General features: G+C 34.3%; 2 protein-coding genes and 2 long non-coding RNA genes across 5 annotated transcripts in view; all 4 read right to left on the bottom strand.

Moving 5' to 3' along the window:
* Positions 1–7,497, bottom strand: part of LOC127721510 (uncharacterized) — an 8,738-nt gene extending 1,241 nt beyond the window's left edge. Inside the window, exons 1-6 of the long non-coding RNA XR_007991271.1 lie at positions 7,397–7,497; positions 6,627–6,774; positions 5,097–5,190; positions 4,659–4,778; positions 1,636–1,728; positions 279–366 (exon numbers count right to left, since the gene is read on the bottom strand). This is a non-coding gene — a long non-coding RNA (uncharacterized LOC127721510). The remainder of the gene's footprint in view (positions 1–278; positions 367–1,635; positions 1,729–4,658; positions 4,779–5,096; positions 5,191–6,626; positions 6,775–7,396) is intronic.
* Positions 7,498–13,146: 5,649 nt separating this feature from the next.
* On the bottom strand, positions 13,147–27,682 carry LOC127721495 (mucin-22-like). Of its 2 annotated transcripts, none has more exons than XM_052228255.1 (7): positions 27,618–27,682; positions 22,477–22,559; positions 19,854–19,962; positions 17,659–17,804; positions 15,354–15,456; positions 14,477–14,616; positions 13,147–13,658 (listed from the first exon to the last, which is right to left on the bottom strand). In XM_052228255.1, exons 2-7 carry the CDS (start codon positions 22,553–22,555, stop codon positions 13,177–13,179), a joined length of 1,059 nt encoding a protein of 352 aa, XP_052084215.1. In that variant the 5' UTR covers positions 22,556–22,559; positions 27,618–27,682; the 3' UTR covers positions 13,147–13,176. The 2 variants fall into 2 exon arrangements, with proteins under 2 accessions (XP_052084215.1, XP_052084217.1); XM_052228257.1 differs by lacking the exon at positions 27,618–27,682 and adding an exon at positions 24,079–24,166.
* A 4,800-nt stretch (positions 27,683–32,482) lies between these two features.
* Positions 32,483–34,306, bottom strand: LOC127721513 (uncharacterized). Its single transcript, XR_007991275.1, has 2 exons — positions 34,143–34,306; positions 32,483–32,970 (listed from the first exon to the last, which is right to left on the bottom strand). It is a non-coding gene; the product is annotated as an uncharacterized LOC127721513 (long non-coding RNA).
* Positions 34,307–35,501: 1,195 nt separating this feature from the next.
* Positions 35,502–46,566, bottom strand: LOC127721503 (uncharacterized). Its single transcript, XM_052228268.1, has 6 exons — positions 46,382–46,566; positions 45,344–45,446; positions 44,207–44,352; positions 40,710–40,812; positions 39,520–39,659; positions 35,502–35,631 (listed from the first exon to the last, which is right to left on the bottom strand). The coding sequence occupies exons 1-6, from the start codon at positions 46,428–46,430 to the stop codon at positions 35,519–35,521; spliced, it is 654 nt and encodes a 217-aa protein (XP_052084228.1). The 5' UTR covers positions 46,431–46,566; the 3' UTR covers positions 35,502–35,518.
* Between the last annotated feature and the right edge of the window lie 25,523 nt (positions 46,567–72,089).

Raw genomic sequence — 72,089 nt, 5'->3', positions numbered from 1 at the left:
AAGTGTTTGAAAACAAAGAAGTTCCCCCTTCAATACACCTATGATGTTCAGTACAGTGCACTTTTATTCATATCGAAAATTCATTATATCCATTTAAAAATTATATGCATGAAAACATTTTTATTTACAATTATTTCTTTATATTTGTGTATAGATGTATATAAATATAAAATATAAAATTAAAATATTTATTTCTAAACATTTTTACTCGTCATATATATATATATAACGTCATTTTAAACTTTCTTGTGCATGTATAAGAGATTTATCATAGTTACCTTCACAAAACTTCATCATCTTCCTCCCCGTAGTTATCGGTCTGTTTAGTTTTTGGGCCGAGTAATCTCCTTAGAAGTCGTCCGACACCTGAATAAAATATATAATCGCATAAAGGATTTGTTTAAAAGAAATCTACGTTTTATCATCATGTTTCAAGCCCTTGTTGATAAATATTCCGTATCAACTTCACAAATGATACATGATGGTCTTGAAGTATAGATTCTAGGTACTGTCTTTGTTTTGTCATCTTAATTACGTGTTATAGTGTTCTTTTATTTGTCTTTGTAAATTATTAACCTTAATGGTTTAGTCTATTTTTGGTAATATCCCGACCTTTTGGCGTGGAACGGTACTTATGCATCCCGCCATTATGTTGTGGTCATTTTTTGTATTCTTGTCTTTCATTTTTGCTTATGTGCTTTGTCTATTTGCCATTTTTTTCTTTGTTGACATATTTGTTTGTTTGTATAGTGTTGAGATTATAACACACTGTTGATGTTCACACATTGTTGTCAATATAATGGAATTTTATGCGACGGTCATACAAGTGAGAGGTTTAGCTAGCTATAAAACCATGTTTAATCTACCATTTTCTACACAAGGAAATGCTTGTACCAAGTCAGGAATATGAGTTGTTTTCCATTAGATTGAAGTGTTTGAGCTTTTGATTTTGCCATTTGATGAGGAACTTTCCGATTTGAATTTTTCTTGGAGTTTGGTATTTGTTATTTTACTTTTTAAAAAGGAATAAATACATGCGACAACTGGTAACCCTACCAGATGCACATGCGTAAAGTAAATGGTTCTCAGGAACATTAGGATTTAAAACTAGAGGCTGTATTGATCATCTTGCTATTTTGCATATGTGACAACAGATACAATGGAACAAGAATACGAGGGTCTGAATGGGGAAGGGGGGGGGGGGTCCTTCATTTCTATATTCTTTAATTTTTTATGCCATTTTTCTCTATTCTTTATACTTTGTCCATTACTCTTTATTCTTTTATATTATAGCACCCCATTATTCTATACTTTATTTTATTGGTCCATTTCTCCATTCTTTATATTCTATTTGTTTCCCATTATTCTTTATTCTGTAAACCCCATCCACACCCTCATATGTGTAGAATAGGAAATTGTTTGGGCAAAACTTGTCATTCTGAACCTTTTTTTCTTGACAAATTTTTTTTTTCAATTAAAAACAAGAGTAGCGAACATCTTATTACGTACAATGTATTTCAACTACGATCCAACGAAGTGGAGGAAGACTACTTGGGTTGATCTCAGGTGCTCCGGAAAGGTAAGCAGATCTTTCTACGTGAGTGGCACCCGACACATTAAGTTAACACTACTTACCTTGTTGACAAGAACACCTATAGCATCCATTGTAGTTTGTGTTGTATCCATAGCGACAGAATAGCTCACAGTCGACAGGCTCTCTATAACAGACTGAAAAAATAAAATTTGAATATAAATCTTCATGTATTTTTGCTAGCTAGTGTGATTGACAAAGTTATTTCTGCAGTGGCTGTAAATACCAAACTCTTGTCTCTTGGCTGAAATATATTCCTGCATTCCGCAATTTCTGCTTTGAATGGTGCTGGAATAAATGCTATAAAAGTTGATCAAAGGGAAAAAGACCAAGCCTACATGTTAATTTGGAGCTTTTTTTAACCAATCCATACAACTCCCAGAAGGCATGCCATCGCCGATATTTCTATATTCCATTCAAATCTAGAAGTAAGAGTTGTAGAATAGATTTTAAATAAGGGTCCGACATCGATGGCCCGAGCTTCTTCGTACACCATCATATATATTTCCGCTAACATTGCCAGATCCAGAGGCCATTCGAACTGCTTTTTCTTGAAAGAACGGCCAAGCACTGTACCAAACAGTAACAATGAAGTACTAAATGCATAAAACAATATAACGACAACTAATATGAAAAAGAAACTAAAGTTAGTGTCTTAATATGCAATAAAAATTACTTCACTTTTAAACAGTCGAGATTTTGCAAATTTTATAGATTAGATGATGATACAATACATGTATTTGTTACAATTTTTATTATAGTGCTCAAAAGGTTTTTGGGACCATAAATAGTGTTTACATTATTGTGCTATTTACAATTTTTCATGAATATGATAAAATAAATAAATGCAACTATTCCGATTTTTTTTTATTTATTGTCTCTCAGTGATACAAGAGGAAACAAATATAATTTAACAGTACAAGAATATATTTTTTTTTGATAATTTACACCATTTTAATCTGTTAGTACACTAAAGTTGCACATGAATTGAAAACTAAACGGATATTTCATTTAAATTTACATGAAGTTAATAAGCTTCATGTTTTTACAACCTAATCCGCCTTAATCCCATGTTGGACAAGCATTCCTCCTATTCCTACATGGATTTCTTACATTTTACATACTGAATTATCAAATGTAGGAATAGCAGGAATAAACCCGCATGAATTAGGCGTGTTCAGTTATCAAAAGGAAAAGAATGTCAACATTGAAAGAGAAGCAAGGGTAAACCATTTGATGGATTGGTTCGATCCACAAAAACTTATTCTTATACAGGTAAAAACGATGATTAACATATTTTAACCTATAATATGAAATCAAACAGACCTTGAAAAATTCCTAGAAAAATCCAATTGCACGAATTCGCCATCTATAATTTATATCTTTACATATGGTTATATCATCGGCAGTCTTCGGAGGTCACCCCAATGGTTAATTAGATGGCGTCTAGACTAAAATGCACACGAAATGCTGATTCATATTATCGAGCCCATGCATTGTAAATTGTTTATTTTCGACTTCTCATAATTTAGATGTACGTTTTAGTATGTTATAAATCAAATATGAGAATTTGAGTCAAATCGGTAAACATGAATTTGACAGCTAATGCCCCTTTAATGATTTGTAGTATCATAGGTGCGGATTCTAAATAAATTTACATGAGCAGTATTTCTTCATGTCATGCTCTATGCTCTTTAACGTGGGTAGGATTTATTTTTGTCGATACTTTACACCGTCCGAGTTTTACATCGAGCCTAAGCGAGGTGTAAAATATGGTCAAATATAATAAATAATTCCTTCACGTCATGCTCTATGCTCATTTAACACGGGTAGGAATTATGTTTGTCGATACTTTACACCGTCCGAGTTTTACATCGAGCGTTAGCAAGGTGTAAAATATGGTCAAATATAATGCCTACCCATATGCATAGAGCACGACATGAAGGAATTGTTTCGATTCTAATAGATCGAAGCGTACGAAAATACCTTAGAAATGTTTGCTGTTCCCGGTTTCCTCCCTATGAATCATTTACATTACATTTTCATATGTAATAAGTTTAAATACTAATAACAGGGTAAATATATGATGTTTTAATAATTATATATCATACAACTTTATGTAAGCAGCTAATATATATAAACTTTATAATAAAAAAAAAAATGAAAATGACGAGAATGCAAGGCCAAAAAAAAATATATGTCCGTTTACGGTTACCCGACCTACCCTAATTTTGAGCGCCGACCCCAACTCATTTTATTTCCGTCGTAAAGTGAAAAATAAACTGAACTCGTGTCAAAAGCGAAGTTAGTGTTGCAAATGATATAAATCAATTGCCTGATACATCCCAATGTTCACAATCGTGAATATGACAGCTGTTTTAAGGAAATTCGCAACTCGTGTGATGAAATAAACACTTTGCCGCCATTTTTTTCCAAGGGAAGTAATCCAATCATCAAAAATACGGGTAAACTCGGCCCATGATCAACTCGGACTACGACAAGTCGAAACGGCATGACTCAAAATCATGTCACAAAAAATAAAATGAAAAAATAAAATAAAATGAAAATACCGACCTACCTACCCTATTTTTTTAAAAGTATGCAACCTTAAACAGACATATATTTTTTTTGGCCTAAACATCAAGTTTTTTCGCATGTGTCGGATATTTTGTCCTAATTCGAACACGGCTTTGTTTACAAAGCGAAATAAGGACGTCATATTTGCTTGAAAGTTGAAATTGAAAAAAAAAAATAATGTCAGGGATAATACTTATAAAAAGTCAATGTTTATTTACTTGAAGATGCAAGTAACATTTACTTGTATAAATAAACTTTTTTTTTCATTTGAAGGTTTGAATAATTTAATTCACGTCCAAATCATTGGGAAACTGGTTTCAATCTACGTCCCGATGATTTGGAATCTGGTTTTAGTCCACGCCCCGATCATTAGGAAACTGGTTTTAGTTCTAATCCACGCCCCCGATCATGGACAATTTGTGTTCCCACCTCAAGATCAATGATAAAATAATTGAAATATATTGATTAGGTAAAAATGTAAAATACTTACGACATATATCCCCACATTTTTTACTCGAACAACAGTACTGGTCTTCAGAACACCCATTTTCACATCTATTTACATGTGCACAGTCCAGATAGGATTCTGGGATTCCACAGGCAGAAAGATCTATAAAGTTAATATATACCGAGTCAAAAAATTTCAGCAACAAATATTTCCATTTTATATTTATAACATATCTTAAGTGTTTCAAAAGCACTTGTTTTATTTGGTGTTCCTATATAATATTTTAAAAACTTCGGCGACCTTGCTACTAAAGGTTGTAAACAAAAACCGCTACTTAACAAGATACGGTTAATAGGGGAAACAATGGTACTACTAGGTTTACCATTTACACACTTGCTCTTCGGCAAAAAATCTTAAAACTGGAAACAACTTCCGATCGGCGTTTTGAAAATGAACTATTTATATTATGAAGTCCCTCACCTCGTTCCTGTAAAACTAAGTCATAAAATCGTTTTAGAAAACGTCCGTCATCTTCTTTGTCATCAGCAGTCGGACTTATTTCTCTACCATAAACCTTCAAATAAAATTTAAAAAAATATCATAAACAGCGATTCACATATGTCGTGATAGTTCCAATCTCATTGAAATACAGATCCCGTGTCCAAGCTTTGCTTACAAGGATCTGACACCACTCCAATTTACTTTTTGTTCTGGCAATCATTACATCAGCCAATGAAATTTCAGCTTTCTAATTTTTGAAGGAATTGTATCAATCCGACAAAACCAGAGAATGCCAAATGGTCTTTAAAACAGAAGGTAGAATGGGGCGTTTTCATATTTTGTAAGCTAAGCTTGGACACACAAGATCTGTATTTTATTAAGTTTGTGGCAGTCCGGGCTATCGAAAAAAAAATCCACACGATTACCAAAATGTGTAATGTTCCCATCACATATCAGGAGTATATAATTCGTCGTGTCCGGAATCTAAAGGATTGTGGGCAATTTCATTGATCGTACCCTAAAATGAAAATTACGTCACGTCATTGGTTGAATTCTAATCCTTAAGGACGCTTTAAGCCAACCACAACGTTTCGGTGTACCCATATGAAAATATTACCCAGAATTCATTAGATTTTGAAACGGCGATTTCAATGGTCGTCGGTCATTAATTTTCTTTAAAGTCTGCCGTCAAGTTTTTTGTTTGAATTGATTTGCGTTGTATCGTGTCGGGGTATTCTATTATTAAAGATTACTAGATCATATGGATGTTGCTTATTGGTAAAGGTCACGCACTGACCTATAGTCGACGTCATTTCGTCTCGGGTGGGTAGTTCTCGTTGACTTTCAACTTATTTTTTACACATGTTTCCTAGAATGTTTTTCTTTCAAAGTAAGCATTTTCGTAAAAAAGAAGTAATAAGATTAAAAAAAATAGATGAATAGATAACAAATGGGGAACTTGGATGCTCTGTAGAGGTGATGAGTTCCACGAGTTCTTCATACTGTAATCATAATTTTTTGGGTCTTATTTTTATCCATCCTGTATTTTTTTGGGGTCTTTCCCTGTAGCATTAGTTTATTACGGTAAATTATGCAAACCCCGTCCAGACCCTCGTACAGTAACAGTTTTGTATGAAATCTTACTATTTCAGAATTTCCTCACTTTTCGAGTTATTTACAAACTCCCCACTTCTACACAACGTGCGTCGGTTAACGATTTTACATAAAGAAGCGTTCAATTCTTAAAGATAAATAAAAGTATCATTTTAAAATATTTAGAAATGAGGGCCTAGGTGGGGTATAAAGAATAGAGAATGCCCAAGGGGTGGGGGTGCAGAATATATACAAGGGCGAATAAAGAATATAGACAAACTAGGCAAACAAATAAAGAATAGAGAATAAAAGGGTGTTAAAATATAACAAATTAAGGAATAAAGCAATGAAGAAATCCAATCTAGACGGTCTCTCATAAACATCAACCAGCTGGTACATATTAGAATACTTATTTACCTGCGCAACTAAATAAAATACTGGAAGTATTAATGCAAGTCGAAGCATGATTATTCTCTGGTCAATACGTAATGTCCGAAAGTTTCAAAGCTGCTGTTCACACTGGACTGTCTATTCCGATAGATAAACCAGGGCGCTGTGACGAATCCTGTTTAAAATATAAATATCACAAGCTGATAATATGAGTTATATAGAGAACACCACAATCTGCAGATCTTGTGTAGTGTCTGCAGTTTCCACAAAATCCCCATTTTCCATTAAATGCAACAAAATGTAATATTTACAATTGATGTGATGATTCCTCGTGGTACATGAAAAATGTGGCAGGTCTACTCGACTCTTCTTCTTAGGCACCGACCATTAATTTTTTTAGGGGAAGGCAAGGGTTTTCTCGGGAAACCGTTTCTTTTTTCAAAGGCACTTAAACTATTTAAAAAAACTTAGAATAACAATTTATTAGAAAAAAAACCAAAGCCCCCCTTCCCCCTCACAATTTTGTCAAATACGGCCCTGTTTAAATTACAACACCGACTACGTAACCAACTTTAATATCGCTATCAAATATCAAAATATACCCTATCTCAATTCTGAACATTCATATAAACTTAGTAGCAAACAATGTAAACAATTAGTCCATCTTTGCAACAGAGCCGTATTTAGAATTAAAAATCTTCGAATCCAAAATGGAAAACATAGACCAAATATTAAGTAAAGAAAAGTAAAATCAAACATATAAAATAATTTAAAAAATGAGTTTAAGTACAACTTACCAATTCGAATGCTTTCCAAAGTCTTATGAAATATTGGTCAGACGACGTTTAAATACCAAAGTCTGGACATCGATTTAATAGCACGAGAAAAACGATCCCCGCGAAAACTCATAGCCGAAACATGAGGGTCTGGATGTGGTTTACAGAATTGAAAATAATTGGCAAATACAACAAAAAAATGGTAAACAAGATTAAGAATACAGAAAAATAAGCAAACAAACAAACAAACAAACATAAAACAAGCAAATATACGTGGTGCTAGAATAGAGAATAATAAGTGAACATGATAATGAATAGAGAAAAATTACCTAAAAATTAAAGTGTACAGAAATGAAGCCCTTCCTGCCATACCCTCAAACATGATTACTTAACACAGAAAAGGGATTTTCCCTATAGACTTTATAATATATTTTAAAGTTTACTCATGATTAAAATTGTTCCCTTGTCCGTAGTAAAATTTGACCCGATACAAAATAATAAAAGTCATCGATCATTAATGATTAGTGGCGGGGAACATTTTAAATTTTTTTTAATTTATTATATGATACAAAATTATGGCGAAAAAAAAAATGAATTTCTTTCAGAAGGAAAGTGAAAAAAAAAACAAAAAAAAAACTGTTAATTTCCGTTGACAATAAGAAGAAACAAAATACGAAATTGAGTTTGACAAAAAATCCAGTTGGTTCCTTGAATAAAATTGTAAAAAATGTTGATAGTCGTAAAAAAGTTGAATGGTCCGAGAAAAAACTAAGACGAATGAGCAGTGCCTCTTAGTACATGGTTAAATCTCAATACTCAACGAAGTCTAAAAAATTGTATTTCCAGAAATAACCTAAGACGAGTAATCAGTGGTTTTGAGTGACATGCATCGGTAAATCTGAATACTTAACAAAGTCTAAAAAATTGTATGTCCCAAGAAATAACCTAAGACGAATGAGCAGTGTCTCGTAGTGACATCGGTAAATCAGAACACTCAACAAAGTCTAAACATTGTTTGTCCCGAGAATTAACCTAAGACGAATAGTCGGTGCCTCTTAGTGACATGCATTGGTAAATCTCAATACTTGACAAAGTCTAAAAAATTGTATGTCCCGAAAAATAACCCATTGTTTGAAGGCCGTACTGTGACCTATAGTTGTTAACTTCTATATCATTTGGTCTCTGGTGGAGAGTTGTCTATCTGGCAATTATACCACATCTTATTCTTATAAAACGAATGGTTAGTGCTTCTAAATGATCTAAAAGACAACACAGCTTATCAAATTCATTTTTAAATTGTATAAGGGAGCTACAATTTGATTTTAATGAAAAATCAGGATAAACTAATAAAAAAAGGCAGGACCGAATAGAGTGAAAAATAAAAAGGCAGGACAGAGATTACAACTAAAAAAATGCAGGAAAACATTTTTCATCCTAGCCCCCCCCCCCCCCCCCCCCCCCAAAAGTCAAATGGTAGCTCCCTGACGAAGACTGATATTATACAAATAATAGACAATGTTTTGCTTTATTTGAAATTGTACAAATAAAGTCTCCTGTTATCGGTGACATCCCGTTAGTTCGAAAACCATTATTTCGAAATCCCATCATCTTACTGACCATTACTCCGACAGCCCATTATTCCGACAGCTCAATATTCCGACAATGCATCTGTCATAAGTGTATGAGTATTTTTTCTCCAAAAGACCAAATCCGTTCTCGATAATTTTTGTGTTTGTCCGTTTAGATTCCGATAATTCTTCTCGTGCGAGTATCGTTGTCTCGGTGCCTAGGAGTCGATATCCATGCTTATTGTAGCTGCTGAGTACTTATCCTCGTTTTCCCTTTTCGTTTTACGGGTCTCGGTTTTCATTTGTTTTTTAGATTTCGGCGTTTGTCATTCTGTGCTGTTCTAGTCTCCAGTTTAGTTTTTGTCTTTTGATTGATCTTATTTTTACTAAAACTTCGGTATTCCCGACTATTAACTTTTATAGTTTAAGGGAGCTACCATTTGATTTTTAGGGGAGGGGGGGGCTAGGATGAAAAATTTTGTCCTGCATTTTTTTTAGTTGTAATCTCTGTCCTGCCTATTTATTTTTCACTCTATTCTGTCCTGCCTTTTTTTTATTAGTTTATCCGGACTTTTTTTACATAAATTGTCATCCTGCCTTTTTTTTTGCCAAGTTGCTCATCCTGCCTTTTGTTTTACTCAAAACTCCTGTCCTGCCTTTTTTTCTTCAAATTTTATCCTAGCCCCACCTCCCCCCCCCCATAACAATCAAATAGTAGCTCCTTAACAATGATCGTGGCGCAAGCTTCACAACGTCCACACAATCACGCGTATTTATGAAACATCCTAGCATGTAAGAGGTATAAATGCGCAGGCACAGATCCCTGGGGGAGGGGGGACTCAATATTTTGTTTTCGTATCTAAATATTTATTTCATTTTGGTTGTGTCGAATCGGTGAACATGAATTTGACAGCTAATGCCCTTTAATCTTTAACACTTGCATGGATGCTTTAAATGAGAAAGCACTTACTTGTAAGTTTGAAGATAGATAGATATAAAAGTAGGTAACGTGAAAACATCTTTGGAAACGTTGTCAGTAATTCAAAAGGAGCTGGTTCAGTGGCGGGAAAAACAATTCGGGCATTTATACCCCCTTTTCCTCGAATACTGGATCAATTCCCTGCAATTTGATGATCAAAAGTTGCAAACAAATGTTACCAAAACAATATTTTCCTTCGACAAATGTATACCCCTGACAGCAATTGTCAACTTGTTTAGTTGAGAACTTTACGCCCGAGGTACAAAATGTATAGCATGTATTTTAAAACATTTTACACCTCAAAGTTCATTTGATGATATAGGACCAATGACACTTCCTATTCTTATCTCATTTTAATGACAATGTTTATATTGTAAATACAAATAATAAAATGATGTTCACACATTTATGAATAGAACAATTAACTTATTTTTCTAAATTCCATTTTTAAGGAGTAAAATCATGAAAAAACGTTGATGAGGTCACGATCACATGACAAAATAATGTCTATGAGCTGATAGACAAAAAACTTTTAGCCAGTCAGAAGACGTGTTACATCCAAAATTAAATTACATATAAAAGGTAATGATATTTAAGCCGTGAATTTATTATAAGATAGCGGGAAAAGTTAACCTATTTCATTTTTATAGTGTAAGACAACACATTTATTTATTTTTGTGCAGTAATAGTTCGACTTAAATGACGAGGAGAATACGTCAACTAGACAGCAACCTAACAACTCAAAACAAGAGTGCAAACGCTGAAATGTCTTGCATGCCTAATTGATTTTTATTATACTTAATGCAAATTTCTTATATCAAACCATTCATTTCATTGGACACTCGGTAATTGTTAATTTTCACTAACCTTTCATAAGCCCCGCCACCCATAGCAACATGTGATAATATTAGCAACGGGTGCTAATGCCTAAAATTAACACCCGCTGAGCCCGAAGTTTGCCAATCCGGAACAATTAACAACCATGCACTCCGGCCGAGGTTTACCGATTCTTATTTCTACATCATTTCCGTCGTTTTGTTGTTGTTTATATTAGTAAAGCATCTTAATTTACACTTTGTCTTTTTACAATTATCCTTCTAATAACATAGTGCACACTTGAATCATAAGGTATTCAGTATAATAGTAAACATACTGCAGTATGTGTATAACAGCTAAATAGTGGTTGACGATCTTTGATATTATTCTGCGGCAAATATTACATGTAATAAAAGGAGATAATGGGTATACGTCAAAGATACAGCAACCCAACGACATATCCAGCACAACATACAATTTTATCATTCAATCGTTGTCAAGACGATATATATGACAGGCTCTAAATCGCTCCGAGTCTATTAATAAAGTTGTAAATAGATTTAATAAAAAAAAACATTTTTTCCATTAACACCAAATTATCTTCTCCAAATAACAAAAACCATAAAGGTATGACAAACGACAAATCCTGACGAGGCTCCTGACATATCTAGAACCATATAATACTGGTACCTAGTTAAAAAGATGCTAATATACCTTAAGATTCTATGTAAATATAGTATTTGTTGATTTGGGATTTTGATGGTACAAATAAATAAGATGTGGTATGAGTGCCAATGAGACAACTCTCCATCCAAGTCACAATGTATAAAAAATAACAATTATAGGTCAAAGTACGGCCTTCAACACGGAGCCTTGGCTCACACCGGACAGCAAGCTATAAAAGGTCCAAAAATGACTAGTGTAAAACAACTCAAACAGGAAAACCAACGGTCTAATCTATATAAAAATGAGAAACGAGAACCACTTATGAACCACACCAACGAACGACAACAACTGAACAACAGGGTCCTGACTTAGGACAGGTGCATAAAAATACAGGGGGTTTTAAACGTTTAAACAGGCGCCAACCTTCACCCTAACTTGAGACAGTAGTGTAAAGTGTAAAATTACAACATAAGAAAAAGCCATAATAGGATAACAGTCTACAGAAATATATATATTTCTACTCATGATTCAAATCCACCAGTCCTTGCTCATATACATGTATATACAATGTATTCCTGATGCCGTGTTCATGACAACAGACGAGCCGAAAATACTTCAGGGGCGGATCCATCCATTTTTTAAAAGGGGGGGGGGGGGTTCCAACCATATATCCCCATTCAAAAGCATTGATTGTCAAACAAAAGGGGGGGACCCCCCCCCCCCCCCGGATCCGCCACTGTACTTGGTTAATGTAGTCGGAATCGAACGAGCACTCTACTGCGTGACAAATCAAGGCGGTTGACAGTCTTTGAGATAAAGTAGTCCTACTACATGTATCAGCAACAGAAACATAATTGAAGGAAAGTAGATGCCTCAAGCAAGTTCGACCCAAACAATGCATGGAGTCCTGACGTCCGTAAAGTTCGGAAGGTTTCTTGTGTATTTTAAACAAGCGCCAAAGTTTAAAACAATGCGGGAAATATTTCAAACTTATCAGACCTAATCAATTTATGCATTTCTATTCGGAGTCTATTATGCATTGAGTCGAACTTATGTCCACCATCTACTTCCATCTTCAAAAATGGACTTAGAAAATATAAGCGCTTGAGGATGGGAAACAAATTGTTTCGATAGGCAGGTTATTGAATATACAAACCCCCAAATATGTTTGATACATCTTCTAATCTATATGATTTGATTGAAATATAACAGAAGCGAGCAGTTGGCTTTGTTCGAAGGAGTTCAATTTAAAAAAAAAACCAAAACAGTGTGATGTATAAATCATCTCGACGTATTATGCATTATAGTTGTCCTGAATATGCAAGAAATATTTGCCACTGGACATCAAAACAAAAAAAACGACAGTCATTTATTGTGCAGGGCCTAAAAAATTATGAACAAAAATACCAAACTCCAAGGTTAATTCAAAAAGGGGGAGGTCCATAAATCCTGACAAAATCAAACGCTCGACTATATCAACCAATGAAACGAATGGAATACAACCGTCAATCATATTCATGACTTGGTAAAGGCATACAGAAAATGGTGGGTTAAACCTGGTTTTATAGCTAGCCAAACCTCCCACTTGTTCCACAGTTGTTTATAGTTCCGCCATATTGACAAAACTGGTCGAGCAACCAAAACAGACATAACTGGTTAACGTGACAATAATTGGGATCCAGCAGCCAAAATTGTGTCACTTTGTTTCTCTAATTTTTTTACGATACTAATTTCAAATACTGTTCAGGAAAATACCAACTTTTATTGAAGAATCATAGCAAATAAATGTAACAAACAAACAAAGTAACAGCAACAGGATAAATATATGACGAAATCATATCTGCAGAACTAGTATCACCCAGTATTGACGAAGCAGAACTGGTATCCTCGAGTATTGACGCGGCAGAACTGGTATCAGCGAGTTTTGACGAAGCAGAACTGGTATCCCAAAGAATTGGCGCGGCAGAACTAGTATCACCGAGTATTGACGAAGCAGTACTGGTATCCCAGAGTATTGACGCGGCAGAACTGGTTTCACCGAGTATTGACGAAGCAGAACTGGTATCCTCGAGTATTGACGCGGTAGAACTGGTATCACCGAGTTTTGACGCGGCAGAACTGGTATCACCGAGTATTGACGAAGCAGAACTGGTCTCCCCGAGTATTGAAGAAGCAGGACTGGTATTCCGGAGTATTGACCAAACAGAACTGGTATATCTGAGTATTGACGAAAGGGTTGTTGTCTCAGCAGAACCTGCAAAAGTTTTGAACTCGCATTAAGATATTTAACTACAGATATATGACTGGTAACTGTAAAAAGAAGTTTTTTTTTAATTTTTAAAATTCATCATGTTTTATCATTACTGCCGAAGATGACATTTAGACGGTGAGCCAGCTTTGGATTCATTCGAAGCCCCTATCCCCTGTCCACTCACTTAATGTAGCAAATTTTAGTCTTTATCTGGAAGTATATACGATATTCGCAAAAAATATTTAATTTTCAAAGGCATTTTTGTCATTGGATTTAGATTAGAGGATTTAAAACAAATACAAATTTTTGAAGGATACTCTGTTTGTCGGGTCTCGACCATATCGGGTGAAGGTTATCACAAAACCATTCATCCGAAACGGACATCAGTATCATATGAATGAAAAGGGATATGGGGTATTCATCAATAAGTCAGTAACCCAACGAAAAAAAATAACCATTAGGCATCTAGAGGGCAATATAGTTCATCATACGTACTGACATATCCTTTATATATAGATCGTAAAGCCCTTTCCTGATTTTTTTTAATGAAGCGGTATGTTTTGTTGTCGTTGTTAAAAAATGCAAAACAAAGGACAAAAAACTAAATTTGATAAAATAAATGTGTGAAAAATAGTCAATTTATTTAATTTTGTAAGATGACAACTAATGTGTTAGACGCTTTACGACAAACATTTATAACTGAGCGAAACCAAAAATATCTGGATATAACAGTCTGTGCTCAACCAAAAATGTAAGGGTAGACATGAAAATTTTAAGAAGGTTGGGAGGAAGAAATCATACCTTTTTTTATGGGGCCTTACCTGGACAAGTGGTTTGCTGTTTCGTGGCTTGCGTCCATTTATCTCTATTGGACTTGATAATACCATGTATAGCGTTACCAACACAGGATTCAGTTGTATTAATGTTGTCTTTGTAGCAATTTAGGTTATCTAAATATATGCTGAAAAGAATGAACAGTTCAAGAAAGTATAACAAATATGAAAATAAGATTTGGTATGATTCAATTTGCCAAAGAGACAACTAACCACCAAACCAAATGGCGTACTAAATATTAGGCTCTTAATCATTTACCTGGCTTAATGATTTACCTAGCTTAATCATTTACCTGGCTTAATGATTTACCTGGCTTAATGATTTACCTGGCTTAATGATTTACCTGGCTTAATCATTTACCTTGCTTAATCATTTACCTTGCTTAATCACGTCAAGTTTGGTTGAAATTGGTCATGTTTTTTTTTTTAGATAATTAGAATTTTAAATAAAATTTACTTTAACAACGGACGCCAAGTGATGGTCAGTGATGACAAAAGCTCACATGGACAATTAGGGACAGATGGGCTGAAAAGTGTTCACATTTTAGCTCTTGTTTTCTGTAGAAAGTTCTAATATTTGATAGACTTTAATGTCATGTTTTTAAAATATTTTATTTTCTTCAAAATGTGATTAAAGCTGACTAACGATTTAAATGCCATTTGGTTTATCTTGAATAAGTGCATTAATGTAAAAAGGTGTCTATGAGCAAAACAATGACACGCGACAGCTTCAACCCAGTAAACGTCACGAACCACGTGATGGTACACATCCACGCTGAAAAACAACAATAAAAGCGTTGTTTTGTCATCCCTATAGTCGTTCTTTTAGAATGAAATCGATGGGGGAAAAAACCTCAAAACTCACCTACAGTTTCCTGTCTGGACAAACTGGTTATATACAGATTCACATATTACAGGTAGAAAGTAAAGTATTGAATCAACATTGCTGCATGACATCGGTGGTATACCTAATAAAATAAGATAAATAACACTTTCAAAGTTTGAAAATGCTTCTGTGTTAGGGGTCAAAAACATTCCATTGAAATATCAATCAATTTTTAAATGTCGTTCCCCATTTATCATCTAGAGACCACGCAAGTTTGAATTTTTCCAACAATCATGGCCCATTTTTTCGGAAATTGTAAATGTGAAAACGTCGAAAATCGAACAATACCTGTCTTTAGTAGTCCAAAACATTTCATTAAAATTTCAATCAATTTCACTAAAAAGGTGTTCTCGAATGATTATCCATAAAACAAAACAATTCGATGTTTTTCCAAATACTCAAGTACCATAACTCTTGAGAACGGTAAAATTGAACACGACGAAATCGAAATTCCTCATATGTGTTTAGTGGTTTTACACGTTCTATTAAAATGTCGTTCAATTTGAAACAAAATGAGTTCTCCATTTATAATGTTGGAACAGTAAAAGTGAAAACGACGAAAATATAATTTCAATTAACTTCAAATAAAGGTTCTCTATATCAGGTATATATCATCTAGGAACTAAAAGTGTGATTGACGAAAATATAATTTTAATTAAGTTCAAATAGAGGTTCTCTATATCATGTATATAATTTATCATCTAGGAACTAAAAGTGTGATGGACGGACACGAGGAGTCTTATATATCCCCAACTCTGTCGAGCGGACGTATACAAACTATGATCCATATCATAAGAGGGACACTTATTCCTTGACAGAAGCTAAATGCAGTCAATGAAGAGATAATCTTCTTATACATTATAATACTTTTGAATAGGAAAAATCTTATACTTGTAAGATTAATCTCCTGGAATGCATATGCAATAACACTTTTAGAGCGATACATTTTTCCACGTGACTTTGTAAATTTTCTGATACTGCACGATTGAATTCTAAGTAAACATTTATGTACTTTATTTGTTTAATTTCAAATAAATTATCGCTTTTTATTGAAATCGGCAAGTAAACGACTAACGGGGAATAACTCTTTTTTTATTTTATTACTCTAGTATAACAAAGACAACGTTTACCAACACGATTTGTGTGCTCAAATTTTCAAATTTGGTTCGCTCTGTGATAACATATTAATTGTTTTGGTAAAGTAAAATACAAAATGCAGTTAAGGATGCAGTCAGGTGAAATTTAAAAAAAATCTATAATTTAAAATTGATACTATAAGTCAGAAAAGCATTAGTTATGGAACAAAATAAGCTAAAAATATTGATAGGTTATGGATCCGAACTCCTTTTCGAGATATTTGATTTTAAAAAATGGCGGGAAAAGGCTGACTCGGACTTTACCTTATATTTTGCATTGGCATTATTGGGTTCTCAAATCGTAAGTGAAGAAATATAGAATCTGCCTAAATTTTGGTAATGACCTTTTAAGTGATATTGAAGTCTTCTGTGAAAAGACAAGTGCGTGATATGGGGCAAAATATTTAACCCTGTATTGTAGGAAAAACCCACAACGATAGTATTACGTTGTCGCAACGTAATGTCAACGTTGGATTGTTTACTGGGGAAGTCCGAACATTTGACAAAAATTCCTAAACTTGACATGACTACATCCTTAAAAGTTGTTAATTATTTCCGTAACCTTGTTTTGTTTAGAAAATATGCAAGCTAACAAATTTGTCATTTTCTACTGGACCCTTCAGGCAATAGGAAATCAACCCCCCTTTTTTATATATTATTTTTTTTGGTGTTGTAACTTTTTGATAATTAACATTTCTTACTATTTCAACTTATTTTGACTTATTTAATGTGTAAGTATATGGTAAACCTTTTGAACAGAAATACGATATTAAAATTTCCGATCTTTCCTGCCTCGTGGAAAATAAGAATAGAGGGATTGTAAAATTAGATGGATAAGAGAAAGAACATATTAAATTAGTGAAAATATTAAGGAATATCAACAACAAAAATAAAATAAAAATAAAATAAAATCATATTGTACAGAAAAAGTGCGGCTCATTCCCAAAGCGACTATTCTGGACCCAGTGAAACTGAAAGCTTACCAATTTAGTAACATCAGCTCAATGTTGAAATTAGCTATTGAATTGCCTAATAGTGAGAAATACTTACTATTTTATGAATATATTAACTTAAAATTGGTATGCCTACTTATATCACATTGTTATTGTGCGGTTGTTCAAATTCATTATTAAAACAAGACAACTTACAGTCACTGATATTCAACTTAAGAAATAGCATTATTTCATCTTTGAAATCCATAATCATCTGATGTTGTTCTTGAGCCGTGCATATCCTCCCGAACGTGCCATTAACGTTATTGAAAACACATGGTTTAACCTTATTCGTCATCAACCTGTAAATGATAAAGTATGATAAACATTCATTTGAAATGCATTCCAAGTTAAAACAGTTTTAAAACATTTTAGTGTTTTCCGAGAATTTTTCGGTATTTTTATCCAATACGCGGAATTGGAAATATTTATTTTGAAAATTCCGAAACACTTTGAATGACAATGAAATGTTAAATTTACAGCATCAGAAAGTATTATCTACCGTTGATGGAGATCTGTTCACAGTGTTACCATTATCTGGAAAAGGTAAAGCACTAGATAAAAATTATCGCTATTTGATATCATTGAGCTGCTACTCAGACTTTGTAAAACGTCACCAGTGTCTGAGCAGAAAGTTGATGAACCAGGGTTATTTCAAAGATCGTCTCGTCCTTTTTCTAAAAAAGTTCATCAAGACCTTGTTGATAAATATTCCGTGTCATCTACACAAATAATACATGTTGGTCTTGATGTATAGATGCTAGGTACTGACGTTGTTTATCATCTTAATTACGTGTTATAGTGTTCTTTTATTTGTCTTTGTAAATTACTAACGTTTACTGTTTGGTCCATTTTTGGTAATATCCTTTAGACGTGGCTCGGTACTTGTACATCCCGCCATTGTGTTGTTGTGCTGTGGTCATTTTTTGTATTCTTATGTTTCATTTTTGCGTATGTGCTTTGTCTATATACCATTTTGTTTTTCTTTGTTGACATATTTGTTAATTGTTTTATAATGATTGAGATTATAACACAATGTTGACTGCTGTACACCTATTTTTACATTTTTACCTATTATGTCTGTTTGTTTTGTTCACACCTTGCTGTCAATATAATAATGAAATTTTATGCGACTGTCATACAAGTGAGAGGTTTAGCTAGCTTTAAAACCACCATTATCTACATAAGGAAATGCCTGTACCAAGTCAGGAATATAACAGTTGTTTTCAATTCGTTTGATGTGTTTGAGCTTTTGATTTAGCCAATTGTTAAGGGACTTTCCGTTTTGAATTTTCCTTGGAGTTCGGTATTTTTGTTGTTTTACTTTTTACCAATTTTCATCTTCATATTCTTCCGTGTAACCTGCCTATCGATATAAAATAAGGAGACGTGGTATGTTTACCAATCAAAAAATTATCAAACAGAGTATGATATGGATATAAACAACTGTAGGCTACCGTACGACCTTCAACAATGAGACAAACCTATACCATAAAGTCAGCTTTAAAAGGCCATGATATGACAATATTTCAAACAGTTTAAGCGCAAAAAACAACGGCTTGCCTCTCGCGCATTATAGTAATAGTTTCATAATTAAACTTATGTATACCATGACCAGCTTTCCGATTTTAAACACGTTAGTACAAAATAAATCAAGGGATAATTCGTCTTTTCAGAGTCTAGTGCATTCTGCGTAATGTTTTCAAACGTGTACCAGAGCAATGTCATTGGTTCAAAATGTATTAAATAATGGAACTTCAGCCAATTACATGACGTTGTTTTCATTTTGTTTTTGGGATACGAACTATGAAATTACCCATAATCCTTTAGATTCTGAAACGGCGTATTGGCCATGATACATTGTACCCTTACCTCACAAAACTAATTAATCTGTAAGCACAATTGTGAATATCTGTTAGAAAGAGAGACCCCAAAATGCCTACAGTAACTGTTCACTGAAAAAGAATTCATAACTCAAAACGTGTCATTCAGTCTTTAATTAGAAGTTACCCCCAATTGGATATGAGTCATTTATTTATACCGAAAAACTTAATTTTACCCTATTTCTGTAGAAAATGTTTTTACTCGTTATTTAACATTGTTTTCTGCAAAAGTTACCAAATACTATTTAAAGTATGTATTCGGCTATTTTTTATGTTCTTTTTGGCTCTTCAAATGTTTCGGTTCTTATACATTCTCGGCTTTCATATATTTGGATTTGAGCGTTCCTGATGAAGGTAAATCCAGAAAAGCGTGTTGTTTTCATTTTTTAAAGTATTTACATTTACAAATAAAGTGTTCATTTTTCACTGGTGTTGTCTTACCCACATTTTTCACTGGTGTTGTCTTACCCACATGTTTCCTCGGTTGTTGCATTTGTTGCTTGAGAGAACAAGATAGAGTGTTTTCTAGCACAATTCGTAGCAATTTCTTTTAATTTGGTACCATCGGTACAAATATCTAAAATAAATTAATATTCATTTATTAGAATAAATAACTATTGCAAAGATTACAGACCGACTCTCCTCTGGCGTCCAGTGGTATTTTACTAGCTTTAGATAATACTAATTTTGACACATGCACACTCGAATCACAGGACGCCAAAAGAATTGTCATGACTAGCACGTCAGCATAAAAATATAAGAAAAAAAGGTTAAATTAAAAATTTTTATAGTACCAACATTAAGAATAAAGTTTGTAATTTGTAACATACAAAAATTATAAAGAGAACAGAATAGAGACGAAAAAGTCCTAAAGTTTCATAGGTTTAAAGAGCAAGCTTACTTACAAGTTGGTCATTTTTTTCGGATTGAAAATGAATTATAAATTTAAATTTGTCTATGAAGTGACAATTTTTAAGTTTTAATTTCAAAAACATATACCGGTATTCCAAATATTTCTATTTTTTTCACAATGATAGCAAAACATGAATTGGACAAAAATTGCATTTTATTCAAGTTTCGGAGACGCCCATTATATATACATTTATTATCTTTTGTGTCGATCTAATGATATAAAAATAAGGAGATGTGGTATGATTGTCAATGAGACAACTATCCACCAAAGTTCAAATGAAGTGGATGTAAGCATGTCTTTTTCAACTTTTTTTTACAGTTTGTTCTTTTATTGTGCTGCTACGCCACTGTCCAAGGTAAGAGGAGGGACTAAGCGCTCGCAAATCTGTTTAACCCTGCCACTTTCTGTATGTGCTTGTCCAATTCAAGGACCTTGCATCCAATGGTTGTCGTTGGTCGCAGTCTATCATATTGGTTTTCTCGTTTGAAATTTTTTACATTTTGTCATGTCAGAGCCTTTTATAGTTTGCTATGCTGTATGAGTTTTGCTCATTGTTGAAGGCCATACGGTGACATATAGTTGCTCACTCTACGTCATTTTGTTTCTGGAGGATAGTTATTTCACTGGCAATCATACCACATCTTTTTATTTATGTTATACATGTGTCTCATTTGTTTTTAAATCGACACTTCGTATTACGGTCACCAACTCACGAGAGGCCCGTTTTGATTTCTTGAGAGATACAAATCTTTTTATCTACCGATTGATTAGAATAATATTCTCTATTTAGATATGTTTGACTCAATTCCTTAAGACGTTTTCTCTGTTTTGGTCTCGGGGGATTCGTAGCTGCATCAAGAGCGGAAGGTTGTGGGCTCGAACCTCGGCCGGGTCAAACCGAAGTTTTTAAAATTGATATTTGCTGCTTCTACCTAAGCACGCAGCATTAATGTAAGAGCAAAGACTGACTGGCTCTGAGTCAGAATAATGTGTCCGGGTAAGGTGACATGTCTTCATGCGGACTGTGACCTAAAACGTTAAAAATCCGACTCAGCGTGTTGGTCTAGTATAATGTCAAACTCCCTGGCAGTTCCAGCTCCGATCCGCATACTACTGTACGGAGTAAAGGAAAATAGTTCTGGAACGGAAACGACCACTGTACGGAGTTTGGTATAATGTGTGCTTATTATTCATATCGCAGTAACAGGTTTTCGTCCTGAATTTGCATTATATTTGCCACTGGACGTTAAATGGTCAATCATCATCATATGTTTCGGTCCGTGTGGAGTTCATGAATGCGCTTCACTTAGTTGTCTTTGAATTCTCTTGGTGTGTGCTTTCAAAATGTAAAAAAAAAAATGGTACCGAAATCAGTTTAATAAAAATTTTTGATAGACCAATGAAAACCTGAACTAGCTTGTTCTTCTCTACGTTTGAAACCATACTAAATTATTACCAGTTTAGTTATATAGGTTAGAAGGAGCCTCAAGGAGGGACATGTGCTTAAATATGAATATTAAGTGCTAATCTGCCTAAGAATCAGGCAGTGGTTAAAACATGACAAACAAAACTCACTCAAGTTGACATTAATCTATGGTCAAATTGTATAATGGTGCACGAATATAAAATGTGTTTCCTGTTTCTGTTCTATTAATTCAAGATGTAATTTGTTGAAATGCACTAGAAATTAACAATTAAGGGGAGCTAACTCAGTAATTTGCTATAGGATGAAAATAACTTCAAAATAGGATGGATAGGTCGGTGGGTTTTTTTTCGGCCATGTTTTGAAATTTTTCTAAATTGCCCGATTCTTACATAGACTGGCACTTAATTCTCTCCTTTGTGCTTAGGTGAATATTAATGGATTGATAATTGTTTGCTTAACGTCTTGTGGTAAATGTATCATACATATTCCGAACCATTAGAAATAAACAATTTGTTAGGGATTGCTCATTGCTAAAGGCCGTACGGTGACTTATAGTTGTTAATTTCTATGTCATTTGGTCTGGTGTTGGGAGTTGTCTCATTGGCATTCATACCACATCTTCTTTTTTCTATAATTGATGCAATATGTACATTTTGCAGGTTCTGCAAAGTGAGTCGAGCAATTCCTTTTTGACGAAAAAGATCAGTTCTAAAACAGCATGGATCAACATTATAACGGTGAGTATCCTTTACCTCCGTATACACCAACCAGTAACATTGCTGAAGCGACTAACAGCATGCTAAATCTTTTAAGTGTCGTGGTTAATAACATCTTTCTATAAAAGGCATACAAGAATTAAATAATGTAAGGTATATACGTCAATGATTCAGAAACCTAACGTTTGTGTCAGTGGCGGATTCAGTGGGTGGGGTTGGGCGTAGAGGGCATACGCCCCCTTAGATTGGAAAATATATAATTTTTGGCAAAAAATCGTTCAAATTTGTTTTGGCATATCGCTCCGCTAGGCGGTTCATATTCAGTTTGAAATATGGAATTACATGGTCAACTGTGCAATCAAACTTGAATGGTCAACAGTGCAATCAAAACTTGAATGGTTATTGTTTTGCAGGCAATGTAATTTCAGTTGTGTTTTTAAATGCGGTTCAATTAAACACACATATGGCTTACGGCGCTATATCTTACTAAAGTTATATTACGAAATATTGGGCAACGTTCTATTGGGAATACATATCTCTTATTGTTGTTGCCGGTTATCGATTTCTTGAATGAAGAGATATTTCTGTTTTCCAACTGCACGGATATGATACGAATAAGTGATAAAAAATCGTAAGGGGTTCCGCGGAACACTGTGTCTCGCCTGCGATTGCTGCTGTCAGTGTAAAAGTGTAATGCTGACTTAAAAAGTGAGTCCATTTATCAGAAAAATACAGAATTTTAAAAAGATTCAAATTTTTTTTAAATGTTCTTTCTTGGTCTTGAAGATTTAGCCTCTGTCCATGTTTCGTTTGAAGGTTTACAATCTTATCATGTCAAAACAATTTATTCCCATACTGTCTGTAAATGTTAACTGTAAAAAAATACTAAAAATGACAAAAAATATATTTTCAAAGGTTTGCTTCAGACATTATCTCTTAATCATTAAAAAGCTTCTGCCAAAGTTTCCTAACACTCTATGGAAGTTTGACAAAGTAATTGATGTGTAACAAACTTTAAGCCTACACTGTATCTACTTGCTAACTGTAATAAAACTAAGTCCATTTATCAGTAAATAGCGGAAAAAAGAAAATAAATATTTTCAAAATTTTGCTCTGGATACTGTATTTTGGTCATAAACAGGCTTCTGTTAAAATTTCATAAAATTCCATAAAGGTTTCACAAAGTTATTGATAACTGAAAAACTTAAACCTTAGACTAAATCTGAATGTTAACTGTAAAAAAAACAAAATCCATTTATCAGTAAAATAGGGAAAAATATTTATTTTCAAAATGTTGCTCTGGGTACTGTATTTTTGTCATAAACAAGCTTCTGTCCAAATTTCATAAAATTCCATGTAGGTTTGACAAAGTTATTGATGTCTAAAAAAACACTGACTGAACCTAAATGTTGACGCCGACGAGGGAATCTAGGATCGCAATGTCTCGCTTTTGCGAAATAAATTTCGCAGGCTCAACAAAAATGAGTTAATTTGATCCGGCATTATGAAACAATATATTATGACATTTCAATTGCCTATTCGTTAAGTCATTACTGGCTTTCAAAGGTTAAAACGATGTATACATTTTCTCAATGACTACGGAGAAATGAGATTTCGGATAATATACAGAATACTCACATTTTTCATCAAAAAATCTTTTTTTATTCTTAAGCATACAAAAAGATTTAAAATGTATGATGTTTGACGCCGGAACACAGGACACTTGAAAAATAAAAGATTTTCTTTAAGAATAACTTATATTGTATATACACGTGATTTTTGCAAAACTTAGCCATCCAAGTATATAAAACATATTAATTTGTTTCGTCAAATTTGAAGTATCCTATGACTTAAATAAGTTGTATGCAGGGGCCCATTCAGGATTTTTGAAAAGGGGCGTAATTCCATAAAACTGAAGAAACACCGCCGAGCGTAGCGTGGCTTAAATAATTTTTGGACAATTCAATGCTGAAAATGATTTATTTTCTAATCAAAGGGGGATGGGCGTACGCCCTCAAAGCCCCCCCCCCCCCCGTTAAATCCGCCACTAGTTTGTATAGACTTTTGTACAGTTAACAGAAAAATAGTTTGTAATCATTTAGGTTGTTCCATCATACTAGATCTATATCTAACAATGCAGGTTTTGGATATGATTTTGAAAATTAGATTTGTGTCATCGAAAAACATGTATACAGATACTTAAAGTCATTTGAAACGAGTTTCTTGAATCTTTAATGTTATCGAAATTACTGAACCAATGCATGCATATATACTTAAATAAGTCCTGTATGTACGTATTTATTTTATATATTTATTACGAATCAATAACGTATTATCGACAAATAATATTTCATTCAGTGATTGTTGATCGCAAGCTAATTAACTTGCGAGTTTGTTGTCGTAGTTCACCGGATCGTGACATTTATAAACAATCAACACAGAGCAGTGGAGCACGTGACAAATAAGTGAATAAATAGAGCCATGATATTTTTATTATATTTTCCAAGTGTTCCCAGTTGGTAATTAAACTTTTCCTTAACAGTTGTTGAATGATTTATTGTATTCAATAATTGTAATAATCAGTTATTACTACTGCACGTTTGTTTACATTCTTTCATCACGGTTTTCCACTCGCACCTGCGCTGTGCGATGGCCGAAGTTCTAACGAGAGGTCTTGTAGTTAAGGACAAGTTACGGGAAAATATCGGCGAATTAGTGTAGGGGAAGACAATAATTCAATAGCAGCACATTAAGAAGATTTTGATAAATTAAATATAAGGTTTTTTTCTTCACGAGAAAGTTCACGTACTCTTGTTTCATAGTAAGACTTAGCCATTCAAGTATATAAAACATATTCAACTTTTTTTTAAATTTGAAGTTTCATGTGACTTTAAAGATCAATGTATTCGAAATAGCGTATAAATATAACCATTTCTTCTCGTTGACATTTTTTTTGTTTAATTTAGAAAGACTTCTGTTAAGAAAACTATTATTAAAATTGAGCAAAATAAAATAAAGTATGGATAACAAAACTAATAACTTTTAATCTCTGTATTCCTATTGAAACAGGAAGATGGGATTTCAAGACTTAAGGTGGTACCAAACACCTCGACTAAAATTAATTTGGCTCGTTAAATTTTCATAAAATTTTGACAAAATATTAACTTTGACCCTTTGACAAAAATATAAAAATTTCATAAAACAATAGAACGTGATTAAAACGTTCAGCTGATTTTTACAGAGTTATCTCCCTGTAGTGTTATGTACCCCCTTAATTCCAGATTTATTCTCTGACAGCACTGTAACATGAGGCATGCACAAAATATATACAATACAATACAATGGCAAAACAGAACAATAAAATTGAGAATGGAAATGGGGAATATGTCAAAGAAACAACAACCCGACCAAAGAGCAGACAACAGCCGAAGGCCACCAATAGGTCTTCAACGCAGCGAGAAAATCCCGCACCCGGAGGTGGTCCCTCAGCTGGCCCCTAAATAAAATTGTGTACTAGTTCAGTCAAAAATGGACGTCACACTAAACTCCAAAACATATAAATGAACTAAAATTAAAAAACATACAAGACTAACAAAGGCAAATGACTTGGGACAGGCGCAAAAATGCGGCGGGGTTAAACATGTTTTGTGAGATCTCAACCCTCCGCCTATACCTCTAGTCAATGTAGAATAAAGAAACACATAGCAATACGAAGCTTGGGTGACACTCGTGTACATGTATGAGGGTCTGGATTGGGTTGGGGTGGGGTCTTTCGTTTCTGAATTCGTTAACTATTTAGGTCATTGTTCTCTATTCTTTATATTTTTAGCTCATTATTCTCCATTCTAAATATGTTAGCACCCCATTATTTTCTATCTGTTATATTTTAGAACTCCATTATTATCTATTCTTTATATTTTACCATACCATTTTTCTTTATTCTTTGGCCCATTTTTTTTGTAGTATTGGCCCATTATTCTCTATTTTGTGAACCCCATCCATTTCTTCATGTATACATTGACACAGGTTTTATACATTTTTGAAACTGCAATTTAACATAAGGGTACCACGTGCTTATCAAAATATTACGGAGTCTTGTGGATTTTCAAAGTCAAGCGCTGGAAATGTAATTTAAATGTCTAGCGCTGTAGGTTTGTAAAGTCAAGCGCTGGAGATGTAAAATCAAGCGCTATAGATCTTAAGTCCAGCGCTGTAGATTTGAAGTGAAGCGCTTGAGATGTTTTAGTCCAGCGCTGTAGATCTAAACCTAGCGTTGTAGAAAGTAAGTCCAGCGCTGGAGATCTAAAGTATAGCGCTGTAGATATATAAAGAGTCTAGCGCTGGATATGTAAATAAACTCATCATGGATACCAGGATTAAAATTGTGTACGCTAGACTCGCGTTTCGTCTACAAAAGACTCATTAGTGACGCTCTAAACAAATAATCTAAAATGTTAAATAAAGTACGAAATTGAAAAGCTGGAGATGTAAAATGCAGCGCTGTATAGATATAAAGTCCAGTGCAGAAGATGTAAAACTACAGTACTGCAAATTTAAAGACGAGCGCTATAGCATATAAAGTCTAGCGTTGTAGATAATAAGTCTAGCGTTAAAGATATAAATCTCCAGCGCTTGACTTTAAAAACCCTTTTTTGTATGAAACCAACAGTGCTCCGTAAAATATATAACTATTTCACAAAAAAAATAACGAGTTCATCAAAAACATTATAATATCAATATTACAACAGTATCACGAATATGTACTCAGTGTAAAGAAAATTATTAAGATTAGTTTTATTTAAGATGTTATTAACATGTAAATATGCATACATGATAGAATATAGAACAGTGGCGGATCCAGAACTTTTCATAAGGAGGGGCCCGCTCCAGTCATGCTTCAGTGATTTCCTATATAATCAACCAAATTTTTCCCATGAAAAGGGGGGCCCGGCCCCCCCCCCTCCAGGTCCCCCTGGATCCGCCTATGTAGAAATAAGTATTTACTTAGATATAATTACATAAATATTCCAATTATTATGAAATGATCACGTCGAAGTACACATGTACAAGCATTAATCTATGTTTTGTTAAAAAAAATGCTCTATTCAATATAAATATAATCATATTTCATATGTTGGTTTCCTACATTGAAGATCTTATATGTACTATTTAGTTACCTTGTTTTGTATCCGTTTGTTTCGTCATTAATATGTGAATGTTATGTATTACTTCCGTGTCATACATTTGCGTCTGATCGTTATTCAATAAAACTGGAAACTGGAAACTAGTAAAACATCAAAATAAATATTAAAACTTTCAAATATTGCACTTGAACAGATGTTAGTGACATATATTCACACAATTGTTCGTTTTTTTTTAATATCAGTAGTTTCGTTTAAGAAACGGATGAAAGAATGTTTTCAGTTAGTTTTAGTTTTATGAAAATTCAGAATAGTAATAAAAGACAGACGAAAAATTAATTTAGAAAAATTACTCAAGACTCAATAAAGAAAAGGAGAATTTCAGAGACCTATTTAAAAAACGGGGACACTAGAAAAACTCAGTAAAGACCATGTTATTCTAGAAGGTCATGTTCGGGAACGGAGAGAAATCATACAATATATATATATATAATTAAAAGAATTCATTTAAAAAACCGTCACTCAGTCAAATCATTATCTCTTCTTAAAAAGGCATTTATGTTTTAAAGTTCGATAGGTCAATGAATATCAGAAAGCGTTTCGACTTCGCCTTATTCTTTTTTTCATGAACTCTTCGAAGGAATCGACCTATGCCAAACACAATTCGCTACGCTAACGCTACCCCTGACTATATATATGTATATATATAGTATATATGAGGAAGGCTAATTTAGAGTGACGCATACAGAAATGTCGACGGGAAAAAAAGGATGTGAATGCTCAGTATAGCTGAAATAGCTTTTTCGGCGCAGCATCTTTCTTCCGTTCATCTGCGCATTATGAACAGTTTTGATAAAAATATTGGAGAAATTACAACAAATGACACAATGAAAGCCAAACTCTGTACCTTGATCGATTTAGTTCTGGAGCTATCATTAGTGTAGAGTAGTACAAAAATGTGTACTGGTCGGAGCTGGAACCGTCGGGCCGTTTTAGTGAAAGTGTACGTTAAATGCGTAAACCCTGGAAGACGATCTTTGATATCGTACAGCGGCAAATATTACTTTAGAATAAAATGAGATGTGTGGTATACGCAAAGATTTAGCAACCCAACCACAGGCACTTGTTTCATGCGACTGTAAAGATCAAAGAAGGAGGGAGATTGCCTCCAAGAAATGGGGGTGGGGACCTTAACCACTGCATGTGAAACAAGTGTCTGTGAACTCGAGGACATATAGATAGCAACATACAGTTTTCAAGAGAAAACCGGTGTCTACACGATATCTGACAAGCTCTTTCTAAATCGCCTCGAGTTTAAAAAAGAAGTTAATAAATAATAAAAAAAACAATTATTTTTATAGTTTGTTCTTATGTTGTACTGTTGCACCTCTGTCCCAGGTTAGGGAGAGGGTTGAACGCTCACAAATATGTTTAACCCCGCTACATTCATTATGTGCCTGTCCCAAGTCAGGAGCCTGTAGTTTCGTGGTTGTCGTTGGTTCATGTCCGTCATATTTGTTTTCGTAAATTGTTTTGTTATAAATTAGGCCGTTAGTTTTCTCAATTGAATTGTTTCATATTTTTCATGTCGGGGCCTTTTATAGCCGACCATACTGTATGGGTTTTTCTCATTGTTGAAGACCGTATGGTTGCCTATAATTGCTTACATCCACTTAATTTAAACTTTGGTGGATAGTTGTTTCATTGGCAATCATACCACATCTTTTTATTTCTATATAGATTTGCCATTAACACCAAATTCTGAAAATAAAAGACCTAAATATATGATTGATTGATTGACTGATTGGTGTTTAACGCCACTTTCAACACTATTGTCCTATTTCGTGGTGGTCAATTTTTATTGGTGGAGGAAGCAGGAGTTCCCGGAGAAAACCACCAACCTTCGATAGGAAAACTGACAATCCTAGTCAATTAAGATTGGAGTTGAGTGCACCTGCCCCGTGCGGGATTCGAACTCACAACCTCAGTGTTGACTGGCTGGTGATACAGTAGTTGGACTACTTAATATATGAAACAAGACAAATAATGACGAGATTCATGACATAGGGAGAACCATACCTTGTTCATGAGAATCCCCATATGGAATTTACTGACCCCACATATATCGTTTTAGGTCACTAGCACACTGTGTAACGAATTTATCTTACCGACTATCTTAACATGTGGTATTTAGACTAGTGGCCTATCAAAGTGATCAAGTCTTCAATACCGTTAGTAGTAAGTACCTACTTCCATTGATCTATACAAAAAACAAATGCCAACAATAACAACTTGTTAGCTTTAAATGTGTTTTATCAGAGACATATATACACAGAGATTGGCAACTCCGTGAAATCCCGTTAAAAAACGCGGCCCGGAATGAGATTCTCGTCGATAATTATTCTACAACATGTAGACAAGTCAGGGATGAATAACCTCGATAGCTAATCAAGAAAAGTAATAGGAAAACTTATTTCAGATCAAATAAATTCTTTTTCTAAAAAACTACTTGAAATAATATATTATATAATAATATTTTTTTAATGTATTTGATTGAGAAAATATTTTTTTCTTTTTTTCGGCATTTCTTTTAATTTAAAAAGTAAAATCTGGTAATGATCATGATATTACAAGAAACATTTCTTTGCTAAAGTTTGCTTCTAAATTACACAGTGAAATTATGTGTGTCCGATTTTCCGGTCATTATTTCCTTAGAGTTGTGACTGTGGATTCACAGGTGTGCGATTACGCAAATTTATTGCCCTCCGATCACCTGAATTTTGCCGGAGGTGAAGTTCTAAGTGGATTGTTACTTGGTAATTGTTTTTACAACTAAACAAATTCTGACATTATTTTAACCATGACCAGAACTTTATTTTAACAGAAACACTGGGCTATACTATGAATAGGGTAAACGGACAGAAAGTCACAGGACATAAAGTCACAAATTGGATAGGACAAAAAGTCACAAATAATGTATTGACAATTGTTTGATTATATAAGAGAAAGATCTTCAAATAATATATTTTTTTACAGTTATTCATTTTTAAGTTCAGGAAATTGTTCATAAGCCTTGATAAATGAAAACTTATTAAATTTTAATCATGCAAATAATATATTTCTTGGCACCATGAAGCCATTTAAGTGCCAAACCACTTTGACATTTTGTTATCATAACAATTATTTGATCATCATTGATATTTATTGAATAAATTTTTAATTACAAAGTTGCTTCATATATTATAGTTCAATAAAAAATCAAAAAATTATTTTTAAAATTAGTGTTTTCTTGTTCAGAGAAAAATAATCTCAAAACTGAATTGTGACTTTTCGTCTGTGACTTTTTGTCCGTGACTTTTTGTCCTGTGACTTACTGTCCTACATTCTACTATAGTATTCAATCAGGAACAAAAATAGTCATTTAACATGTCAAAAAAAAAAAGAAATCAGAAAGCAACTTTTGTATATAAAAAAAATATGTAGCCAGTAGAATTTTGTCTCGTGGAAAACGGATTTAAATGATTACTTTTTGATTGACCTACAATTACATTATTTGTGGAACCTTTGCATGAATTTCCTAAATGAACGTACATTATGTACAGTGTTGTCGAAATCACTATTTTTGCTGTCATGAAATATTGAATATGAATCTGTCATTATTTGTAGTTTTTTATAGACTTAATATCACAGACCCTGATTAAAAACAACGTGTATCATAAGTGCAGTAAAATGCTCTGCTGAACTGTAGAATTTTAATGTTCTGTTTCATAGACCACAGAAGTACTGCAACATCCTTATCTTTACTCTTTCCTATCGGGTAGTGAAACTCGAGTTTGAAATTAGAAAGATTTAAAATTGAAGACAAGTTTTATCTGATCTTTTGTGGGTTTATGTTTCGGTGCAGTGCTATGTGGGCTGTTATTTTCTTTTCATTTGTCATTTTTTTATCTGTGTTACACGACCTTGTACTTTTTGTATTGCCCCTTGACATCTCCTGCTTCTGTTTAAACCTTTACCACTAATATCTCATCTGGTTTAAATAAAATAGTGTCTCATTCCCGGAATTTGTTATACAGGAATTCATTGCAATATCAGTTTTTTATAAGCATATAAACTGCTTGGTCTCTTCACACAATTTATGTTTAGGACGAAATGCATCAATAGGTACATACATGTACCAGGTCACCAATATATAAGTACACGTTATGTGCTTTTGACCTCCACAAGAATTCTTAAACATTCATAGATGTGCAAAGAATATTTTTGTCGTTGGGTTGTTGTCTCATTGACATATACCTCACATTTCTGAATAGTCATAACAGCTGTGCCTTTTCAATTTATTGCAGAAAATATTTGCATTAACATTTTTCAAAATAGGCGAGGTGAAACAGTGATCACAGAATGAGGACATGTAAAACTGAAACAACACAACACAACAGATCAATATAAACAAGCACCATTGCTAAAGGACTGAAACAAACATAGATGATGACTAATATGAGCGACTAGTAGTGTACAAGTAGAGTAAACATTTCTTAATTGCTTCTTATTCTACACATTTTGTCATTTCATGTAAACAATTAAATATGTTATTTTCCGAGGAGAGGAAGGAATTTGTGAAACGAAATATTTTGCCTTTAGTACTGTCAAGTTATATATTCACAGGAGTGTTGTTGAATAAATGAACATTTTCCCTTTTTTACATTATGCTACCTTTATGCTACAAAGGTAGCATTTCCATTCTCATGATATACAAAGATATTATAGAGTGGCCTTCCAATGATAGTCATACATGTAAATCATTGTCTCATTGGCAATCATACTACATCATCATATTGTTATACATGTATGTAAAAATTATGTACATGTATACTTTGTAAACGTAAAGAAGACAAATGAAGTTGAACACAAGATATTTATTTTCATTTTTATCCGTATAGTCTCTGCACAACTGCCACTTCTGTTTCAAATTCAATAGATTGAATGCAGAGTCTTGTATTTATTCTTAGTTCAATGATGTCACCATCACTTGCACAAAAATCGCATACACATGTACATCAAGTTTGGCATATGAACTATGATATTTGAACTACAATAATGTGGTGTTTTCACAGTCAGGATAAGCACATGTCATTTTCTCTCTTACAAAACCATTTTTTAGTATCACATTGATAGTAGTACATGTAATCGGTCCACTACATGACTGTGCAGTAACATTTGAAAAAAGTCATCACTAATAGTTGTTCTTGTCTGCCAGGGAATCTTTTTTTTTCAATCAGAAAGGCTAGGGAGTCCTACATTCAGCACATGTATGATATTACATCTCTTGTATGCTGCACTGTTAGGTAAATTTGATCAACATCTTTGTTCTTTTATAACATGCAGGATCCTGTTAAACAAAAAAATGCTGTCAGATACTGAATGTAAATATACATGTATATAAACTTGTAAATGTCATCAAAGTGGTGGAAATAATGAAAAAAACAATTTATATACACAAAACCGGTATGACTTGGGAAAGTAATTCCTGTGATCAATGGTGATGGGTACATTTGTTCTTTAAAGATGGACAATTTTATAAACTGTAGCCATGGACAGGTGCCTGTCTTTATATTGAAGAGAATGAAAATGGCTGACAGCTTGAATGGTCATTTTTAATTGTAAATTGCATCAAAGCTGGTGAAAATATGGAAAAAAACAACTGTTAAACACAAATCCAGTATGTCATAAGAAAGTAATTCATGTGCTGGGAATAATTATTCTCTAAAGATGGAAAAGTTTATTGACTGTAGACATGGACAGGGACCTGTCTTTATATTGAAGAGAATGAAAATGGCCGACAGCTTGAATGGTCATTTTTAATTGTAAATTGCATCAAAGCTGGTGAAAATATGGAAAAAACAACTGTTATATACAAATCCAGTATGTCATAAGAAAGTAATTCATGTGCTGGGAATAATTATTCTCTAAAGATGGAAAAGTTTATTGACTGTAGACATGGACAGGGGCCTGTCTTTATATTGAAGAGAAGGAAAATGGCCGACAGCTTGAATGGTCATTTTTAATTGTAAATTGCATCAAAGTGGGTGAAAATATGTAAAAAACAACTGTTATACACAAATCCAGTATGTCATAAGAAAGTAATTCATGTGCTGGGAATAATTATTCTCTAAAGATGGAAAAGTTTATTGACTGTAGACATGGACAGGGGCCTGTCTTTATATTTTAAAAATTGAACGTGGCCGACAGCGAGAATACTGAATTTTAATTGTAAATTGCATCAAAGTGGGTGATTTAATGAAAAATTCAACATATTTACACAAAACCAGTATGTCTTGGGAAAAGTGATTCATCTCATAAATGGTTTTATTCCTTTTCGAATGAAAAGGTTTTAATAAAAAATACGTCCGTGTAAAAAATTTTCATAACGTCCAGTCGGCCAAGCTTTCCCCTTATTATTGACCACAATAAAACGTTAATCGTCACAATATTTTAACGAACAATTACTACAAACTGAATAAAACAAGGTAAATAATTTACGAAATTGAAATATATACTTACATTATGCTGTTTTGAAAAGCTTGATGTAAAATAAAAATCGAAGCGGTGGTGAAATTGTCATGATCAGATGCAAAATGGCGATCTCGTTAAAGTCTCGTGTGACGCGTGTTTTTAATTGGATTTCGCTGACCACTGTTACAGTTGCCAATCTCTGTGTATATATGTCTCTGGTTTTATGAATTTATTTCAATCGTTCATAATAAATTTCTTCGTTTGTTGAAACCTTTGAGATTTTTCCTCAACACTGTGTTGTTTTTATAAAGGGACGTAACACTACTACTAACCGTGTATTGAAATAAGCCCCGCCTACTTACTCCATATGAAATATACACGGTCTCCACGCGGTTGCTTTTAACCAATCATATTCCTTGAGATGCATAGGAGGTAAGATAAACGAATATACCCTTCTTTGTAAATACAGTAGGCCAATTAGTCCTGTTTGTTGAGTCGGGAATTTTTATGATACCAACTAACAAGATAACAGTCTACAGGAAGATATATAATTCTTCTCAGGCACATTTGACTAGAAACCTGCCAGTCCTTGCTCTTATTCCTTATGCCGTGTTCTTGACAACAGACACTTGTTATGTCTTCTTAAGATTCTTTTGTGAAACTGTTGATTCTAAATATATCTAAACTATGTATGGTGCGTCGAGTCGAACTTATGTCCACCATTAACTTCAAAAATGGCCTTTATATAATTCAAGCGACTGGGAATCGATAATAAACTGTTTGAATAGCCGGATTATTGTATAAACAAAGCACTAAAAAGTTTGTTTTAACAGATACATGTCCTAATTTATATGAATTGGTTAAAATGTACCGGTTTGAGAGATGATTGGCTATGTGTAGTTCAATTCAATGTTAAAAAACAACAGGAGCATAAATAATCTATGATCTATTATGCATAGAAATATTTGCCACTGGACATTTAACAAACAACAATTATCGGTTATTAGACCTTCGTTTACGTCATTACTCTCTCTGAACAAATGAACTTTTTATAACACAATAACTTGTGTATCTGCCCTACGCAAATGTTGATCAAAGGGAATGTTAGGTATGTCAATTCGCCGCTTAAGAATGTAAATGACTATGGGTTATTTCATTGTTCGTACCCTAAAATGAAAATAAAGTCACGTCGTTGGTTGAAATTCCATTGTTTGGGATGTTGTCATCCAATCACAACGTTTTGGTGTTCGCTTTTGAAAATATTACCCATAATGCATCAGATTTTAATTTGAAATGGCGAATGAACATTTAAGCGACGACACAATAACCAAAAGACATCTTGGCTTTGTTTCGCTAACATTGTACTTTATTTGATAAAATTTTATAATAAACATTTCAAAGACTGTGTACAAAAAACAATTTTATTAAAGAATCACGAAAACAAAAGGTAAACAAAGAAAGAAACAAAAGAGTTTGTAAAAATATGACGTCATCGTATCTGCAGAACTGGTATCCCCGTCCTCTGACTCTGTAAAACCTGTAAAAGTATTAAACCCACATTAAGACATTTAACTGGTGTGTAAAAAGTAAAACAACAAAAATACTGAACTCTAGGAAAATTCAAAACTGAAAGTCCCTTAAAAATGGCAAAATCAAAAGCTCAAACACATCAAACGAATGGAAAACAACTGTCATATTCCTGACTTGATACAGGCATTTCCTAATGTAGAAAATGGTGGATTAAACCAGGTTTTTATAGCTAGCAAAACCTCACACTTGTATGAAAGTCGCATAGAATTCCATTATATTGACAACAATGTGTGAGCTAAACAAACAGACATTATATGTAAAAATTCATAAGAGGTTTCGCGGAACCCTGTCTCTCGCCTGCGATTGCTGCTGTCAGAGTAAAAGTTTAATGCTGACTTAAAAAGTGAGTCCATTTATCAGTAAAATACAGAATTTAAAAAAAAAATCAAACATTTTCTTTGAATGCTTTTTCTTGGTATTAAAGATTAGCCTCTGTCCAAGTTTCATAACAATCCATGAAGGTGTACAAATTTATCATGTCAAAAAAATTAAATCTCAGACTGTCTGTAAATGATAACTGTAAATAAATACAAGAGTGCACACGCTGAAATATCTCGCCTTCTTTACTAATCATTGATATTATGTTGATAGTCCTAAATATAAATCTTTATTACAACTGTCACATAAACTTAACATTAACCAAGTAACCTTAACATTGACCAATGAACCATGAAAATGAGGTCAAGGTCAGATGAACCATGCTAGGCAGGCATGTACAGCTAACAATCCTTCCATACAACAAATATAGTTGACCTATTGCTTATAGTTTAAGAAAAACAGACCAAAACACAAAAACTTAACACTGAGCAATGAACCTTGAAAATGAGGTCAAGGTCAAATAAAACCTGCGTGACTGCCAAATAGATCATAAAATATTTCCATACACCAAATATAGTTGAACTATTGCATATAGTATTAGAAAAAAAGACCAAAACTCAAAAAACTTAACTTTGACCACTGAACCATGAAAATGAGGTCAATGTCAGATGACACCTGCCCGCTAGACATGTACACCTTACAATCATTCCATACACCAAATATAGTAGACCTATGGCATACAGTATAAGAAAAACAGACCAAAACACAAAAACTTAACTATAACCACTGAACCATGAAAATGAGGTCAAGGTCAGATGACACCTGCCAGTTGGACATGTACACCTTACAGTCCTTCCATACACCGAATATACTAGACCTATTGCTTATAGTATCTGAGATATGGACTTGACCACCAAAACTTAACCTTGTTCACTGATCCATGAAATGAGGTCAAGGTCAAGTGAAAACTGTCTGACGGGCATGAGGACCTTGCAAGGTACATGTACGCACATACCAAATATAGTTGAACTATTGCATATAGTATTAGAAAAAAAGACCAAAACTCAAAAACTTAACTTTGACCACTGAACCTTGAAACTGAGGTCAAGGTCAGATGACACCTGCCCGCTAGACATGTACACCTTACAATCATTCCATACACCAAATATAGTAGACCTATGGCATACAGTATAAGAAAAACAGACCAAAACACAAAAACTTAACTATAACCACTGAACCATGAAAATGAGGTCAAGGTCAGATGACACCTGCCAGTTGGACATGTACACCTTACAGTCCTTCCATACACCGAATATACTAGACCAATTGCTTATAGTATCTGAGATATGGACTTGACCACCAAAACTTAACCTTGTTCACTGATCCATGAAATGAGATCGAGGTCAAGTGAAAACTGTCTGACGGGCATGAGGACCTTGCAAGGTACGCACATACCAAATATAGTTATCCTATTACTTATAATAAGAGAGAATCTAACATTACAAAAAATCTTAACTTTTTTTTCAAGTAGTCACTGAACCATGAAAATGAGGTCAAGGACATTGGACATGTGACTGACGGAAACTTCGTAACATGAGGCATCCATATACAAAGTATGAAGCATCCAGACCTTCCACCTTCTAAAATATAAAGCTTTTAAGAAGTTAGCTAACGCCGCCGCCGCCGTAGCCGCCGCCGCCGGATCACTATCCCTATGTCGAGCTTTCTGCGACAAAAGTCGCAGGCTCGACAAAAACGAAGTCCATCTATCAGAAAAATACTAAAAATGAAAAAAATATAATTTCAAAGGTTTGCTTCAGACATTTTCTATTAATCATTAAAAAGCTACTGCCAAAGTTTCATAAAACTCTACGAAGGTTTGACAAAGTAATTGATGTGTAACAAACTTTCACCCCAGACTGTATCTACTTGTTAACTGTAAAAAAAACTAAGTCCATTTATCAGTAAAATACGGAAAAATAAAAATAAATATTTTCGAAATTTTCGATGACTAAAAAACTTTAACCACAGACTGAAACCTAAATGTTGGCGCCGCCGACGCCCGACACGAAATATATTTGCAGGCTCGACAAAAATGTCATAAACTGTTAACACAGAGATATGTCTCGCCTTTTTGTTATTTCGATGGTAAAATGCAAATGTTGAAATCAAAATAGCAATACATGCAATTACATATGTAAGTTACGCAAAATATTTAAGGTCAATGAACCATGACTGAGTTACAAGGTCAAATAATCTCATGGAAATGAGATGTGCCATGCTTAAACAAATGCATACCAAATATCTTTGACCTACCGCTAGTGGTTGCCAATTAACTGACCTAATCACAGACTCATACATGTACACTAAGAAAAAAATTCAAAGTCAATGACTGAGGGGACGGGGCCATATAATCTCCATGGAATTGAGATGTGCCTATGCTAATAGAACTGCATACCAAATATCATTGACCTACCACTAGTGGTTAACCACAAAACTGACCTAATCACAAGCTAATACATGTAAACTGGGCAAAAGTTTCAAAATCAATATACCATGACTGAGGCGGTGCAAAATAGTCTCTATGGAAATGAGATGTGCCAATGCTAATACAACTACATACAAAATATCATTGACCTACCACTAGTGGTTCCCCACAACACAGACCTAATCACAAACTTATACATTGTTGACGCCGCCGCCGGAAACAGCATAATTATGTCTCGCGTTTTAGCTCCGTCAAGGCGAGACAAAAAATTTGGGTACAGCAGTCAACATTGTTATGTAATCTTAATCACTATAAAAAAAGATGTAACAGATGAAAAGAGTCTGTAAAATGAAAGATAGCTGTTTATTTGCTATTTTGATGATAAAAAGGTAATATTGTACTATTTCATGGAATTTTATGGCATAAATATCCATGCATCATATTGAAGCAAACATTGTATCGATAATGAAAATCATGTGCTGTTCAATAGGTTTAGATGTGAATTTACATAGACTACCATTACAGCCAAATATGTGGTATCATTACGGCCAAAGATGACGTCTCGACGATAAGCCATACCAAGGTTCCATGCGAATCCAATTGTCTTTTTCACTCTAGTATTTATCTCGATGTCAAAAGCTATTTTATTTTCATTATCACAGTCATTTTTTTCTCCATTGCAATTCAAATCGTATGCTATCAAATTGACAATCGTTTATTTTTTTTAAATCTTCAGTGGGAAGTGTGTTTATAAACGTTTGGTCTCGATTATACCTGCTTTAGCATTCATCCGACTATGACATCGGTATCATAAAATGTGATAAATGCAGAGACTTTCTACAAGTAATACACCAGATGCTGGCTTACCAAGGGGGCTCTTTTTTAAATTCCTGGATCAGCACCTGACCTTAATTAGATGTTTTCTACACGGGATCATTCATATTTATATAGTTAAAGGATCAGTAAACATTTTTTACGTATATCTAAGCAGAAAATAAACATGTATGACCCATATGTTTAGGGCTTTACCTGGGCAATTGGCTTGCTGTTTAGTGGATCCCTTCCACATATCTATATTAGACTTGATAATACCATCCATAACACTGTTGTCACAGGATTCAGTTGTATTAATGTTGTCTTTGTAGCAATTTATGTTATCTAAATATATGCTGAAAAGGATGAACAGTTCAAGAAAGTATTAGAAAGGAAACTAAATAGGAGGCAGGCAAGCGCCTAAATCACGTTTCAAATATGCCAAATTGCTATTTCTTTTATCTTTTTTCAAAATCATATTTTTTTAAAAACAAGTTAGGTATTTAAAGATATGGAGAACATTCAAGTTAATCAATAGACTATTTTCATATTACCGATTTTGACTCCGGAGTTTAATTTCCCCCCGAATTGCACTGATTGTAAGCTTGGATTTACTTCTTTTAGGTGCTCCTACGTAACCGAGTAATAGCATGTCCTACCACAGAGTTGGTAACATGTCGAAAAATTATAAACTCCGAAGTCAAAAGTCCGTAAAATGAAAATTGCCTATTTAAAATTTGACATTCCTAGCTTTTAAACTCCCTCAGATTTTCAGCATAAATTTGATTTTCAAGAAATTAGAAATCACTTGCATTTTACCCTTATGTTCTTGTTTTACCCATGACAGACATGTTGATGGATTGATGGAAAAAACACCATAACTTTACACTAAATACTGTAAGGGTTAATAAAGTCAAGTTTGGTGGAAATTGGTCCTGTCTTTTACGACGACTATCGACACCAAGATTTAGTGATGTCACATTGTCCATGGAGATAGATGAGATAAAATAGTGTTCATCAGTTTATGACTGACGTAATCTTTTTATATACAATATTTCTTTTTTTCAAAATGTGTGTTTTTAAAATTGTGTTTCCTTTGAACTTTCAGTACACACTTGTAGAAAGATGTCTCCATCATTGTCTGAATTATAAAAACAAGAAAATAAGAAAGTTTCAAGCACGTAAGCGGCACGGCACGCGCATGACAAGATACACAATGAAGAACAGTAATAAAAGTGTTATTTCAAACACCTGATTGTAATTCTTTCATCAGAAAGTCGATGCTTGTTATGCATAAGTAACTTTTTCTCCATAGTTTCAAGGGCCAAAAAGGTGTGTCTGCTTTGCATTGATGCGTGTTATATACAGCCAATGACGATAAAAAAGAAATCGGCGGGAAAACTCACCTACAGTTTCCCGTCTGGACAAACTGGTAATATACAGATTCACATATTACAGGAAGGTAGTAAAGTATTGACACAATATTGCTGCATGATCTCTGTGGTATACCTAATAAAATATAACAATTGATTGATTGATTGATTGTTGGCGTTTAACGCCACCTTCATTACCGTTTGAATTCTATTGATTGATTAAATGATTGGTGTTTAACGCCACTTTCAACACTATTGTGCTATTTCGTGGCGGTCAGTTTTTATTGGTGGAGGAAGCCGGGGTGCCCGGAGAGAACCACAGACCTGGTTTGAATTATAGGACGCTACATTCTATATCATTTGCCAATATGCATATGTAAATTTTCTGATATCAACAGTTTTATACGCCTAAAACTGCATGATAGAATTATATACTTTAACTTTTTATGCTAAACTTCTATTAAACGGAAATAGCATATGTCAACGTATATTTGTTCCACCTAACAGAAGTTCCACTGGAAACTTTGTTATAAACAATGTCATAATATCTGTTCCTGTTGGAACAAATATTATATACCATTTATTCCGTTAGGAACATTTACTGTAATATTTATTCCAGTAGAAATAATATTCCAGAATATTGTTTCCATTTGGAACTTATATTATGAAGGAACTTCTATTCTGTGACAGCATCTACGGTATACGGGCAATAACTCTAACTAACCTGTGGTATACTTTTAAAATTTTTGATCGCTATTTTTTCATTGTTAATGTTTTTTGTTTTGTCATTTAAGTTTTATCTGGAAAAACTCCAAGCACTGAGATACATAAATATAAACATAATTTGAATATAAGATTGAACTTTCTTTGAGACTCTAAAGCTACAATGTTAAATATGCTACTTGCATATAATATGGTAATTATCGACATGAGCACACTAATCATTTTACTCTGGTATAAATTACCTGAAAATAAAATACAAATTCAGGTCGGGAACATGGTAATGTAAGGGAGCTACCATTTGATTTTTATGGGGGGGGGGGGGGGGGGGGGGGGGGGGCTAGGATGAAATTTGAAAAAAGGCAGGACAGGAGTTTTGAGTAAAAAAATAGGCAGTATCAGCAACTTGGCAAAATAAAAAGGCAGGATGACAATTTATGTAAAAAAAAGTCAGGATAAACTAATTAAAAAAAAATGCAGGACCGAATAGAGTGAAAAATAAAAAAGCAGCACAGAGATTACAGCTATAAAAAAAATGCAGGACAACATTTTTCATCCTAGCCCCCCCCCCCCCCCCCCATAAAAATCAAATCGTAGCTCCCTAATGTAAATATCAACCCTGATTTGGACGAGACCGACACGCTCAGCTGGATTTTTAACGTGCAAGTTCAGAAGTCAACAGTTCGCGGGAAAACATGTCACCTTACCCGGACACATTATTCTGACTGTGAGCCGAACAGTCTTTGCTCTTACTCCCTGATGTCATGTGCTTAGTGGAGGAGCAGCAAATACCAATTTTAAAGTCTTTGGTTTGACCCAGCCGGGGTTCGAACCCACGACCTCCCGCACTGAAGGCGAACACGCTAACGCGAAACCACCACAGTACATGAATACCGAGGAAAAAAGTTAATGATGGTGTATGCCAACCTCCCTTACCACACGTATCTCTGTCATAAAACGACATCGAACATGGAAGGCAAGAGAAGAGACTACCAGAGATCATTAATAGTCTAGGTTAGACAGGACATGTTGAATAGATCTACAAAGTAAATAAAATTCGTAAGGGTTCCGCGGAACCCAGTGTCTCACCTACTTTTTCTGTTAATCGCAGGCTCAACAAAAATGAGGAAGTAAGTCCATAAAAATATTCCTCTTGATACTATCTTTTGATTGTAAGAAGCTTCTGTCTAAGTTTGGTAAAAATCCAGGATAGTTTATGAATCTAATAAAAGTTTAAAAACTTTAACTGCAGTCTGAATGTAATGTTAACTGGAAGAAAACAAAAGTTAGGTACAAATCCAAAATAGTATAAGAAAGTTATTAAAATTTTAAAAACTTTAACCACAGAGTGGAAAATCTAAGTCCATTTAAAAGTAAAATACGGAAAAAATGGATTTATTTTTTTACAAAATTTCCTTCTAGATACTAGCTTTTGATCATAAACAAGTTTCTGTCCAAGTTTGGTACAAATCCAAATAGTATAAGAAAGTTATTAAAATTTTAAAAACTTTAACCACAGAGTGAATGTGTTGTTTCCTGGCAGAAAATCTAAGTCCATTTAAAAGTAAAATAAGGAAAAATGAATTTTTTTTTTACAAAATTTACTTCTATATACTATCTTATGATCATAAACAAGCTTCTGTCCAAGTTTGGTACAAACCCAGGATAGTTTAAGAAAGTTATTAAAATTTTAAAAACTTTAACCACAGAGTGAATGTAATATTTCCCGGCAGAAAAACTAAGTCCATTTATAAGTAAAATACGGAAAAAATGGATTTTTTTTTTTACAAAATTTACTTCTGGATACTATCTTATGATCATAAACAAGCTTCTGTCCAAGTTTGGTAGAAATCAAGGATAGTTTAAGAAAGTTATAAAAATTTCAAAAACTTTAACCACAGAGTGAATATTTGTGGACGCCGCCGACGATGACGACGACGCCGACGCCGACGGAATGTAGGATCGCTATGTCTCGCTTTTTCGACTAAAGTCGAAAGGCTCGACAAAAAACCGTAGTAAGACATCGTTAAAGTAAAAAAAAAGTCAAGACATGCAGTTGAAAGTTGTGAATCATTACCCTCACAATTCCAGCTTTTTAGAAAATAAGTAAGCTTCTTTACCCTCTTGCTGCCGGAGCGAGATATGCGTCCACGTAGACTGTTCCGGAGGGACACATATGTCCATATATTTAATTCATGCAAGCAATTGTTCATCACTGTACCTCTTTCAAATAAAACACGTCACATCAAAATAAGCTTATGTACCAATACCTTATTGGTGAAATTAGCTATTGCATTCCATAAAACAAAGCAATAAGTAGTACTGGTATATATTATTGTAAAGGGGCCAGCCGAAGACCACTTCCGGATGCGGGATATTCTCGCTACGTTGAAGACGCATTGGAGGTTTTCGGCTGTTTTTCTGCTCTTTGGTCGAGTTGTTGTCTCATTGACACATTCCCGTTTTCATTCTCAATTCTATTAGAAGATATTGATTTTTAATAGATATGTTTCGTTTTTTTCAATTTTTCACTAAGCAGTTGTATACTGTTAATAGATATAAGAAGATTTGGTATGAGTGTCAATGAGACAACTCTCCATCCAAGTCACAATTTGTAAAAGTAAACCATTATAGGTCAAAGTACGGCCTTCAACACGGAGCCTTGGCTCACACCGAGCAGCTAGCTATAAAGGACCCCAAAAATTACTAGTGTAAAACAAATCAAACAGGAAAACCAACGGTCTTATCTATATAAAAAACGAGAAACGAGAAACACTTATGAACCGCATGTTTACAAAAAGATAACTCACATAAATTAATATCAAACTGTAGAAATTGCATCACTTCATCTTTGAAGTCCACAATCATTTGGTGTTTGTCTTTGGCCGAGCAGATCTTGTCGTATGTATTATTGACTGTATCGAATACACACATCTGTACATTATTCAGCAAATATCTATAATAAAATATAACGACAAAGTTTGAATTTACATGACGTTATACTTGCATTTAATTGTTATATTAAAATTTTGTCTTGGGCAATTCATAATTTTATTATTTGTTACAGTAAAGTTATGAATTGTCAAAGATAAAATTTTGATATAACACATTCGTAGTTAAAATATTTAAAAATGAATTTTATTTGCAAATAACATACATATTTTTCAAGTTAAAACAAAACTTACATATATTCAGCTTTCCGATATTAGTTATAGATAAATTCATGGGGAATTGACCATGGTGCATTCAATTGTTTAATGCAAAACAGACTTCCAAAATGCTTTACTTTTCAATTCAAAATAATTGATTTGGTTCAAAACATACATACATTTTAAGCAGGTAAAATAATGACTGCTTTGAAGATATCCCTCCTTTTGGTATGATTCTGATATAGTCATTTTATCCTACCCTATTTACCTAATCATCAAAACAAATAACCCTTTTCTGTAGAACATATTTCTATTCGTAACTTAGACATTGTTTTCTGCAAAAGTTACCAATGATCATTTGAAGTATCTTACTTTTATACTACAATCATCCACTTATTTAACAGTGCAAATAAATTTATGCTCTAGTTCAAATAAAGTCACCTGTTTTTTTTGCTTCCATCTTGAGCGAACGGTAATATTAAATTATTGTTTTTGTAACAGTTCATTTTGGGATCGTCTTCTCTGCGTCCCGCATTTAACCAATTTTGATTTTCATAAAAAAACATTTGAATTAAAAGAACAAAATTTGGAGCTTAAAAAAAATTTAACGAAAAGTGCCGAGTAAATATTTCAGAAGAAAAACAATATTAAAACGGAAAATATAAAATTTATTGGTACTCGATGCGAAACAATCCTGTCCTCTGTCTAATGCTCGTACACATAAATTATATATTTTTCGACAATGTACATATATTGCATACTGAGATACATATTTTCATTTCACTAGGTTTTTCTTACCCACACTTAGCCTCTGTTGTTGTTGACTGGTAGAACGAGAGAATGTCTTTTGTAGCACAATTAGTAGCAATTTCTTCGAGTTTTTTGCTATCAGTACAAATATCTAAAATTTATAAAATTATTCATTTCATTTTTAAAAATAACTATTATTAAAATGAGAACAGACAGTTCTACTGGAGTCCAGTGTTCTTTATATTAATTTAACCCAATTTGGACACACAGCAATCTAATTAAAATTCAGATCTATCGCAACTCCCTTGCTCAAATGAGGGATCTATGTTTTAATTAGATTGGACACACAGTAGATGAAGAGGACGCCAAAAGAATTATTATCAATAGCACATTATAAGAAAAAATAGATTACAATAACCAGTAAACGTAATCTTAATCAAATGTTTTAAAATTTATTAACTAATGAAGTCATACATTAAAGTTTGAAATATTGTGTCCGTCCATGCAATACAAAGGAACAACCGAGAGAAGAATGTTGGTACCATGCAAAAAGAGTCATGTGCTCAAGTTAAAATATGAAGACTACTTATATCAATATTGCTTAGATGAATATTGCAAAATTGATTTTTTTTTGCTTAACGTCCAGTGGCAAATATTATATGCATTATCATATTAAGGACGATTGCGTTTTTACAATAACAATCGAACTAGTGCAGTTTGTACACTTTGTAGGGTATGGAAATTAAAAATCCTTAAATGGTGAAAATATAATCTCAAAACAAAATGGATCAACATTATAGAGGGTCAGGATGGGGAGCCTTCATTTTTGTATTCTTAAATTTTTGGGTCATTTTTCTCTATTCTCTATCTGTTTTTTACAATTATTCCCTTAGGCTATTCTTTGATTTTCAGCTCCCCATTATTCTGTATTCTTTATCTATTTAGCTTATGTTTCTCTATTCTTTATTCATTTAGGCTATTTTTCTCTATTCTGTATTTTTTCCCTTTATTCTGCACTTTTTGCCTATTATTCTCTATTCTGTATACCCATCCAGACCCTCATTATAATGTTTGAGTTTCTCTTACCTCCATATATACAAACAGGTAACACTGTTAATACCAATAGCAGGATCATCACTCTAACACATGAGTCGACGTAATTGAGATCTTTCTGTAAAAGAAATCAGGAATAACAGGTGTTTTTACTTTTTGTATTTTTTTCCTATTCTTTATCTATTTTGCCTATTATACTCTATTCTTTATAACCGCCTCGGTGGTCTCGTGGTAGCGTGTTCGTCTCGAGTGGGGGAGGCCGTGGGTTCGAACCCCGGCCGGGTCAAACCAAAGACTTTAAAATTGGTATTCTCTGCTAAACACGCGACATTAGACTGGTCAGCTCGGAGTCGGAATAATGTGTCCGCGTAAGGTGACATATTTTCCTGCGGACTGTTACCTTGTGACAAGTTACCTTGTGAACTAGCACGGAAAAATCCGGCTCAGCGTGTCGGTCTAGTACAAAGCAGGGTTGATATTCGTATTACACAAACATGTTCCCGTCCTAAATATGCATATTAATTTGCAGCAGCCATCCATAATCATCATCATCTATTCATTACAGTTTACCAACCCACCATTCTCTTTTCTTTATTTATTCTGCACCTTTTAGTCATTATTGGTGTTTCTAAACTTTATATTTTTGTCAATTGTTTACCATTCTGAAAAATATCACTGATAGTTGAGGGTCCGAAATGGGTCCTTCATTTCTAAATTCTAAATTTATTTATGTCCTTTTTCTCTATTCCTTATGCTTTACCACCCCATTAGTAACTATTCATTATTTTTTTCCCTTTTTTCTCTACCCTTTTTTTTAAATGCCCTTTATTGTACACTTTTTCCTTTAGACAATATTTTCTATTCTGCAAACCACATCCAGACCCAATCATGAATAAAAGGACTTTAGGTGATGTCGGTTATATGTCAATATAGCTGTAACCCGTTGTTACAAAAAGAAAAGAATGTTCTACAAGGTGACGCTGTAAGAGAATACCTTAGTTGAGGGTATGGATGGGGTCTACATAATAGAGAATAATGGACCAATACTACACAATTACAGAAACAAAAAGAGCAGAGAATAATGGGATGTTAAAATATGAAAAACATAGAGAATATGGACCCCCTGTCCAGACCATCATGGTTCATTAACTGATTTTCGTATCAGAGTGTTCAGTTGATCGATTGATTGATGTCTGCTTTACGCCCAGTGGAAAATATTTCATGCACATTCAGGACATAAACAAATTAGCAATAAATACATAAAGGTTCGGTCCTGTAAAAGGGGTCTACCGGGATGATAGGCGGGAAATTTAAACTGCCACTTGAAAATAGGTGTAAATTGGATAGGGACAGAAATTTAGTTTTGACACAGGTCACCCGAGAAAGAAATAGAGAAAAATAGGCAAAAAATAAAAGAAAAAAGAAACATTGCCTTAAATATAAAACAATACAGAAATAATAAAAGTGTCCCCATCCAAACCCTCATCACTGTGTAACAATTTCGCTATAAGAATAAGAATAAGAATCAGAAGAATAAGAATAAGAATAAGAATAAGAATAAGAATTTTATTAGTTTAAAATCCAAACAATAGGATTGTTACTAAATAAACAAACCAATACAAAACCAAAACAAAACAAACAAACAGACAGACAGACAGACAGACAGACAGGCATATTAATGACAAAACGATAGACATTAAATAATACAAACATGTAGCATTGAAAAAAAAAATAAAGATAATTAATATTAAGTGTTATACTATTTTTGACAGCATGCCTCCTCTATAAAATTATCAATACAAATATTATGATTATATATAACATTATAAGTTAAGCGACCAATCACACACAGTTCATATATTGACATTATAATTGTTTCTCTCATTATACATTTCACTTATATTGTTAACAATGATAAGTAAAATATCACATTCTTCACAAGAAAATATAAAATCAAATTTGTTTTCTTTACTCATTGAATTAAAACTGGGGACAATACTAGAAATTTCATTAAACATTTTGATCCTAGTTTTATTAATTTCTGTACATGTTATGATAAAATGGTATTCATCTTCCACCTCTTTATGGCATAAACATATTCTATTTTCCAAGGCTGTTTTGTTGTATCTATCGCGTTCAACAGCCAGCATACATGTACTATTACTTATTCTTATTTTGGCATAATTTTTTGTAACATTTTTATCTAAATTCAATAAATTTAAAGGTACTTTTCTAGTTCATACTTTACTTTAAATTTTCTGTAGGTTCTTAGTTTATTTCCATTTATTGAATTATCATCATTAAAGAGACAATTTTTCCAAAATATAATGTAATTTTCATTGAGCTAAAAGTAATCGTTTTTTAGAAAAGGTACATTGATTTTCCCAAACATGAGTGAAATTCGATTTTGATAGTAGCATTTTAATTTTTGAAGCAAATCCATCATTTAACTGCTTGTTAACTTTATAAACATTATATAATAAAGACTCATTTTCATTTGAATTTAAAATATGTAACCAAAATCCTACAGAAGACTTAAGGGCCTGTATACCAATAGGGTACATTCCCAATTCAGCTAATACAGCTGTATTTACTGCCTTTGAATTAACATTAAGAAGACTTTTCGCAAATTTGATCTGGAGTTTTACTGATTCCATTGATAAGTATTGAGATTCAAGAGTTTTGTTGTTCTTCACAATATTTAGTGACCATATCTCACTACAATACAGTAATATTGGACTAACACAAGAATTAAAAAGTTTCATATGGGGAAAAACATCCATCTTATCTGAGTAAAGGATTTTTTTTAATACAAAACAATGCCTTTGAAGATTTTTTACAGAGGAGATTTACAGCATTAGTGAAAATTCCTGATGGCTTGAATAGTATACCTAAATATTTATATTCTGTGCAGCATTCGATTACTTCATTATTCAATACAAACTTGTTTTTTGTAAGTTTTTTACCACTTTTATTAAATATCATTGTTTTCGTCTTGTCAAGATTGACAGTCAAGTTCCATTTTTCACAATAAGTGTTTAACTTGTTTAGACAATTTTGTAAACCTTCTGAAGATTCTGATATTAATACTAAGTCATCAGCATATAAAAGACTAGACAATTTTATGTCATGTAATGTTACAGGATCACATGAGTTATCAAACATGGAGGTTAAATCATTTATATAAAAAGAAAATAAGGTATGGCTTAGAATGCAGCCTTGTTTTACTCCAACTGTGGAAGGAAACATCTTAGTAATGCCTTCAGTGACTTTAACTGCAAATAAAACTTCTTTGTACATATCTTTTAGAATATTGAGGAATGGTCCATTTATGTTATATTCAGCAAGTTTGTGTAAGATAAAGAATAATTATCTCCCTTGCGCTTATTTTATTTTGTTATTAGTTTGATATTGTTTAAGTAAATTAAAGTTGTAATGTATGATCTTTATAGATTATCACTTTTTATAATTAGTCATAAATTATCTTGGAAAAATTCTGAGTATATTTAAATATTTTTGAAGAAGGAAAAATTATATGTAACCTTTGTACCGTAAATAATTAATTTAGTTATATAATCTAAGTTCAAATAATAGTTTGCCTTCAGACCAGTAGCTAATATAAGGCTCATACATATTTATAATCAGTTCTTACTGATACTAGGTTTCCCTATGATATAGACCAAAGATGTAGAAAAGTTATTTCTATAAATTTGAAAGTCCTTTCCTAACCACTACCACAGCGTGTTCTTTTACAGTCTTTAACATTTAAAATAAATAAGTATTTAATACAGTTCTAAATATAAATCAAAAGCTATAAATAATAAGTCAATACAAAAACGGGTTATAAAACTTTGGGTCCACTCGAATACTCAATTTATCTTGAAATGTAAGTAATTGTTATACTACTCAGAATATTATTTTACTATTGTTAAACTTATAAACTGTTGAATTTAATTTACCTTTTAGACAAGTTTACATTTGTTGATATTGTATACTGTTTTTGTTACTTAACATCATGTTTATTTAATACAAATATAAACATCTTTATTATCTTTTTATCCTACTGTCATAGCTCAGTTCCCTGAGAAGAACTATAAGAACTGAGATAGTCTAATGATCTCACTTGGCATCCATCGTCAGCACACTATATAGCTATTGGTATATTTGGTGAATAGAGTCATATAACTCAGTTATTAACACGACAGAAATAACTAACTAGAGGGGACGGAAGAATCCAAGCCCGACCCTCCTGTTACAACTGTATGACAACAATACGCTGCTGGTAAAATTGTTATTCTTACCTGTACAACTGCACGTCGTTTGTATTAGTTTGAACCCGCCGAAAATCTCATACTGTCAGTACCACACCTGAGTTTCACTATGATATTCTTAGCGTCCTTTCACAAATTTTACCCCCCAAAACTAACAATAATTTGAGTCAGAAAAGTCGTGATCACAATTCACATGCAAATAATTTTATTTTGTTGTCGACCAATGATTTGATGTTTCTTAATTGAGAAAAATGTTTGTAAATAATGTACATTTTGAGGAAGGGATTATCCCGATGTTTACTTATACTTAGCACATACTTACAACTTCTCATCCAATCAAATTGCTTATATTTGCCTTCTAATTTTCATAGTACATACTTTTCCTGTGTACTAAGTAACTACGCATGAATGACCACAAGGGTAAGATTTCATTGTATCGTAATCAAGATATTTAAAACAAAAATTGCCACTGGCTATTTTGAAATAAAATGCTGTGTTCCAAATTAAATTAAATAGTTTGTAATTAGTTTTCACGTTGATTTTTAAATATCCTGCTATTAAAATCTTTGGATCTAAAAATTGTTTTTGACAATTGCAAATTTTATCATTTAAATAAAGGGTAATACATATATGGTTCTTTATACCTTGATTAGAGTACAACGATATCTTAAAATTATGATAATGTATCATCCATGCAATTACTTTGTACACAGAAAAGTGTGTACTATGAAACCTTGTGCAGGAAAATTAAAGCAACTTGGTGATAAACTTTCTTAAGGAAGGTGATCTATTTCGTCATGAATTGATTGATTTATTGATTATTGGTTGCTTAATGTCCAGTGGCAAATATTTCATGCATGTTCAGGACGATGTCATGAATTGAAAAACTGTTATTATGTCTGAAGATAATGTGCCACCTATATATATATATATATATAAACATATTCTGATAAATGTTTTAGTTTTTACTTTGAAATAATAAAAAAAAAAAACACAAAACAAAACACAAAACCTATAATCTCTGATCTATTGGTAGTTGCTTTTTAATGCCTATCTGCTAGACTATATCTATGGGGACAAACTATCTCTATGTTTCAAATTTATTATAGCTTTAGTTTAACTGTGAAATTAAAAAATGTTTTCAAAACATGTAAAGCTTCCACTGCAATTTAATTATTGCCTGCTTTTGGTCAATTTATTTTGTCATCTTACCATGTAAGAAGAACATTTATAGTAAAACACCGCTTTATATCAATATGCATACTTACACCAGCAGCTACCATCTTTTCATTCTGGAGTGAAGGGCCTTTTGAAATCACATATTTTACAATAATACTAGTGAGTAGATTTACAAAACTTCGTTAATGAGCTCCTTTTTACAAACACCTGTGATACAAGTAGTCAGCCAAAATAAACTATCAATAGACCAATTCAAAAGATTACTCGAGTTGTAAATATGTGCTAAATTGGATAGTCTATGGAAAGGTATATACTATGAAATTAAGAACTCGGGGCAAGCCCCTCGCTCTAAATTTCATAGTATATACCTTTCCATAGACTAACCTAGACATGTAGTTCAATTTTTAAAATGTAGAATTTCTATAGACAAGTTACAACTGCCCTAAAGCAAATTTATCAGTATGGATCGAAACACATTTGATTGAGTGATTGATTGGTGTTTGCGTAACGCCGCATCAGAGATACATTTGAAACAACAAAAACAAAATTAAAGGAAATAAAAACGGATTGAAGTTAAAGACAGAACTTCAAAAACTGTTAACTTCAAACGAACTTATTAATAAGATAAAACAAATCGATTATTGAAAAGAGAAAAATCCCATACTTTCATTAAAGTTAAATTTCGTTGATAATTTTAATTCTTAAATTAGTTCAATGTATCCACGCACTAAGATATATTTTTTTGTTGCAAAGAGGGGTATTGGATTCTAAATAAGGGATAGTTGTTAGTCTTATTTCTAAATTTGTTGACCTTGAACTGTAATTATAAACAAAATGATAATTCCTTTCTAAAAACATTGCGTGATTATTATTCATACTTACAATTCAGAAACTTATATGCAATGAAGAGGATGGACAGGGGGCTCCTGTTCCCTCTTCTTTACCACACACCCCCATTTCCCTCCCCTTACTTAAAGACGAAAATAGATCAAATTATCCCCCCCCCCAGGAATATCCCCACTTTACTCCCCTCTTCCCACGGTTACCGCTTCCCCTCCCCTCATTGAATGATTCCCATGTTCCGTTACCCCTGTCCACCCCTCACAATTCCTACCATTTCATTGTCCTGTTGTATCATCTAATTCCTAAACTCATTTTTTAGTAAAAACTTCTCAAAGCAATTAAACTAAGACTAGTCCGTTACTGAAATGCCCAAAAGGAAATCGTGTAGTAATTATAAACATTGTACCTCGGAATCTGTAATATAAATTCCTCCAATGAAGCACTCCTCTAAGAGTCTTCTGATTAGTTTCGGATTCACAAATAATATGGATAAAATATCTCTTCCACCAATATCACTATACAATATTTATATATGATTATAATTGTTGATAAACATTGGCTTAAATTCAGTTAAAGCAGTACCAACACTTTTAATATAAAATCTAAAATATACAACTATATTATGTCCCAGATTGTACTTGCTATTCAATCAATTTTTGATTAAAACCAAAGACGAGGTCCTTGAGCCTTGGGCACTTTACAATGTTGTCTTCCTGTTGGTGTCTTCCTGATATTACAAGTATATCTACTGCTAATTATGTGTACAGGTTATTGGCGCAAATGAATATTGTATTTTGGCGCGAATGAATATTGTATATTGGCGCTACAGATGTCACAGATGACTCTTGTGTAGACGAAACCATTGGGACTTGACTACAGTTTTTTTTAAATGCATGTAGACGATTAACGAGCTACATATATGACTTATAGTCAAGTCCCTGTGGATGAAACGCGCAAATAAATATTGTATAATGGCGCAAATAAATATTGTATAATGTTGCAAATGAAGTTTATATTTGGCACAACTGATACCTTTGTAAAACAATATTTGGCGGAACTTTTGGCACAAAAGGACTGCAGCCTCCGATTCAATCCCTTATGCAAGTGTTCCTTCAATTCTTACATAGATGCTTACAAATATACTTTCTTGGCTTTCAAATATTCGGCTTTGAGCGTTTCTGATGAAGGCAAATCCAGAAAAAAGCTTCGGACGCATGAAATTTATAAAGTGTTGTTTTCATTTTTTACAACTGACATACCAAATTTTACAATATTTTAGCTTTGTAAAAAAATGATTCTCCTTTTCTTATGATTAGTACTGTCTCGCAAACAGCTCCTACCTCAGTACGGCCCTTCAGAGGCACAAAATCATACTTTGTTATTTTCACTTTTTAATTGTGTGTTGGCACTCAATCAAAGCTATCGTCCTATTGTGCTTATTTGTAGATTTAAAAAAATAACAAAAGCCATTTATACGAATGAGTAAGGGGGCGACCATTTGATTTTTTATGCGGAAAGGGGGGGGGGGGGGGGGGGGGGGGGGGGTGGCAGAAGTAAGCATGCGCAGAAACAGATGAAAATAATTGTTCAATCTGGAAAAAAATAGTCCTGATCCCCCTATATCCTCCCGCTGACCGAGTAAATCCGGATTCCCTCCGACCGGGTCCGGACCCAAAAATAAAAATCGTCATTATTTCAATAATTTATCACTTAGACTAACCATTTTTACTTTTTTTATAAACTCTGAATATGTTGCTTTCCATTGATCATTCGCCGATAACTGTTCATTCTTTGGTATTGGAGGAAAAAAGGATAATATTTTATGAACCCTATTCAAAATTGGATTCCCGCTCGCCGGATATACACCTTGTTTAAAAAAATGCTTTATTGTTTTTACTGCGCAAAATAACCGTGCCATTCAAGGCTAAACATTTACATATGGACATATATGAATAACCGAAATAGAACCCATTGATTTATTTCAACAACCCACTCGGTTTTTAAGGTAAAACAAATTAGTGTCATATTTTGGGATTTTGATATTTTTTACCCATGGTCATATACAAATACAAAATTTTGTCTATTTAGCTGTTATAACTTTATTTCTTCAAGTGTTTATGATAGATTATGTATTGTTTGTTAAGGATCAATTAGTTTTCCCTCAATAAATGAATACAAATTGCAGAAATCCAATATAAAAAATGTACAAAATATACACTCCGGAAAATTCCGGACTGAATGAGAAATTAGAAAAAAAAGGACACCTAAAAAGCTTCGTATTTTTTTAACCATGTGATATATATCGGAATAGTGATGTTTTACATAAAGGATAATCAATATACTACCATAAAATCAAAAACCCATTGATCAGTTGTTACAACCCACTCGAGTTTTAAGGTAAAATAAGTTAGTGTCATATTTTAGGATTTTGATATTTCTTACCCATAATCATAAACAAATACAAAATTTTGTCTATTTAGCTGTTATAACTGTATTTCTTCAAGTGTTCATGATAGATTATGTATTGTTTGTTGAGAATCAGTTAGTTTTCCCTCAATAAATGAATACAAATTGCAGAAATCCAATATCTAAAATTTACAAAAATATACACTCCGGGAAATTCCGGACTGAATGAGAAATTAGAAAAAAAAGGACACATAAAAAGCTTCGTTTTTTTGTAACCATGTGATATATATCGGAATAATGATGTTTTACATAAAGGATAATCAATATACTACCATAAAATTAAAAACCCATCGATCAGTTGTTACAACCCACTCGATTTTTAAGGTAAAATAAGTTAGTGTCATATTTTGATATTTTAGGATTTGGATATTTCTTACCCATGGTCATATACAAATAATTTTTTTTTGTCTTTTTAGCTGATATAACTGTATTTCATCAAGTGTTCGTGGTAGATTATGTATTGTTTGTTAAGAATCAATTAGTTTTCCCTCAATAAATGAATACAAATTGCAAAAATCCAATATCGTAAATTTACAAAAATATACACTTCGGAAAATTCCGGACTGAATGAGAAATTAGAAAAAGGACACATGAAAAGCTTCTTATTTTTGTAACCATGTGATATATATCGGAATAATGATGTTTAACATTAAGGATAATCAATATACTACCATAAAATCAAAAACCCATCGATCAGTTTTACAACCCATTAGATTTTAAAGCTCGGATATGTTTATACTATAATTTTAGAGTATAGCATATGATAATTCATTTCGAAGGCTCACTTATTTTACTGATATTTTATTATTTCAAACAATCAAAACATATTTTGTTTACACGTTTGCAATAGTGTTGATGTATTTCTGTTCGAATTTATAACTATTTCCCACATTTATTCTAATTTAATCACTTAAACACAAGGTCAAAATTTTTCAAAAAATACCACTCCGGAATATTCCGGACTGAATAAGAAATTAAAAAAACCGAACACATAAACAGTTTCCCCCATCACCGCCCAGGCAAAGCATTGGGGTATATTATAGCTCAAACGAATGCTCAAGATCTCTGCTACATGCCTGAATCCTTACTTATACTAAAATATGCGAACGTAAGCCAAAAACATATTTAATCGACCCCTACCCTCAGTTTGGATAGCCAGACGCCAATATTGACCATACCAACCCCGGATCTTTTTTCCCTAGGGATTAAACTGAGCATATATATTATAGGTCTATACAATGTGTCATTTTCATTGTAAAGGCCTTGGCTAACTTTAAGATGTGTTTTCCTACATAAATAGGTGCTTCATTAGGCAGAAAACACGATAAACCAACATAAAAGCCTAGAAAACCTACATAAAGTCAATTACTCAAAAGATTAAAAATCTTCCCCCAGCACCGCCCAGGCATGCCATTAGGGTATATTATAGCTCAAACGAATGCTCAGGGTATCTGCTACATGTCTGAATCTTTACTTATCCTAAAATATGTGAACGTAAGCCAAAAAAATATTTAATCGACCCCTACCCCAAATTTGGATAGCCAGACGCTAATATTGACAATACCAAACCCGGATCTTTTTACCCTAGGGACCAAACTGAGCATATTATACGTCTATACAAGGTGTCATTGTCATTGTAAAGGCCTTAACTAACTTTAAGATGTGTTTTCTTACATAAATATGTGCTTCATTAAGCAGACAACCCGATAAACCAAAATCAAAGCCTAGAAAACCAACATGAAGGCAATTACTCAAAAGAGTAAAAATCTTCCCCCAGCACCGCCCAGGCATGCCATTACGGTATATTATAGCTCAAACAAATGCTCAGGGTCTCTGCTACATGTCTGAATCTTTACTTATCCTAAAATATGTGAACGTAAGCCAAAAAAATATTTAACCGACCCCTACCCCAAATTTGGATAGCCAGACGCCAATATTGACCATACCAAACCCGGATCTTTTTACCGTAGGGACCAAACTGAGCATATTATAGATCTATACAAGGTGTCATTTTCATTGTAAATGCCTTGGCTAACTTTAAGATGTGTTTTCTTACATAAATATGTGCTTCATTAAGCAGAAAACACGATAAACCAACATCAAAGCCTAGAAAACCAACATAAAGGCAATTACTCAAAAGAGTAAAAATCTTCCCTCAGCACCGCCCGGACATGGCATTGGGGTATATTATAGCTCAAACGACTGCTCAAGGTCTCTGCTACATGCATGAATCTTTACTTATACTAAAATATGTGAACGTAAGCCAAAAAAATATTTAATCGACCCCTACCCCAAATTTGGATAGCCAGACCATAACAAACCTGGATCTTTTTACCCTAGGGACCAAACCGAGCATATTATAGGTCTATACAAGGTGTCATTTTCATTGTAAATGCCTTGGCTAACTTTAAGATGTGTTTTCCTACATAAATATGTGCTTCATTAAGCAGAAAACACGATAAACCAACATCAAAGCCTAGAAAACCAACATAAAGGCAATTACTCAAAAGAGTAAAAATCTTCCCTCAGCACCGCCCGGACATGGCATTGGGGTATATTATAGCTCAAACGACTGCTCAAGGTCTCTGCTACATGCCTGAATCCTTACTTATATTAAAATATGCGAACGTAAGCCAAAAACATATTTAATCGACCCCTACCCTCAGTTTGGATAGCCAGACGCCAATATTGACCATACCAACCCCGGATCTTTTTTCCCTAGGGATTAAACTGAGCATATATATTATAGGTCTATACAATGTGTCATTTTCATTGTAAAGGCCTTGGCTAACTTTAAGATGTGTTTTCCTACATAAATAGGTGCTTCATTAGGCAGAAAACACGATAAACCAACATAAAAGCCTAGAAAACCTACATAAAGTCAATTACTCAAAAGATTAAAAATCTTCCCCCAGCACCGCCCAGGCATGCCATTAGGGTATATTATAGCTCAAACGAATGCTCAGGGTCTCTGCTACATGTCTGAATCTTTACTTATCCTAAAATATGTGAACGTAAGCCAAAAAAATATTTAATCGACCCCTACCCCAAATTTGGATAGCCAGACGCTAATATTGACAATACCAAACCCGGATCTTTTTACCCTAGGGACCAAACTGAGCATATTATACGTCTATACAAGGTGTCATTGTCATTGTAAAGGCCTTAACTAACTTTAAGATGTGTTTTCTTACATAAATAGGTGCTTCATTAGGCAGACAACACGATAAACCAAAATCAAAGCCTAGAAAACCAACATGAAGGCAATTACTCAAAAGAGTAAAAATCTTCCCCAGGCACCGCCCAGACATGCCATTACGGTATATTATAGCTCAAACAAATGCTCAGGGTCTCTGCTACATGTCTGAATCTTTACTTATCCTAAAATATGTGAACGTAAGCCAAAAAAATATTTAATCGACCCCTACCCCAAATTTGGATAGCCAGACGCCAATATTGACAATCCCAAACCCGGATCTTTTTACCCTAGGGACCAAACTGAGCATATTATAGGTCTATACAAGGTGTCATTGTCATTGTAAAGGCCTTAACTAACTTTAAGATGTGTTTTCTTACATAAATAGGTGCTTCATTAAGCAGACAACCCGATAAACCAAAATCAAAGCCTAGAAAACCAACATGAAGGCAATTACTCAAAAGAGTAAAAATCTTCCCCCAGCACCGCCCAGGCATGCCATTACGGTATATTATAGCTCAAACAAATGCTCAGGGTCTCTGCTACATGTCTGAATCTTTACTTATCCTAAAATATGTGAACGTAAGCCAAAAAAATATTTAATCGACCCCTACCCCAAATTTGGATAGCCAGACGCTAATATTGACAATACCAAACCCGGATCTTTTTACCCTAGGGACCAAACTGAGCATATTATACGTCTATACAAGGTGTCATTGTCATTGTAAAGGCCTTAACTAACTTTAAGATGTGTTTTCTTACATAAATAGGTGCTTCATTAGGCAGACAACACGATAAACCAAAATCAAAGCCTGGAAAACCAACATGAAGGCAATTACTCAAAAGAGTAAAAATCTTCCCCCAGCACCGCCCAGACATGCCATTACGGTATATTATAGCTCAAACAAATGCTCAGGGTCTCTGCTACATGTCTGAATCTTTACTTATCCTAAAATATGTGAACGTAAGCCAAAAAAATATTTAATCGACCCCTACCCCAAATTTGGATAGCCAGACGCCAATATTGACAATCACAAACCCGGATCTTTTTACCCTAGGGACCAAACTGAGCATATTATAGGTCTATACAAGGTGTCATTGTCATTGTAAAGGCCTTAACTAACTTTAAGATGTGTTTTCTTACATAAATAGGTGCTTCATTAAGCAGACAACCCGATAAACCAAAATCAAAGCCTAGAAAACCAACATGAAGGCAATTACTCAAAAGAGTAAAAATCTTCCCCCAGCACCGCCGAGGCATGCCATTACGGTATATTATAGCTCAAACAAATGCTCAGGGTCTCTGCTACATGTCTGAATCTTTACTTATCCTAAAATATGTGAACGTAAGCCAAACAAATATTTAACCGACCCCTACCCCAAATTTGGATAGCCAGACGCCAATATTGACCATACCAAACCCGGATCTTTTTACCGTAGGGACCAAACTGAGCATATTATAGATCTATACAAGGTGTCATTTTCATTGTAAATGCCTTGGCTAACTTTAAGATGTGTTTTCCTACATAAATATGTGCTTCATTAAGCAGAAAACACGATAAACCAACATCAAAGCCTAGAAAACCAACATAAAGGCAATTACTCAAAAGAGTAAAAATCTTCCCTCAGCACCGCCCGGACATGGCATTGGGGTATATTATAGCTCAAACGACTGCTCAAGGTCTCTGCTACATGCATGAATCTTTACTTATACTAAAATATGTGAACGTAAGCCAAAAAAATATTTAATCGACCCCTACCCCAAATTTGGATAGCCAGACCATACCAAACCCGGATCTTTTTACCCTAGGGACCAAACCGAGCATATTATAGGTCTATACAAGGTGTCATTTTCATTGTAAATGCCTTGGCTAACTTTAAGATGTGTTTTCCTACATAAATATGTGCTTCATTAAGCAGAAAACACGATAAACCAACATCAAAGCCTAGAAAACCAACATAAAGGCAATTACTCAAAAGAGTAAAAATCTTCCCTCAGCACCGCCCGGACATGGCATTGGGGTATATTATAGCTCAAACGACTGCTCAAGGTCTCTGCTACATGCATGAATCTTTACTTATACTAAAATATGTGAACGTAAGCCAAAAAAAAATTTTAATCGACCCCTACCCCAAATTTGGATAGCCAGACCATACCAAACCCGGATCTTTTTACCCTAGGGACCAAACCGAGCATATTATAGGTCTATACAAGGTGTCATTTTCATTGTAAAGGCCTTGGCTAACTTTAAGATGTGTTTTTCTAAATAAATATGTGCTTCATTAAGCAGAAAACACGATGAACCAACATCAAAGCCTAGAAAACCAACATAAAGGCAATTACTCAAAAGATTCAAAAATCTTCCCCCAGCACCGCCCAGGCATGTCATTGGTGTATATTATAACTCAAACAAATGCTCAAGGTCGCTGCTACATGCATGAATCCTTACTTATTCTAAAATATCCAAACGTAAGCCAAAAACGTATTAAATCGACCCCTAACCTCAATTTGGATAGCCAGACGCCAATATTGACCATACCAACCACGGATCTATTTTTTGAAAGTCGTGCGCGCCAGTTTGAGAGTCATACGCACAAGTTTGAAAGTCGCTCGTGCGCACCAGTTCTTGAAAGTCGTGCACACCACTTTTGAAAGCCATGAGCACGAGTTTGATAGTCGTGCGCACTATTTTGAAAGTCTTCCGCGCAAGTTTGAAAGTCATGCGCACCAGTTTGAAAGTCAGGCGCACAAGTTCGAAAGTCGTGCGCACGATTTTTCAAACTGGTGCGCACCAGATTAAATCTCCGCGGCAAACGAAAATATTTATATCTACATGACACTTAAGGGCTCCGTAATTATGCTTTACTATACTGACTGTATTCTCATTTTGGCTGCTGGATTCCAGATATAGCCACGTTAAAACAATTATGTCTGTGTGGGTTCCTTACCCAATTTGACAATATTACGGAACATTTAACAACTGTCATACAAGTGGGCGTATTAGCTAGCTAGAAAACCAGATTTGAACTACCATTTTCTTAGGAAAATGCCTGTCCCAAGTCAGGAAGATGGGAGTTGTTTTCCTGCTGTTTTTTTTAAACAAACTTTTTCCCAATTTTTACAAAAATCAACAAGGATCTTCGTTTTACAGATATGACTGTGCATAAAAATTAATGGAATTCAGATGAGACAATCTTAACTTTTCAAACGATATAAAAATTATGCAGGACGGACAGTTGGACTTATATTGTAAGAAGAAAACTAGTCGGTGTGATAATATCAAATAATCCAATGGCATTGAACCATCATAGCCCTATTCACAAACAAAAGTGAAGCGGAATAAGTCATGCAAATCCAATCTTTTGATATACCAATTACAAATATAAATTATCATTTGTTTAAATAAAGATTTGATCGTTTTCGTTGATTTTTTGCAATAACGAATAAGCGACAACAGATCTTTTACGATCCTTTTCACGATCATCAAAATGCGGTTCCCGATCTTTCACGATCCGAGATATCAAATTTTTACAAATATTACCGTTTTTGCAAAGTTTTTGATTAAACTAAATCAAAATAACTTTAAACTATTTTAAACAGTAATATTCAACAATATCTTTTTAAGAGAAAAGTAGTTTATGCATTTCAAATTTGAAAAAAACATGTTTGTTTACATTTTTATTTCTCTGACATTTCGAAGAGCAATCTGCTTTTTGTAGTTTTGTAAAAACTGTTTACTTTTAAGCTTGATTTTTCGGATACTGATCATAATGTTGAACCATTTTGACAGACAGTTTTATTTTTCCAATATTTGTCATTATAATTGATTACATTAGATTATTTACTGACGTTGCATGTGTTTTCTCGATAAGATTTCCTTCACGATCCTATACCAGATCTTTCACGATTCAATCGATATACCGAATGACAGCCGTGATATAGATTACATTGGATTTATCAAATTATGATTTTATAATATACTTGCAGAATACCGAATTTATGAGTGACTTGAATGATAAATGATGACGATGGTGGATGGCTGCTAAAAGTCCGACGGCAACTTAATATGCATATTCAGGACGAGAACATGTTAATGTAATATGAATATCAACCCTGCTTTGTACTAGACCGACACGCTGAGCCGGATTTTCAACGTGCTAGTTCACACGGTAACAGTCCGCAGAAAGACATGTCACCTTACCCGGACATATTATTCTGACTCCGAGCCGACCAGTCTTTGCTCTCACTCAATGCCGCGTGCTTAGCGCAGAAACAGCAAATACCAATTTTTGATTTTTTGGTTTGACCCAGAGGGGATCCGAACCCACGACCTCTCGCACTCGAGGCTAACAGGCTACCACGAGATCCACCGAGGCGGTTACTTGATAAATGCCTTATTTGACTACGGATTTTATTTTCAAAAATCCATGATATAATTAAGTACTTGTTGTTTTCATATCATCTTGTTTTAAACTCAGTGATGTAGCTTCCATTGAGGCAATAAGGCAACTTCCTCTCCAAATGTTTTTTACCAAATAAAAAGATAGAGAAGATATAGAGGGATAAAACATATAACGTTTATTTCATACCAATACGTACTGGTATACAGTGAAGATGTTTCCAAACGTACTTCTCCATTCTTCACTCTTTCCTCATTATTAACCTAAAAACTTATCGTTTCAAAGATCAACGGAGAAACAACTATGTTGTTTAGGAAGAGACAAATTATAATTTATAAAAAAAACTGAATCAAGCAAGAGGTCTGAACTGTAAACGGTTTACCTGATATGATGCTTGATTCTTTTATTTTACAACATATTTGTTCCGTTTGGTAGACGTGGTTTTCAACAGACCTATCGGAACCAACTGTGCTTCTTTTCCCACCGACAAATACCTAGATTCATATAAGCCAGACTTCATAGTTCCTATAAACGTGACATAATGAAAATTAAAATTCAATAACACCGAATCTGTACAAAAGCATTTTAGAGGAGATCACAATTCTGTCAGTTATTTTTGTTCTGATCAGGACCTGATCAAGGTATTAAAAACCATACTTTTATTCTCTATTTGAATGATAGTAACTTGTCGCTTCAAAAATACTTTTTAAAACCAAGCTAGGATTTAAATAGAAAGGGATATAAAGTAATTGAGAAAACTATCAGTACGTTATTTCTTTAATTTGGGACACACTATTTTATTCTAAAATAGCCAGTGGCTTTTTTTTTGTTTTAAAAATCTTGATTACAATACAATGAAATCTTAACCTTGTGGTCATTCATGCATAGTTACTAATTACACGGTAAACGTATGTACTGTGAAACTTAGTGGGTTAACTCCAGCAATTTGATTGGACGTACGAGGAGTTGTAAACATGTGCTAAATAAAATAAGTTTGGTGTTTTGTAAAATCTACTCACTTATATTATAGCTGTAATATTTGTGCAATTTGTGCCTGACATTAACCAAATCTTGAGTTTATAAATATAGGTAACACGGACAGGGAACTTGACCGTTTATATGCCAGTTAAACATAAAAAATGTTATTTTAAAAGGCGCTTGACTTCAGAATGAAAAGTATGGTAGCTGCTGTTTTATGTAAGTAAAGTATATTGAGATCACTAGTCTATGTGTATACTTCTCTCACGTTTGTAGGACAGAATAATTTAACCCATAGATAGGCGTTTTACATGCTTTGAAAACATCTTTTCTAATTTTACAGTAAAACTAAGCATGCTAAAGCTAATTTATTAAGTGAAGTATTGATTTATGTTTCCCCTTGATAGTCTAGTGGCATAGGCATTAAAATGAACAACCAATAGATCAATTATAAGGTTACAGTGATGTTTGGAAACATTTTTTTTTCAGTTTCGTAGTATTTAAAAACGGAAGCTATAATTTATCGAAATGAAGATATAGGATCATATAGGTGGCACATTTCTTTTGCGTTAATTCGTGATGAAAGGAATAAAGCTTCTTAAGGTTCATCATAAGGTATTGAAAAATATGGTTTTGTTACATTACAAACGAGAACTGATGCACTTGTAAAAGTTTAAGGCATGGCTGAACCCTAATTGAATAAGATTCAAATGCATTGTATGCTTTAGAAAATTGAGAACTTAACTAGATTTTAATGTTTGAGTTTGGTTGACTTATACTGAATTACTTAATAACACATAACGTAGGTACACCATTTCCTGTCATACTGTAGGCACACAATTTCCTGTCATACCATAGGTACACCATTTATTGTCATACTGTAGGTACACCTTTTACTGTCATACCGTAGGTACACCATTTCCTGTCTCACTGTAGGTACACCATTTCCTGTCATACTGTAGGTACACCATTTTCTGTCATACTGTAGGTACACCATTTTCTGTCATACTGTAGGTACACCATTTACTGTCATACTGTAGGTACACCATTTTCTGTCATACTGTAGGTACACCATTTTCTGTCATACTGTAGGTACACCATTTACTGTCATACTGTAGGTACACCATTTACTGTCATACTGTAAGTACCCACTTTCCAGTCATACTGCAATTATCCCCTTTCCGCTCATACTGTAAGTATCCACTTTTCTATCATACTGTAAGTATTCCTCCTATTCTCTGATACTGTAAGTATCCCTCCCTTATCCTATCTTACTGTTAGTATCCCTCCACTTCCCTGTGTAAGTACCCGCTTTCAAATCATACTGTAAGTAACCTCTTTCCGGTCATATTGTAAGTATCCCCTTTCCAGTCATTTTAATAAGTATCCCCTTTCGTATCATACTGTAAGTATCCCTCCTATTCTCTGATACTGTAAGTATCCCTCCCCTATCCTATCTTACTGTTAGTATCCCTCCACTTCCCTGTGATACTGTAAGTACCCGCTTTCAAATCATACTGTAAGTATCCTCTTTCCGGTCATACTGCAAGTATCCCCTTTCCAGTTATTTTAATAAGTATCCCCTTTCTTATCATACTGTAAGTATCCATCCCCTCTCCTGTCATACTGTTAGTATCTCCTTTCCTTTCATAGTGGTAATACACTCTTCCCTGTGATATTGTAAATATCCCATTTCCTGTCATTCTGTAATTACACCTTTCCTTTCCTGTCATTCTATAATTACCCCTCCTCCCCTTTCCTGACACTGTTATTACCCCTCTCCAGTCATTCTCTTATTTCTCCAATTACCTGTGATACTGTAAGTATCCCTCCTCTCCCCTTTCATACTTTAAGTATCCCCGTTCCTGTCATAATAAAAGTATCCCCTTTCCATCAAACTGACGGGGTCTCGGTGGCCGAGTGGTCTAAGTAGTCGAACTACTGTAACACTAGTCTGTCAACACTGAGGTGATGAGTTCGAATCCGGCCAAAGGTCAGTGGTTATCTCCGGGCACTACGGCTTCTTCCAAATAAAAAACTGGCCGTCTAAAAGTGGCGTTAAAAACCAACCAATCAATTCTGTCAAACCGTTACTACCCCATTCCATGTGATACTGTAATTCAGTATCCTCCTTTCCCTTTCATACGGTAACTACCCCTCTCCGTTCTTGACATACTAAGTAATGTAAGTATCCCCTTTCCTATCAAACTATTAATACCCTATTTCATGTGGGACTGTAAGTATCCCTCCCCTTCCCCGTGATACTGTAAGTATCCATCCCTTTTCCTGTCAAACTGTTAGTATCTCCTTTCCTGTCATAGTGTTAATACCCTCTTTCCTGAGATATTGCAAGTATTCCATTTCCTGTCATTGTTTTATTACCCCTCCCCTTTCCTGATATACTGTTTGTATCCGTTTCCTGTCATTCTGTTATTCCTCCAATCCCCTGTGATACGGTAAGTATCACTGCCTTCCCCTGTGATACTGTAAGTATCCCTCCCCTCCCCTTTCATACTGAAAGTATCCCCTTTCCTGTCACACTAAAATTATCCCCTTTCCATCAAACTGACGGGGCCTTGGTGACCGAGTGGTCTAAGTAGTCAAACTACTGTATCATAAGTCTGTCAACACTAAGGTGATGAGTTCGAATCCGGAACGTTGCAAGTGCGTTCGACTCCAATCTTGATTGACTAGGATTGTCAGTTTTCCTGCCGACGGTCAGTGGTTATCTCCGGGCACTACGGCTTTTTCTACAGAAAACTGACCACCACGAAATAGCGCAATAGTACTGAAATTAGCATTAAAAACCAATCAATCAATTCTGTCAAACCGTTAATACCCCATTCCCTGTGATACTGTCAGTATCCCTCCCCTTCCCCGTGATAATGTAAGTCAGTATCACTCCCCTTCCCTGTGATACTGTAAGTCAGTATCCCTCCCTTTCCTCGTGATACTGTAAGTCAGTATCCCCTTCCCCTTCCCCGTGATACTGTAAGTCAGTATCCCTCCCCTTCCCTGTGATACTGTAAGTCAGTTTCCCTCCCCTTCCCCGTGATACTATAAGTCGGTATCCCTCCCCTTCCCCGTGATACTGGAAGTCAGTATCCCTCCCCTTCCCCGTGATACTGTAAGTCAGTATCCCCTTCCCCTTCCCCGTGATACTGTAAGTCGGTATCCCTCCCCTATCTGTGATACTGTAATTCAGTATCCCTCCCATTCGCCGTGATACTGTAATTCAGTATCCCTCCCCTTACCCGTGATACTGTAAGTCAGTATCCCTCCCCTTCCCCGTGATACTGTAAGTCAGTATCCCTCCCCTTCCTTGTGATACTGTAAGTCAGTATCCCTCCCCTTCCCTTTCATACTGTAAGTACCCCTCCCTGTTCCTGACATAGTGTAAGTATCCCCTTTCCTGTCATGCTGTAAGTATCCCCTTTCCCGTCAAACTGTTAGTTCCCTATTCCCTGTGATACTGTAAGTATCCCTTCCCTTCCCTGCGTTACTGTAAGTATCTATTTCTTTTTTTGTCAAACTGTTAGTATCTCCTTTTATGTCATATTGTTAATATACCATTCCTTGTGATTGAAAACTGACCACCAAGAAATAGCGCAATAGTGCTGAAAGTAGCATTAAAAACCAATCAATCAATTCTGTCAAACCGTTAATACCCCATTCCCTATGATACTGTCAGTTTTCCTCCCCTTCCCCGTGATAATGTAAGTCAGTATCCCTCCCCTTCCCTGTGATACTGTAAGTCAGTATCCCTCCCTTTCCTCGTGATACTGTAAGTCAGTATTCCCTTCCCCTTCCCCGTGATACTGTAAGTCAGTATCCCTCCCCTTCCCTGTGATACTGTAAGTCAGTTTCCCTCCCCTTCCCCGTGATACTGTTAGTCAGTATCCCTCCCTTTCCCCGTGATACTGTAAGTCAGTATCCCCTTCCCCTTCCCCGTGATACTGTAAGTCAGTATCCCTCCCCTTCCCTGTGATACCGTAAGTCAGTATCCCTCCCCTCCCTGTGATACTGTAATTCAGTATCCCTCCCCTTCGCCGTGATACTGTAATTCAGTATCCCTCCACTTCCCCGTGATACTGTAAGTCAGTATCCCTTCCCTTCCCCGTGATACTGTAAGTCAGTATCCCTCCCCTTCCCCGTGATACTGTAAGTCAGTATCCCCTTCCCCGTGATACTGTAAGTCAGTATCCCCTTCCCCGTGATACTGTAAGTCAGTATCCCTCCCCTCCCTGTGATACTGTAATTCAGTATCCCTCCCCTTCGCCGTGATACTGTAAGTCAGTATCCCTTCCCTTCCCCGTGATACTGTAAGTCAGTATCCCTCCCCTTCCCCGTGATACTGTAAGTCAGTATCCCCTTCCCCGTGATACTGTAAGTCAGTATCCCCTTCCCCGTGATACTGTAAGTCAGTATCCCTCCCCTCCCTGTGATACTGTAATTCAGTATCCCTCCCCTTCGCCGTGATACTGTAATTCAGTATCCCTCCACTTCCCCGTGATACTGTAAGTCAGTATCCCTTCCCTTCCCCGTGATACTGTAATTCAGTATCCCTCCCCTTCCCCGTGATACTGTAAGTCAGTATCCCTCCCCTTCACCGTGATACTGTAAGCCAGTCAGTATCCCTCCCCTTCCCCGTGATACTGTAAGTCAGTATCCCTCCCCTTCCCTGTGATACTGTAAGTCAGTGTCCTTCCCCTTCCTTGTAATACTGTAAGTCAGTATCCCTCCCCTTCCCTTTCATACGGTAAGTACCCCTCCCTGTTCCTGCCATAGTGTTAATATCCCCTTTCCTGTCATGCTGTAAGTATCCCCTTTCCCGTCAAACTGTTAGTTCCGTATTCCCTGTGATACTGTAAGTATCCCTTCCCTTCCCTGCGATACTGTAAGTATCCATTCCCTTTTTTGTCAAACTGTTAGTATCTCCTTTCATGTCATATTGTTAATATACCCTTCCCTGTGATATTGCAAGTATCACATTTCCTATCATTGTTTTATAACCCCTCACCTTTCCTGACATACTGTTAGTATCCGTTTCATATCATTCTGTCCTATCCCCTGTCATTCTGTCAGTATCCCTGCCCTTCCTTGTGAAACTGTAAGTATCACTCACCTCCCTTTTGTTTCTGTAAGAATTCCCTTTCCTCTCTTACTGTAAGTATCCCCTTTCCTGTCATACTGTAAGTATCCCCTTTCCTGTCAAACTGACGGGGCCTCGGTGACCGAGTTGTCTTAGGAGTCGAACTACTGAATCACTAGTCTGTCAACACTCAGTTTGTGAGTTCGAATCCGGCACGTGACAGGTGCGTTCGTCTCCAATCTGAATCGACTAGCAATGTCAGTTTTCCTACCGAAAGTCGATGGTTTTCTCCGGGCACTCCGTCTTCCTCCAACAAAAAATTACAGACCTCAACGAAATAGCGCATTAGTGCTGAAAGTGGCGTTAAACACCAATCAATCAATCCAACAATCCTGTCAAACTGTTAATACTCCATTCCCTGTGATATTGTCAGTATCCCTCCCCTTCCCTGTGATACTGTAAGTCAGTGTCCCTATCCATTCATACTGTAAGTATTCCCTTTCCTGTCATACTGTAAGTATCCCCTTTCCTGTCAAACTGTTAACACCCTATTCCATATGATACTGTAAGTATCCCTCCCCTTCCCTGTGATACAGTAGGTATCCATCCCCTTTTCTGTCATACTGTTATTATCTCCTTTCCTGTCATAGTGTTAATACTCCCTTCCCTGTGATAATGCAAGTATCACATTTCCTGTCATTGTGTTGCTATCCCTCCCCTTTCCTGACATACTGTAAGTATCCTCTTTCCTGTCATTCTGTATGTATCCCTTCCCCTCCCTGTGATACTGTAAGTATCCCTCCCCTTCCCTGTGAAACTGTAAGTATCCATCCCCTTTCCTGTCATACTGTTTAAATAGTATCTCCTTTCTTGTCATATTGTTAATACCTTCTTCCTGTGATATTGTAAATATCCAATTTCCTATCATTCTTTAATTACCCTTCCCCTTTCCTGTTATTCTGTAATTACCACCTCCCCTTTCCTGACATATTGTAAGTATCCCTCTCTAGTATTTTTGTGATTCCTTCCTTGTGATACTGTAAGTATCCACTCCCGTTTTTGACATACTGTAAGTATCCTTTCCAGTTGCTGACATACTGTAAGTATTCCCTTTCCTGTCATGCTGAAAGTATCTCCTTTCCTGTCAAACTGTTAATACCATATTCCCTGTGATACTGTAAGTATCCCTTCCCTTCCCTGTGATACTGTAAGTTTCCATCCCCTTCTTTGTGATACTGTAAGTATCCATCCCCTTTTCTTTCATACTGCTAGTATCTCTTTTCCTGTGATAGTGTCGATACCCCTTCCCTGTGATATTACAAGTATCCTATTTCCCGTCATTATTTTATCACCCCTCCCTTTTCCTGACATACTGTAAGTGGTCCAAGGACACAGTTATCGTCCTTTGGTTTTCGTTGTCTACGAATATAGTCCCTAGTGTGAACAGTGTATAACTTGCATTTTTTTCTGATACACTATTCCAATTTATTTCTTGATATTTTATGCATGAAATATTAAGTAAGGGGATGAAATTACATGTTAAAAAAATGTGGGTGCTGAATCTTTATGTTAAGTAGTGATTTGGTCCAGTTAAAAAAGGTCAAAAATTAGAATGTCTGAAGCTGTCAAACTGAATTTTAGCCCCCCATTAACACAGAATTGTCAATATTTTGAGTTAGAGCTGGTAGAAGTTTCTATAATTTTGATATTATTTGTATCAATAGTAGTACGCTACACTGTAAAAATCTTTTTGAGATAGAGCAGGTGCGATTTTTTTAATTTGAATTTATTGTCTAAAAGAAATGCACTACGAAATAACTGTGTTCTCGGGCCTAAGAGATGAATTCAGTAAATGTAGATTCTGTACTTTGGCAACTTTTCTGAATGGTTTGCTGGTTTCAATTTGTCAAACTCAATAAAAGTAAAGGATTTACATCTTTGTTTGACAGAAATTCTGTTAAAATGTCCCATTTTGTCATTATACGGCTGAAATAAGCATTTTAAAGCAGTTTCCATTTTATGCCTAAGAGCCATGCTGAATTTCTATCCGACAGCTTTTTATGTTCCTGATATTTGTGTTTCTATGCTTAAATCAAATTTAATTAACCATTTGTGAACTCTGAATCTAGAGAAAAGTAGATTATCACAGAAAAAATGTGCAGAATATTTGTATTTATGTCCCTGGTTAAACGGCCTGTTTGATGTATGTGAAATGTGAAGAGCTTTGTACATAAAATCTGTAGTCCATCACAAATATTTCACTAAATCTGTAAAAAAAAACACTTTACAATGATCAGTACACCCTATTCTTTTCATATGCTACCATAATTTTCTTCTTTAGGATAGTAAGTGGTTCAAATATATGCCAATTGAGACTAAAACTACATGCAAGTTTTCTGTTGAAAAGTGAAAAACTGGTCATCAGACCATACTGTCTGCAAAAAAAAGTTGAATTCAAGAGTCCTTTTGCAATTAGACTTCTTGTATCATAACATCTTAGCATAGAAATGTGCAAAAAGTAACAAATTTCCATTTCTTATAGCCTCTGTGTGCATTTTTATATGTAAATATGGGCTACGGCCTAAATCGACTCTAAATAATTCTCAGTCTTACATGGCCTAAGACCATTTTATACTCATGTGGTATGCTTTTTGTAACTTTTCTTTACATTTAAAGTACATTTAATATATATGGAAGAATAATGTAAGGTTAAAAAACTTCAAAAACTTCAAATTGGTTGAAAAAAATGCATGTTTATGTAAGGCTTCCCTTAATTTGAAAATCTTATTTTCAGGCACAGGCTCATATAAATTTGACTTTTGAATAACTGTGATAAATCTGATAAATCAAATGAGTGTTCCGTTGCTTTTAATACTTATTATATTATATTCAAGAGTATTTAAAAAGCAAATTTTTGCAATATTTAAATTTTTTAGGCCAAAATCTTGACAGTTGAAAATATTTGATTTAAACATCAAAAATAAACATCCAAATTTCAATATTAAAATTACCCTAGTTTCTATAATATATATCCTATGGCCATGAAACTTGGCTAACTATCTTATAATATCCTAAGCTTAAGTCATGCAAAGTTTTATTACAATTGGTTAAGTCTCTATCCTATTAGGTCCAAGGACACAGTTATCGTCCTTTGGTTTTCGTTGTCTACGAATATAGTCCCTAGTGTGAACAGTGTATAACTTGCATTTTTTTCTGATACACTTTCCCAATTTATTTCTTGATATTTTATGCATGAAATATTAAGTAAGGAGATGAAATTACATGTTAAAAAAGTGTGGGTGCTGAATCTTTATG

Source organism: Mytilus californianus, unplaced genomic scaffold (genome assembly GCF_021869535.1).
Source record: "Mytilus californianus isolate M0D057914Y unplaced genomic scaffold, xbMytCali1.0.p SCAF_12, whole genome shotgun sequence".
Lineage (NCBI taxonomy): Eukaryota > Metazoa > Mollusca > Bivalvia > Mytilida > Mytilidae > Mytilus > Mytilus californianus.
This window is presented reverse-complemented; position numbering and strand designations above follow the sequence as displayed.

Bases quoted from the DNA above. Each gene is read 5' to 3' on its own strand.
- LOC127721495 (XM_052228255.1), bottom strand. From the start codon at position 22,555: ATGTTATTAACCACGACACTTAAAAGATTTAGCATGCTGTTAGTCGCT. The intron at 17,805-19,853 runs GTAAGACAACAC...TATCATTTACAG, and splicing joins ACAACCGAGGAAACATGTGG to GTTGATGACGAATAAGGTTA. The intron at 14,617-15,353 runs GTGAGTTTTGAG...CATTCTTTTCAG, and splicing joins GTCCAGACAGGAAACTGTAG to CATATATTTAGATAACCTAA.
- LOC127721503 (XM_052228268.1), bottom strand. From the start codon at position 46,430: ATGATCCTGCTATTGGTATTAACAGTGTTACCTGTTTGTATATATGGA. The intron at 44,353-45,343 runs GTAAGAAAAACC...ATTTTATTATAG, and splicing joins ACAACAGAGGCTAAGTGTGG to ATATTTGCTGAATAATGTAC. The intron at 40,813-44,206 runs GTGAGTTATCTT...ATATTTTATTAG, and splicing joins ACAGTTTGATATTAATTTAT to GTATACCACAGAGATCATGC.